The 72,089-nt window shown below is 40.8% G+C and overlaps 2 protein-coding genes across 2 annotated transcripts in view; one reads left to right on the plus strand and one right to left on the minus strand.

The window, feature by feature from the left end:
- Window positions 1–18,736: 18,736 nt before the first annotated feature.
- LOC128689647 (uncharacterized) lies at window positions 18,737–57,775 on the minus strand. Its single transcript, XM_070087552.1, has 4 exons — window positions 57,448–57,775; window positions 27,411–27,496; window positions 21,215–21,323; window positions 18,737–20,736 (listed from the first exon to the last, which is right to left on the minus strand). Exons 1-4 carry the CDS (start codon window positions 57,483–57,485, stop codon window positions 20,613–20,615), a joined length of 357 nt encoding a protein of 118 aa, XP_069943653.1. The 5' UTR covers window positions 57,486–57,775; the 3' UTR covers window positions 18,737–20,612.
- A 13,191-nt stretch (window positions 57,776–70,966) lies between these two features.
- LOC128689868 (serine protease 42) overlaps window positions 70,967–72,089 on the plus strand; it is a 204,539-nt gene continuing 203,416 nt past the window's right edge. Inside the window, exon 1 of the mRNA XM_070087554.1 lies at window positions 70,967–71,230. The gene's annotated coding sequence lies outside the window, so the exon portion shown is untranslated. The remainder of the gene's footprint in view (window positions 71,231–72,089) is intronic.

The following is a 72,089-nucleotide window of genomic DNA, read 5'->3' on the forward strand; positions in this document are numbered from 1 at the left end:
GTGGGTGGGTGTGAGTTGGACCTGACTAGCTTGTGCTGCTGGGTCTGGGTCTGGGTCTTGTACAACAGTGCTCCATCCTTGAGTGGAGATGATCAGACTGGGTGGGTCATTGGTCTAATCCGGGGGGGGGGGGTCATTGGTCTAAGCCGGGGGGTTATTGGTCTAATCCGGGGGGGGGGGTCATTGGTCTAATCCGGGGGGGACTTGGACCTGCTCCGCATGGGTCAGTAGGCCTGTTGCAGTGTTCCTTCTTTCTTATGTTCTTATGTTGTTAAATTGACAACCGAATTGCACGAATTGCGCCAGTCACCAGCCACCGGTGTTACCGAGGGGGCAGTTACAAAAAAAGACCTGTTCACGAGTGAGGAGGTGACCAGTTCCTATCTAATCGTACAACTCAATTAACGGCTTACTTGATTAGGACGACTTATCCTACGACAGATCTTGTAAAGTGAAGTACTCTACCGTTCGACAGCACATTACAACGCGAATTAAACCCCTTCACTGTTACCTTCGAAACTAATTGTAGCTTCTGTAACAGCAGATTGTGACTCATAATAGCATCTCGGGGATACCTTGCTGAGGCTACGTTTCCCCCCCCCCCACATTCCTTGACAGTAAATACTCAGTAACAGTACTATTAAATGCGCATTTCTTATACTTCATTGGGCTGAGCAATGTGAAGGATCTTACCAACCCTCCAGCCCACTAGAGATGCAACATAACTCCAACCGGCCTACTACACATTGCCTTGTTAACTAGAGGTAAGATTTCAGATATCTAGAAATGGGATGGCAAATTTCTGGGCTGAGGACCGAAACGTCGTCTGAAGATTCTTCTTTACAGTGTGAGTTATTTGTAAATTGTTCTAGCCATGCTCTTGTGACTTGTATTCTTCAGTATCATGAATATCACAATTTTGATAACCTTCCATTGCTTCAAAAACATTTTCTTGCAGCGAGAGTCACTTATAAGGCAAAAATTTATATATGTATATATATATATAAAAAAGCCATGCCGTGATTATTATAACTATTATTCACAGGAATTTTTTAATTTTAATTTCTCATTAATGGTAAAATATAATGGCTACAACTGATGTAAAATTAATTGGACAGTAGTTTGAAGCTGATGATCTATCGCCCATTCTAATAAGTGACGATATATTAGTATCTGCATGCTACTGGATTGAAACCTGTGTTCATTTATTTATTGTATTAGCTTGAAGGGGGATGTGGAAGCTTACACTCACATAGTTTTTAAACACAGCAGTATCCCACAACGGTTTTAAAATTTATAAATCTAAATATTGTGTAATTATATATTAATATATAGTACATGTATGCAAATATGCATTTTCTATTTACAAACCTCAGTTTAAGTTGAAACTTGTACAACTTACATTTCTCTCTACATAGTATATAAATGGAAATGAAATGTTTGAAGTTCTGGTAAGACAATCTGCAGAGCATATCTGTATTTAAATAGTAAGCATCGCTATGGATAGAACTTCATAACGCTGTGGACTCTGAGAGTAAAGAACTTATAAGTAATGATAAACGATTGGTTTTCGCATCCATATGAAATAAAGAAAAATATTTATTAAAATCTAGAGCAAACTCTACATCAGGTGCCTTAATGTGCACTCGGAGCAAATTTATAGCGTCACTCAGTGGTGAAAATAATGCCTCACTGCTCTCCACCCAGCAATATATTATCCCAATGGAAATCCATCAGCTTAACTACCCACGCACAATACCTCACCCATTCTCGGCATATGCTGGTCTGATATAGCCAATCCTTTATGTTACAAATGGTCTATATATATATATGTATATAGATTATATATATATATATATATATCTATATATATATATATATATATATATATAATATATATATATATATATATATATATATATATATATATATATATACGTGTCAGCAGATGGGTCTATGAAAGATGAGGTGAATCATAGAATTGATGAGGGAAAAAGAGTGAGTGGTGCACTTAGGAGTCTGTGGAGACAAAGAACTTTGTCCTTGGAGGCAAAGAGGGGAATGTATGAGAGTATAGTTTTACCAACGCTCTTATATGGGTGTGAAGCGTGGGTGATGAATGTTGCAGCGAGGAGAAGGCTGGAGGCAGTGGAGATGTCATGTCTGAGGGCAATGTGTGGTGTGAATATAATGCAGAGAATTCGTAGTTTGGAAGTTAGGAGGAGGTGCGGGATTACCAAAACTGTTGTCCAGAGGGCTGAGGAAGGGTTGTTGAGGTGGTTCGGACATGTAGAGAGAATGGAGCGAAACAGAATGACTTCAAGAGTGTATCAGTCTGTAGTGGAAGGAAGGCGGGGTAGGGGTCGGCCTAGGAAGGGTTGGAGGGAGGGGGTAAAGGAGGTTTTGTGTGCGAGGGGCTTGGACTTCCAGCAGGCATGCGTGAGCGTGTTTGATAGGAGTGAATGGAGACAAATGGTTTTTAATACTTGACGTGCTGTTGGAGTGTGAGCAAAGTAACATTTATGAAGGGATTCAGGGAAACCGGCAGGCCGGACTTGAGTCCTGGAGATGGGAAGTACAGTGCCTGCACTCTGAAGGAGGGGTGTTAATGTTGCAGTTTAAAAACTGTAGTGTAAAGCACCCTTCTGGCAAGACAGTGATGGAGTGAATGATGGTGAAAGTTTTTCTTTTTCGGGCCACCCTGCCTTGGTGGGAATCGGCCGGTGTGATAATAAAAAATAAATAAATATATATATATATATATATATATATATATATATATATATATATATATATATATATATATATATATATGTGTGTGTATGTATATACATCAGGTATCAAGTGATCAGAAGCATACTCCTGCTGGAGAGGCAAGGGTCTACGTCCTTTGTTTTTAAATAGTTTTGTATAGTATTTTTTAACCACACTGGCCATTTCTCACTAGTGTGGGAAATGGCCATTGACCATCATTCATTCAATAGTTACTTTGTCAGAAGTGTTCTGACATTTCATTCGGATAACCATCCGAGTGCAAAACCTCTATATAATAGATCCTACATAGTCTATAAGCCTAAGAGCTTCTTTTCTGATATTTTAAATTGAATTATATTATAATAAGCAGCTCCACAATGCACTCGTAACGTAATCCATTCCTTTTAAACGCAATTAACAATAGTGTATGTAGCAATCCTCTATTCAGTAAGCTACATTAACAAATCATGAAAGGGAATCTCCGTATCACATTTGACACATTCGAATCTGTATGAGACTTGTTTCTTTATCAAGTTAATCTCACTTGCTGGCCACCAGATATGATGATACAACAGCCACGATTATGGCGGGCGATTATGGTGAGAGCTGACGGAAACTGATGGATAAAGGTGAATAATATTAGAGTTAGTGTTGGCTGGGAGAACACAGATGGTTGAGTGTTAGTTGACAGCGAACAGATGGTTGAGTGCTAGTTGACAACAAACAGATGGTTGAGTTCTAGTTGATAGCAAACAGATGGATGAGTGCTGGCTGATAACAAACAGTAGGCTAAGTGTTTTGTTATGTTTTATGTCATGTTATGTTTATGTTTTATTATAATCCATGTTTCATTTTCATATGCATTGTCTATATCATATTGTTCTTTTATATATTGTTTTGCCAATTTTTTGTCTTCTTCCCCAACCGTTTTCTGTTTACCTAGTTTTTCCTGTCTACGCACGTTCTCCTCTGTTTACGTTGCAATACCTCTTCATCTTTTTCGTCTTTAAGTAGGAAACCCAAGACGTTCCACCTCGAACTTCTCTTGTTGTCTCTCTTTATCAACAACTTTTCCTCCTTCAGGTACGAGATCCGACCATCCTTCTCAAGATACTCTTCATCTCTCTCTTCCACCTTCGTCAGACTGGAGGCCCCATCGTTCAGCGGTGTTTGGGTCGTGGCAGGGCAGTAGATGATGGGGGCGAGAATGAGTTCTTCAGCACGAGATAATGGATGGAGGAATACTAAAACCTCTTGGAGATGAGGGCTCTGGCTCACTTCAACGTTGATCTGGCTATCATAGGCACCTTCAGCTAGCTAGTCTCAGCAGCTACCTCCGCTTCTTCATAGGATCATTACTGAGGCTGCCAAAAAGATGGCGTATTCTTCTTCTTTGTCTTCTTCTTTATATTATTATTATTATTATTATTATTATTATTATTATTATTATTATTATTATTATTATTATTATTATTATCATTATTATTATTATTATATTGTTAGTGTTAGCATTATTTTAAAAGTCATTATTAATAGGAGTGGCATTAGTAGTAGTAGTAGTAGTAGTAGGGAGAATAGCAATAATAATAATATATAATAATTATCAAAAAAATACATTATTCATATTTGAATATTATTATTTCTGAAAAAATTGACTGGATAAAGAGGAAACTCCATAAATAATTTTATGAGTAAATTTGATAGCGCCCAAGAGGCACTACATTAAAACCGATATACCTTCCTGAAGGTATATCGAAGGTATACGAGACTCTTCGTTGCGTTTACGTTACCTGTGAGACTTGTAGACCACTGGACTGCAGTCTTCTGGCGGTCTCCCAGTGCCTCATCGACCGGACATGTGAGGATGACTATTGAGAACATAATAGTCACCAGGTTCAACTCATTCACTATAACCTAGAGGCACCATCAGCCAGCACTCTCTAGAAACATATCGGCCTTCCCGCTTCCTTCAGTGTCCGGGAGATCAACTTCACAAGTACGTCGTAACTTTTTTTCTTAAATATATTAATTTTATCTTGATATTGTCCGTCTATAGTAATGTTTACCTAATCACTGCACACAATTGATTTTTACCGGCTATGATATGTTATGACTCCCCTCGTTTGAAAGCCATGCCTACATAGTATGTGATAGAACACACCCACTTACGTCAGGGTAACCCTTAATGAGGGCAACATTTTGCTTCCAAGTGAGCTTTTACAATATTTGAAACGTTTTTCAAATGAAGATTATGTCTGCTACAAATTTCTTTGTTCAGCAGTATTACATTTTCCATTCATGTTGACAGGCAAAATATAACCGGTCAGATTACACTCTGTACCACGAAACATTACAGAACTTCGATGCTATCAAGAGTATCTTGGACGAGGAGTTCCGCTACTGCCTGGACCCCTGCAGACTGTTGGCTCTAATGCCATTGGTCTCTGACGCCAAGGTCATGAAAGTATTCAAACTTCGGGTAATTTTGGCTTACAAGTACAAGTTTTCCTTTAATGTATTCATGTTTTTTTTTTATTGCCAAAAGGCTCTGAACAGCTTTTCAGGTGAAAGAAGAGCCGTTTCCAGACGGTAGGGGTTGTTTGTTGCGGAGTGTCTTAAGATCATTAGGTTGTGTAAATAAGACACAATGAATCTTATGGCATTTCATTGTGGAGACGTTTCCCCCACGTTTCCCTGCGAAACATTTTCGCAGGCCTGAGCTTGCTACCATCTGCAGCTCATAAGACTGCCATCCCCACGAGCCCCTTTGGGGCGGGGCAGATGGCAGACCAGAGGCCTAGCTTCTCCCTACGAGCCCCGTGAGGGCGGGGAATGTGGCTAGGCCTGGGGACACTTGGTCCCAAAGATGAGGAGGTACTTGTACCTCCTCCCATGGGAGACTTAAGTCTCGAGACACTCCCCAGATAGGAAGCCAAGGCCGGGTCACCACTACTTGGAAAAGACCCGGGCCGAGATAAACTGTCATAACCCGTTGGTATACTCTACCATTGTACGAGTATTACTATCTTCACATTAGGTTAGGTAATATTCGTCAGGAAACAAGACAGATGTCTCGTGACCCGGGTCTCAGCCATGTGATGGCCCGTCACTGGTGTGTTTGGTTATGTGACCGAGGTCTTCCGTTGGCTTACCCGTCCACCTCTTTAAAAAAAAAAAAAAAAAAAAAAAAAATGATAAATACCATTTGATGTTTTTATCGGCATCATCAGGTCGATCCCACAAATTTAACTCGTTCGCTCATTTTTCATAATTTATTAAAAGATTATCCCCTCAAGGAAGGTTCCTTGATGTTGGTGAGGGGCTCTTGATTTAGGGAATTGGATCTGTGCTCCAGTTCCCCGAATTAAGCCTGAATGCCTTCCACATCCCCCCCCCAGGCGCTGTATAATCCTCCGGGTTTAGCGCTTCCCCCTTGATTATAATAATAATAATATTAAAAGATTATGAGATGCATGCATGTGTCCTCTCTCTGTCTCGCAAATTGACAGTCCGACGGTCTACTGCCTCGGCCACCCAGGCTTCTAACAGTGGGGCAAGAATAGATCTGCTGCTAAAGCTCCTGGGCTGAAGGAAGGAGTTCACTTGGGTTACAGTTGGCGCCTCTGACGGAATATAATACAGTAAGTATTAATTCCGGATCCTTCCTGGTCTCAGACCGGGCCGCGGGGGCGTTGACCCCCGGAACTCTCTCCAGGTATAGAGAAGCCTGGCTGGCCGAGACAGCAGAGCGTCGGACTGTCAATTTACAGACCGCGGTTAGATCCCTACGTTCATCTTTCCGTTTATTCATTAACAGTTGTTATATATATATATATATATATATATATATATATATATATATATATATTTATTTATTTATATGTATATATATTATATATATATATATATATATATATATATATATATATATATACATATATATATATATATATATATATATATATATATATATATATATATATATATATATATATATATATATTTAACACATCGGCCGCCTCCCACCAAGGCAGGGTACCCGAAAAAGAAAAACTTTCATCATTCACTCCATCACTGTCTTGCCAGAGGAGCGCTTACACTACACTTATAAAACTGCAACATTAACACCCCTCCTTCAGAGTGCAGGCACTGTACTTCCCATCTCCAGGACTCAAGTCCTGCCTGCCGGTTTCCCTGAATCCATTCATAAATGTTACCTTGTTCACACTCCAACAGCACGTCAAATCCTAGGAACCACTTGTCTCCATTCGCTTCTATCAAACACGCTCACGCATGCTTGTTGGAAGTCCAAGTTCCTCGCACACAAATGTTGAATAAAACGTTAATGTAGATATTTTGCTTAATCTATGATATTTTTTTTCAAAATTATATAATAAACATGCTACGTAACATATAAACATGATAAATATACCCACAGTAGAATAAATTAACATGAATATGAGATATTTTTCTAGTTGGCTTGCGGAGTAAACTAAAACCACATATGTCCACCAGCTGGTTTGTTTACATAACTCGCGCTGTCTTCTCTCTCTCTCTCTCTCTCTCTCTCTCTCTCTCTCTCTCTCTCTCTCGCTTATTCATTTAATCTCGTTTACTCACCTCTCACCCTACATTAAGACTACATATATTTTAAGGTAAGTAATGAGTGTACTGCACATGCATTTTATCGCTCTAGGGCGCTTTCAATGCCTAGTATTGAATGTGTGGGTGGGATGGCCAGATGGGGTACGGTACCTATAATAATAATATCTTTATTTACTATAAGTACATGAACATGGTATACAGGCCTACCTGACATACTACTATATAGAAAGCCCCTTGTTATACAGAGCATTTCGGGCAAATTAGGTCCTTATCCCAGGATGGGACCCACACCTGGAGTTTACCTGGAGAGGGTTTCGGGGGTCAACGCCCCCGCGGCCCGGTCTGAGACCAGGCCTCATGGTGGATTAGGGTCTGATCAACCAGGCTGTTACTGCTGGCCGCACGCAAGCTGACGTACGAACCACAGCCCGGTTGGTCAGGTACTGACTTTAGGTGCCTGTCCAGTGCCTTCTTGAAGACAGCCAGGGGTCTATTGGTAATCCCCGTTATGTATGCTGGGAGGCAACTGAAAAGTCTTGGGCCCCGGACACTTATTGTGTTGTCTCTCAGTGTACTCGTGGCGCCGCTGCTTTTCATCGGGGAATGTTGCATCTCCTGCCGAGTCTTTTGCTCTCATAGGGAGTGATTTTCGTGTGCAGGTTTGGTACCAATCCCTCCAGGACATTCCAAGTGTATATTATCATGTATCTCTCTCGCCTGCGTTCGAGGGAATACAGATGAAGGACCTTCAACCGTTCCCAGTAGTTTAGGTGCCTTATAGCACTGATGTGTGAATCAGTCGATGTTCCAGTACAAACTTCCGAGTATTTTGGTTTTGCATAATTAATGCATAATGAAAAAATCTTCAAAAGATGGCTGTAAAACTGTAATACCTTTATAGAAGGTTATCCTTTGATAACGAAAAATCCAGGTTGCATTTGGAAAGAGCGATATTTTTTTATTTACTTTTATTTTCTTTCTTATATTTTCGTTTAGATGTGAAAAACATGTAGCAAAATCTAGTGAAATAAATTTTATTTAATTTTTTTTACATGATCTTGAATGCTTTAATGGAATATTTCAAGCTGTTTTGTTGAACTTAATGACTATTGAATGCATGTAGTTCGTTCAGTCTGCAGTTAACCTTAACACGAAAAAAGATTACCCAATTCCTAATAGAAGAGTTGAATTGTTCTGTGCTTACACACTGAAAGCTACGAACCTGTGACCTCTTGGTGTATGTACGCTATTACTCCTCTCGAAGGTTAGGTTAGATCAGGTTCATCATCAAACAGGACAAGCATTTCCTGACGCTGGTCTTAGTCATATATAATCTTTTCGTCATCTGGCCGTGGCCTTCAGAATATTATGTATCTACCAGAGTTATTGTCTTAAGTGGAAGCTTCTGAGTGAGTTGAAATACTGTTGCTTTCATAATATTTAATGTAAATAAATGCAAGTCGTATTGTATAAACTGTAGTATTTTCTCTACACGTGTATCGTTTTGTGTATGTTTAAAACAAATATGTGTATATTGGCAACTGTTGTGACGTGGAGCGGACATCCCTCTCTCACCCAGGTGGAGGCTAGCGAGGGTTGGTGGAGGCTAGCGAGGGTTGGTGGAGGCTAGCGAGGGTTGGTGGAGGCTAGGGAGTTTTGATGGAAGCTAGGTAGAGTATGTGCGGGCTAGGGAGGGTTGGCGGATGCTAGAGAGGAAATTGTTTTTTTTTTTTTTGGGGGGGGGGGGAGTAAGAGACTAGTGAATAAACAGACACTAGAAATAGACAGTTATCTCACACGTTTCATTTCTCAGTATTTGTCAGTAATATCTTGGTACCCAAGTGCCTAGTACAAAATGGTAACTAACTAACTAACCCACTGACTTTGACCTTTCATCTTGTTGAGTCTATACATTACTTATTCTGAGTGACTGAAGCCACTACAGTTTTGTATTCACGCATCCTATCTGGCCTGCTTCTTTTTTCCGGCTTTCCAGCTGAGTTATTCATTCTTTAGCGAAATTATTATTATTATTATTATTATTATTATTATTATTATTATTATTATTATTATTATTACTGGCGAAAACAAAGCGCCGAACCCCGTATAGGTCATACAGGACAAATAAAATGTTTTTGTAGGCAGGAATGTAATGGCACACGTTACTTAAAAAATAAGTTGTTACATTACTCTGAGGAATTATTTAACGCATGATATTTGTATTTGTAATGTTTATTTGTAATCAGTTTTTAGCGTATCTGAATTTGTGCACTTTTTTACGAATACGAATCTTTATATGACAAATAAGGTTACAAGGGTGTAACAAATAGTTACAAAACAAAAATGAGTGACATGGGTCCGAAGCTTAGTGGAAATTCAATACTTATCCACAGCATTTTAATTAGATATCCATAAATTATGTAATCAACAAGCCTTGAGCATTTAGTGGTACTTTGTATTAACAAAAGTAACCGAAAAATAGGCTGCAAGTTACCCAGAATAGGATTGCGAGATTCGTGCTTGACCTGGATGCTAGAGTACATGTCGGCCAGGATGAAGTACCAGACTCACGAAATCGTAATGATAAGATTGCAAACAAACCATACCACCTTATATCCGACATAGACAAGGATGTCAGCCACAGCACCGTGTCTTCCTTTGCAGATGACACCCGAATCTGCATGACAGTGTCTTCCATTGCAGACACTGCAAAGCTCCAGGCAGACATCAACCAAATCTTTCAGTGGGCTGCAGAAAACAATATGAAGTTCAACGATGAGAAATTTCAATTACTCAGATATGGTAAACATGAGGAAATTAAATCTTCATCAGAGTACAAAACAAATTCTGGCCACAAAATAGAGTGAAACACCAACGTCAAAGACCTGGGAGTGATCATGTCGGAGGATCTCACCTTCAAGGACCATAACATTGTATCAATCGCATCTGCTAGAAAAATGACAGGATGGATAATGAGAACCTTCAAAACTAGGGAGGCCAAGCCCATGATGACACTCTTCAGGTCACTTGTTCTATCTAGGCTGGAATATTGCTGCACACTAACAGCACCTTTCAAGGCAGGTGAAATTGCCGACCTAGAAAATGTACAGAGAACTTTCAAGGCGCGCATAACGGAGATAAAACACCTCAATTATTGGGAGCGCTTGAGGTTCCTAAACCTGTATTCCCTGGAACGCAGGAGGGAGAGATACATGATTATATACACCTGGAAAATCCTAGAGGGACTAGTACCGAACTTGCACACGAAAATCACCCACTACGAAAGCAAAAGACTTGGCAGACGATGCACCATCCCCCCAATGAAAAGCAGGGGTGTCACTAGCACGTTAAGAGACCATACAATAAGTGTCAGGGGCCCGAGACTGTTCAACTGCCTCCCAGCACACATAAGGGGGATTACCAACAGACCCCTGGCAGTCTTCAAGCTGGCACTGGACAAGCACCTAAAGTCAGTTCCGGATCAGCCGGGCTGTGGCTCGTATGTTGGTTTGCGTGCAGCCAGCAGCAACAGCCTGGTTGATCAGGCTCTGATCCACCAGGAGGCCTGGTCTCAGACCGGGCCGCGGGGGCGTTGACCCCCGGAACTCTCTCCAGGTAAACTCCAGGTAAACGGGTGGGGTTAGAATCCGCGAGCAGAGTCACAAAACTCTAGACCAACGCATCGATCTGGAGTTTTGTGACTCGGATCGCGGGTTCTAACCCCACCCGTGGTATGGTTTATGAAGTACCAGATTTTACGGCGCACAAGACGCTCCTGTGTCCTGGACGTCACTTCAGTTCTGAATGGCTAAATTTTGGAAAAAAGATAAACGTTACTTTGGCCTCCAGTTTTTGTACCAGAAGTGGCAGACAGAGGAAAAGAACTGAAATTCGAACATTTATACAAAATTGATCCCAGCCAGTATATTGAGTATCTTGCTGCAGATTTTGTAAAGGTTAGGAACCAGAACTAGTATGGTACTAGGGGAGGGTAAACAATTTTGTAATACTTATATAGGTGGCCAGAACTCAAGCACCTATTACACAGAGATAAAGGACTCTGCTAGGGGTGTCTGGTCATGATTAAAGCAGTCTTAGTATATTTGTAAGTGGAGTTGTGTTCCCGAAAGACTCGGGCAACGGACACTGGTATACAGTTCGAAACGTATATTAAAAGAAACGTTTCGCTGCGAATGGTTTCATCAGAGGTGAAACGCTTCCTGTAATATATATGTCTTGACCTGTACACAAGATTTTGTTTCTTCAGTCCTAGCATTGCCAGTATTTAGGAGGAAGCGCTAAACCCCTAGGGGAATTCATACAGCGCAGGAAAGTGGGAGGAAGTCCCATCCAAGGAAGACGAGGACAAATTCACTTCCCTGGATCAAGAGCCTCTACCAGCAACGGGAACTTCCCTTGAGGAGCCTTGCATTGTTATAATATTTATATATATATTTATCTGCTTTGTTCATTTTCGTTGGTTGGTTATTTGGGTTTGAAGAGTATCTACTACACGAGGGTCATTAAAAGCTACACATAACCTTTTCCCCACCGGAATAGAATACCGTAATACCTAAAATGGGCCTGATTGGCAAAGCTCTCGCTTCACACGCTGAATATCCGGGTTCGATTCCCGGTAAGGGTGGAAACATTGGGCGAATTTCCTTACACCTGTTGTCCATGTTAACCCATCAGTAAAATGGGTACCTGGGTGTTAGTCGACTGGTGTGGGTCGCGTCCTGGGACAAAACTGACCTAATTTGCCGGAAATGCTCTGCATAACAAGCGGCTTTTTATATAGTAGTATGTCATTGATGTCAGCTAGATCTGTATACCTTGTACAGGCCCGGTGGCCTGGTGGCTAAAGCTCCCGCTTCACACACGGAGGGCTCGGGTTAGATTCCCGGCGGGTGGAAACATTTCGACACGTTTCCTTACACCTGTTGTCCTGTTCACCTAGCAGCAAATAGGTACCTGGGTGTTAGTCGACTGGTGTGGCTCGCATCCTGGGGGACAAGATTAAGGACCCCAATGGAAATAAGTTAGCCAGTCCTCGATGACGTACTGACTTTCTTGGGTTATCCTGGGTGGCTAACCCTCCGGGGGTTAAAAATCCGAACGAAATCTTATCTTATCTTATCTTAATAAAGGTATTGCTATTATCAATAGGGATTAGCTCATGCCTCAGTTGGTAGCTTATTCACCTCATACATTGATAACTCCCTGGCAGGGGTGAAATGTTGGGCACGTTTCTTTACACCTGCTGTGCCTGTTCGTCAAGCAGTAAGTAGGTACATGGGTGTTAGTCGACTGGTATGAGTCGCATCTCGGGGGACAAGATTAGAGGACCCCAATGGAAATAAGACTGACAGTGCTCTATGACGCACTGATTTTATTGGTTAATTCTGGGAGACTAACCTCTGTATTAGAAATCCCCTCAAAATCTTATCTTTCTTACAAATAGATGAGAAAAATACACCTCTCTAAGTATAGATCCAGTGTTTATAATAGTTAACCAATGTTCTTTTCTATGACTGGGAAACACCAAGCAGAAGAGAACTTAAGATTTTCATGGCTGTCTATTGTAAACTACAAACTGGTGCCATGCAACCTTAATGATCCTTATAAATAAGTTTATTCAGGTATAGGTACACATAAATACAGTTATATAAATTATCATACATAGCAGCATATGTGTAGATTACCTAGGATTACCCCCAACAAAGTCAAAGTGACTTATTTCCATTGGGGTCGTTGTGAAGTAAGTAAGGATAAGATAGTTGTGAAGATTTGTCTGGACTGCCTCCAAGTGAGTCACCTACCCTGGCAAACTCTGTTGACACCGAGCTCTGAGGTCGGTACCTCAGCCTCACAAGTGGCTTATAGGACAGATTTTCACAAATGATTGATGCTGCAAGAAACTCGCCTGCAAGCACGTATAAAGACTAACTTACTTGGTGTTGCAGCAAATATCCTGATCTTCAACCTTCCTAAGCTTAGCCCCTTTGAACTTCCCCCCAGAAACCACGTGCAACCGGGAGCTTTAATTCCTGCAATATTCAATCGTTATTAGTGACCTGCCTGCACCTCAGAAATTCCTATATCCAAGGGGGTGTGTATCCCCTAGTACAACTATGCAGACACGGACACTAGCTTCTAGGTAGACAAGAGACACTGGTACGTACTGGGCATGCACTGCCAGTTGCATACAGGCCTACAGTTCAACTCACTCAAGATTTTTCCCCAGACACTGGCCAGAAATCCTAAGAGAAATTGGAGGTTTTGTCTTACTGAATGGGTCTGACGGAGGAGGTCATCTACGGTACATCGAGGTGCCTCTACCAGATTTCCCCAGGTCTCAAATGTGAAGACACGTGGGGGGCGCCGTCTGCTGATCACGGCACGTGCTGTCCAGTTGGTGTCTGTCTACAGAAGGGAGAGCTCGTGTCTTCCAGACCCACGCCTCATCCTTCAAGCTAGGGCTGCCAGTTCTCCCTAGCTAACTTAACCTAGTGTTTGCCTACATTATCGGCCTATTACTACCTATGTTAAGGTCTTAGGTCTACATTATTATTATCTACAGTTGCCTTAGTAAACCTAATATTAGTGTACTACCAGTAAAACTACCTACTCCTTCCCTGAAGGGTAAATCTATAACTTAAATAGTGCTTACCAACCACGCCAACTCGGAGAACACTTTTTGTTTGGGTGGGTTTAAGGGCCACCCAGCTCAGCCATTCCATTACGGCCATTCTGGGACCCCTTTTGTATGCCGTATCTGTCCTGTGGAACTTTAGGGACCAAATAAATTTCCACAATAGTGAATAAAATTAAATAATGGTAAGTAACAATAAGTAGATAAGTAAGTTTATTTAGGTACATCTACTAAGTTTATTTAGGTACATTTAGTTTAGAATTTTTCGATTGTCTTTATGTTCTCCAACTCTCATATATGAAGTGTCAGGATTTTACCACATTTTTTGTTGTTGTTGTTGTTGTCCTGGACTGCTGTTTTCTCAAACCAGGTTTCTCTTTTGATTTAGAGGTGTTTTGATGGTTAACTTCATGCTTGATTAATTTAAATCCGTTATTTTTGGTTAGGAGCTCAAGACCCCAGGTTTACTGAAGCAGCGATGCGGTGAGACACCCTTACAGACTCCTCCAGTTGACCAGCTCCTCCCAAAGAGCACAAACAGAAACAGTCCCATTGGGACAAACAGATCATGGAAAAAATCGCCAACACCATGCTCACCAACGCTTCAGGAAAGGACAAAGCTCGTCTCCTGGCGGTGAAGGCACCACACTCAGATTTCCTGCTAGCTGTTCCTAATTCCTCCCTGGGCACTCGACTCGACCCACAGGCCATTCGGATTGGTGTTGCTCTTCGCCTAGCCGCCTCCATCCTCACCGAATATAGGTGTATTTGCGGCAGTGCGACAGCTGATCAATTCGGACTTCATGGTCTCATGTGTCACACAGCAGAAAGGAAGTATGCCAGACATGAGGAGGTCAATGACATCATAAAGAGAAGCCTCGCCACAGCCCGTTGCCCAGCTCAACGGGAACCCCAAGTGCAGAGGTCTGAAAGAAATCAAAAGCGTCCTGATGAGCCACTATGCTACCCTGGAAGGATGGAAAGCAGATTGCCTGGGACTACACCTGTGCCACCACATTGGCAGACACCTACTTGCCATACTCTGTAGCTGAAGGGGGTGGAGTTGCCAACCACAGGGAGACCCAGAAGATCTGCAGATATGAAGACCTTTCCCCTTGCTATAACTTCATCCCAATAGGGTCGGAGACCCTTGGAACATGAGGCAAGTGTGCTCTAAAGTTTCTCAAAGAGCTGGGTGAAAAGTTCATCATAGAAACCAAGGACCACAGGGCGACCAGCTTCCTCTTTCAGAGGATCAGTGTTGCGAGCCAGAGAGGAAATGCCTGCAGCATTCTGGGCACGTGGCCCACCACCGGGGAGCTTGACGAAGTATTCAAGATGTAGCTCTGAGTTATCTATTGTATTTTTGTGAATGTTTTATCAATGTATTTTGTCTGTAAATAAAATATATATATTAAATATAGGGGGTGGTAGGAGAAAATTCTCAAATAGCTTCAGGGAGAACATTGAGCTTTCCCTGAAGCAAGTTTATTCTTTTCTCTGAGGATGAGGGTCCCCAGGACAATTCTAGAGGTGGTACCTCCCTATTTTTATATATATATATATATATATATATATATATATATATATATATATATATATATATATATATATATATATATATATATATATATATATATATATATATATATACCTGGAGGTTATTCCGGGGATCAACGCCCCCGCGGCCCGGTCCATGACCAGGCCTCCCGATGGATCAGGGCCTGATCAACTAGGCTGTTACTGCTGGCCGCACGCAGTCCAATGTACGAGCCACAGCCCGGCTGATCCGGCACTGACTTTAGGTATCTGTCCAGCTCTCTCTTGAAGGCAGCCAGGGGTTTATTGGCAATTCCCCTAATGCTTGATGGGAGGCTGTTGAACAGTTTTGGGCCCCGGACACTTTTGGTGTTTTCCCTTAGTGTACCAATGGCGCCCCTACTTTTTATTGGGGGCATTTTGCATCGCCTGCCCAGTCTTTTACCTTCGTAGGGAGTGATTTCTGTGTGCAGATTTGGGACCATTCCTTCCAAGATTTTCCAAGTGTAGATTATGATATATCTCTCCCTCCTGCGTTCCAACGAGTACAAGTCAAGTGCTTCCAAGCGTTCCCAGTAGTTAAGGTGCTTGGCAGAACTTATACGTGCAGTAAAGGATCTCTGTACACTCTCTAGATCTGCGATTTCACATGCTTTGAATGGAGATGTTAATGTACAGCAGTATCCCAGCCTAGAGAGAACAAGTGATTTGAAAAGGATCATCATGGGCTTGGCATTTCTCGTTTTGAAAGTTCTCATTATCCATCCTATGTTATTTCTGTTCTTCTGCTGAACAACGGTTTAGTGCCGATGGAGGTAGCGTAGGTAGCAATGATACGGCCGTGGACTAGTTTGGCTTTAATTGGGTAGGAGTGAGTACACAACGGGCAGTGTGAGGGAGTGACCGCAAGCCAGTCCGTGGAGGGGGAGCACTTGTGTCTGTCAAGTCGGTCGGCCTAGGAGTGAGGGAGAGACATGGGCCGGCAGGGTGGCGTGCCTACCTAGAGGCCTGGCTACAGAGGGCGGCACCTGAGTGGCACAAAATATGAACTAAGCTGGCAGACAGCATGGGCTGTCTGTGCAGACAGTACAGGCTGTCTACACCTATCCTTTTCTTTGCACGTGCGATTGTGGCACTGTTGTGATCCTTGAAAGTGAGATCCTCAGACATTACTACTCCCAGGTCCCTTACATTATTTTTTCGCTCTATTGTATGGCCGGAGTCAGTAGTATACTCTGTTCTAGTTATTATCTCCTCCAGTTTTCCATAACGGAGTAGTTGGAATTTGTCCTCATTGAACATCATATTGTTTACCGTTGCCCACTGGAAAACTTTGTTTATATCTTCTTGGAGGTTAACCGCGTCCTCAGCAGATGACAGCCTCATGCAGATCCTAGTATCATCCGAAAAGGATGATACGGTGCTGTGGTGTATATTTCTGTTTATGTCTGATATGAGGATAAGGAATAAGATGGGGGCGAGTACTGTGCCTTGTGGAACAGAGCTCTTCACTATGGCAGCCTCCGATTTAACTCTGTTGACCACTACTCTTTGTGTTCGATTTGTTAGGAAGTTGAAGATCCATCTCCCCACTTTCCCAGTTATTCCTTTAGCACGTATTTTATGGGCTATTACGCCATGATCGCATTTGCCAAATGCTTTTGCAAAGTCTGTGTATATTACATCTGCATTCTGATTTTCTCCCAGTGCATCCAAGGCCATGTCATAGTGATCCAGTAGTTGTGAGAGGCAGGAGCGACCTGCCCTGAACCCATGTTGCCCTGGATTGTGCAGATTTTGGGAATCCAGGTGATTTGCAATACTGCTTCTTAGCACTCTTTCAAAGATTTTTATGATGTGGGACGTCAGAGCTATTGGTCTATAGTTCTTAGCTAATGCTTTGCTGCCACCTTTATGGAGTGGGGCTATATCCGTTGTTTTAAGTGACTGTGGAATTTCACCCATGTCCAAGCTCCTCCTCCATAGTGTACTTAGGGCACACGAGAGGGGTTTCTTGCAGTTCTTAATGAAAACAGAGTTCCACGAGTCAGGGCCCGGGGCTGAGTGCATAGGCATGTTGTCAATGGCTTTTTCGAAATCTATCGGAGTTAGGGTAATGTCGGAAATCTGGCATACATTTATGGAGCTTTGAGGCTCATTCATGAAGAAATCATTTGGGTCGTCGATCCTCAGACCGATTAGTGGTTCACTAAACACAGAGTCATACTGAGATTTCAATATTTCACTCATTTCCTTGTTGTCATCTGTGTAATTCCCATCCTGTCTGAGTAAGGGCCCGATACTAGATGTGGTATTTGCCTTGTTTTTGGCATATGAAAAGAAATATTTTGAATTTCTTTCAATTTCACTAATAGCTTTAAGCTCCTCCTGCCTCTCCTGGTTCCTGTAAGAGTCATTTAGCTTAAGTTCGATAGTTTCCACTTCCCTGGTCAGCGCCTCCTTTCGTGTATCAGATATTCTAGCACTCCTGAGGAGCTCAGTGACTCTTCGTCTTCTTCTGTAGAGGGAGCGTCTTTTTCTCTCCAGTTTACTCCTGCTCTTCTTCTTTCTTAGGGGAATATGCCTAGAACATGCTTCGGCTACCAGGAAGTTGATCCTTTCAAGGCACTGGTTTGGATCCATGTCATTTAAGACATCTTCCCAACATGTTTCATTTAGGACATGGTTTACCTGGTCCCAGTTGATGTTCTTGTTGTTGAAGTTGTATTTTGTGAAGACACCTTCACAGGTACATGCATTCTGCTGATCAGGACCCCTATGCATGTACATCTGGACTTCGATTAGATTGTGATCGGAATTAGTTGTTTTTTATATTCTTATGTCTCTTATCAGGTCCTCATTATTTGTGAAGATATGGTCAAGTGTGTTTTCTAGTCTTGTTGGCTCCACTATCTGCTGGCTTAAGGTGTGTTTTTCGCAGAGACTTAGTAGCTCATGTGTGTGTGACCTTTCATCTGCGCTACCTCCGGGGATTGTTTCAGCTATAACATTATTTGCTACATTCTTCCAATTTGTATGCCTTAGGTTGAAATCACCAAGTGAACCAATCACGAACACTAATCTCCTTCGGCCTTATATATATATATATATATATATAACTAAAAGGAATGAAAAGAAAGCGTTTAGATAAATATACATTTATAAGCATAACTGCATAATTTATAGAAATGTGTACAAAATGATTAATATAAATTTCATTCAGTGAATAAAAAGAGAAGCAAGTGCAGTGTCAAGTCAAAAAACAAAAGGGTAAAGACTGAAATATATAACTTAGTCTAATTTTCCAGCAAAGCTCAAAAAAATAAAACACACGTGCAGTACCTGAGTAATGTTTATTTGAGAACTTTTCGCCAACCGGTAGATTAATTAAAAACGCAAAAATACCTCTGATGAAGTCACATAAATACATCCGGATGTTACACGTGTCTAATTCATCATCTTGTAGAAGTGACTATAATATTTAAAGGGGTGAGCGGGTAACCCAGCCGAAGGCCTCGGTCAGATGACCAAAAGCTCCAGCTGCGGGGCATCATGTGACTAAGACCTGCGTCAGGAAACACTGTTTCCTGACGAACCTTATACCTACATTGTCGATGTTGTGCACCATTATTTTAATAATAAAAATCAATTAAGCAAATTATTATTAATTTAGACAATAAGGAACACAATTATAATGTTACTGATCTGAATACAAAATACAAAACTAAATAATTTTGGCATTAGTTGACTAGAAAAATATATGTAGTAAATATAATTTTTATTATATTCATGGGAAGCTCTAATGATAACTCCAGTTCCTCGAATCAAAACCCTTCGTAGCAATTAAACAAACTCCCACGAAGGAAATTAAATATAAAAATACTCTACAACTTAATTAAAAATCACGTATATAATAATAATAATAATAATAATAATAATAATAATAATAATAATAATAATAATCATAATAATAATAATAATAATAATAATAATAATAATAATAATAATAATAATAATACGAGTATTCAGAGTAACTATACAATTCCTATAAGAATTTGGGACCTATTTTCTGACTGCACTGAAAATATTTAGTCTCTTCATACTTTGATAGAGACAAGCATGATATATTTTTCGCTGGAAATTTTTGAAACTCGCTCAAATATAAAATTTCAAATGAAATTTTGGTCTAGTCTTTTTTTTTTCACCATATCTTTGAAAAGTATTTGCATCTCAAATGTTTCCTTGTAATTGTAGGTTTATTCCTTTCCAAGACAACGAAAAAAAAATGTTGCCAAGAAAATGTAAAATAGGAAAAGTTTGGCCTAATAAAAAAGTGAGGTGTTTATCAGCTTGTGTGAGCGTATGTGCGCGAGTGTGTGCGTGGGCGAGTGCATGCGTGGACGGGTGCATGCGTGGGCGTCTGTGGTTGTTCTTTTTAGGTACTCTAGCAAACTCATCCGAGACCTCCTCCTTTCTCAGCTTTTGTACCGAGGCAAAATCTTCTACTTTCATTGCATTTCTCACCAGTGTGAAGATGTTTAACATAAGTCTGCACATAACTGGAAGTACTTTATATGTCAGCATAGTTGCTGATCCACTTACATGTGTTGTATATCCACGTGTTTATATAGAAGATCCCTAGGCCGAGTGACTGGGTATTATTACATTCTCATAGCATAAATTTCGAGAAATTTCTTTTTTTACTTCTTTCCTCATTACATCGTATCAAATTTGGAAAATTATTGATATGTTGCATTATAGATCAACGTCTATGTTAATGAAAATAAGAGCGAGAAAATGCTGCATGAAAGGCACTAGATCTTGCATCCAATTCCTAATTATTATTATAATAAAAAAGAAGCGCTAAACCACAAGGGCTATACAGCGCTGCTCCAATTCCTAAGTTTCTCTCGTTTACAATGTCGTCTGTAAAGGCGGACCAAAACATCTGAAGGTGAACCGGACAATTTGACGGGCAGCAGCAACAGCAGCACTTTCGCTGGAAGATAGGAGGTGGATAGCTGAGATTAAGTTGCCTCTGATAAAGAACCAAGTGCTGTCATCGTTGATTATTTGTCGTACACGGAGGTTTTCTACGAAGGACGAGAGGATTGTGATCAGTTCTTCCCTGGGCATCGTCACATCTTGCTCCAGCAGCACAGTCTTGTATGACTCTAACAGCGCTGCAAGTGTTGAAGTAATGTTGTTATAGACAATAAATAAGCAGATTATTTTAAAATGCTGAAACTCAAAGTTTGAAGACAATTTATATACTGTATTTCACTTGCCAATAAATATTTGAAATCCTTATAATGCTTTAAAAATATTATATTATTGCTGAAATTTGTTACACACACACACACACACACATATATATATATATATATATATATATATATATATATATATATATCTATATATATATATATATATACACACACACACACACACACACACACATATATATATATATATATATATATATATATATATATATATATATACATACATATATATAAATCCAGATGTTGCATATGTGTAATTTATCATACACAAATAACCACACATAGGAGAGAGGAGCTTACGACGAAGTATGACTTGTAAATGGTACAAGTCGGACCATTTACTACAGTAAAGATAATTAAAATACTTTTTACTCACAAGTGCCAATTATATCGCCAGCGTGTGTCAAGGTGGCACAACCCACAACCATCACCACCACGATGACCACCGCTGACACGGTCATCTTGTTCTGCGCCGTTCTCTACACCTACATATACCAACACATGTTATTGATACAGATATACAAACTTACATATTCTTACACACACAAACAAACAATTGCACCACAGGCCAAGTGTCCATCGACAAGTTCCTTTGACAACTAGTAACTAACACACACACACACACACAGGCAGAATCGACTCGGAACAGGATCCTGCAGGAGAAAGCACGATTAAGGGACATGCCGGCATACAGGAAGGTGTATCTCGACCGCGACAGAACACAAGCAGAAAGGCAGAAACAGAGAGAGATGGTACAAAGGCGAAAGGAGGAAAGAGAGGGGATGGAGAAGACAGGCAGGAGATCCCAGACACAGGAAGATCAAATGCAGCCTCCCTCACAACTTCCTATAGAAGCCTCCCAACCAGGTCAACCCCAGTGCAACCAAACACTCTAAACCAAAACACCCATGCCACATCCAATGCCCCCACCCACTGCATTACAAACTCCACCCCCACAGCAACCACCCATAGTTCCTTATCAGGTCTCCCACTTCCCCAACCCCAATACACCTCCCAGACCACAATCTTAGAAAAGAAGTTGAAGGTGTGGTATACAAATGCAGATGGAATAACAAATAAGTATGAGGAGTGGCACGAAAGAATCAAAGAGACATCCCCAGACATAATAGCACTCACCGAAGCAAAACTCACCAGAATAATAACAGATTCAATCTTTCCAACCGGATATCAAATCCTCAGGAAAGACAGAGGGATGAGAGGGGGAGGAGTTGCACTGCTCATTAAAAACCAGTGGGGGTTTGAGAAAATGGAAGGAATGGATGGCACGGGCGAAAGGGACTACTTAGTAGGAACAATCCAGTCTGAGGGACATAAGGTGATAATTGCAGTAATGTACAACCCACCACAGAACTGCAGGAGGCCAAGAGAAGAATACGATGAGAGCAACAGAGCAATGGTCGACATACTAGCCGAGGTGGCCAGGAGAGCACACACGGGGGGAGCAAAGTTACTAGTTATGGGTGATTTCAATCACAAGGAGATTGACTGGGAAAACCTGGAGCCCCATGGGGGTCCCGAAACATGGAGAGCCAAGATGATGGATGTGGTACTGGAAAACCTCATGCATCAACATGTTAGAGAAACTACCAGAGAGAGAGGAGAGGATGAACCAGCAAGACTGGACCTTGTATTCACCTTGAGTAGTTCTGACATCGAGGATATCATGTATGAAAGGCCCCTGGGAGCTAGTGATCATGTGGTTCTGTGCTTCGACTACATAGTTGAGCTCCAAGTGGAGAGAGCAGCAGGAATAGGGTGGGAAAAACCAAACTACAAAAGGGGGAACTACTCAGGCTTGAGGAACTTCTTTCAAGACATTCAGTGGGAGAGGGAACTGACAGGAAAACCAGTACAAGAAATGATGGACTATGTGGCAACAAAATGCAAGGAGGCAGAGGAGAGATTTGTTCCCAAGGGAAACAGAAATAATGGGAAGAACAGAAAGAGTCCTTGGTTCACCCAAAGGTGTAGGGCGGCAAAAACTAGGTGTACTAGAGAATGGAAAAGGTACAGAAGACAGAGAACTCAGGAAAATAAAGAGATTAACCGAAGAGCCAGAAACGAATATGCACAGATAAGAAGGGAGGCTCAGCGGCAATACGAAAATGACATAGCAACGAAAGTCAAGACTGACCCGAAGCTGTTGTACAGCCACATCAGGAGGAAAACAACAGTCAAGGACCAGGTAATCAGACTGAGGAAGGGTGATGGGGAATTCACAAGAAACGACCGAGAGGTATATCAGGAGCTCAACACAAGATTTAAAGAAGTATTTACAGTGGAAACCAGTAGGACTCCAGGAAATCAGAGCAGGGGGGTGCACCAGCAAGTGCTGGATGAGGTACATATAACCAAGAAGGAGGTGAAGAAGCTGCTATGCGAACTTGACACCTCAAAGGCGGTGGGACCAGACAACATCTCTCCGTGGGTCCTTAAAGAGGGAGCAGAGACATTGTGTGTACCATTGACAAAGATCTTCAACACATCATTTGAAACTGGGCAACTCCCCGAGGTATGGAAGATGGCAAATGTAGTCCCAATTTTTAAAAAGGGAGACAGACATGAGGCACTAAACTACAGACCTGTATTACTAACGTGTATAGTATGCAAGGTCATGGAGAAGATCATCAGGAGGAGAGTGGCGGAGCACCTGGAAAGAAACAAGTGTATAATTGACAAAAAGCATGGTTTCAGGGAGGGAAAATCCTGTGTCACAAACCTATTAGAGTTTTATGACAAGGTGACAGAAGTAAGACAAGAGAGAGAGGGGTGGATCGACTGCATTTTTATGGAGTGCAAGAAGGCCTTCGACACAGTTCCTCACAAGAGGTTACTGCAAAAGCTAGAGGATCAGGCACACATAACAGGAAAGGCACTGCAATGGATAAGACAATACCTTATAGGGAGGCAACAACGAGTCATGGTACGTGACGAGGTGTCAAAGTGGGCGTCTGTGACAAGCGGGGTTCCACAGGGGTCAGTCCTTGGACCTGTGCTGTTCTTGGTATATGTGAATGACATAACGGAAGGGATAGACTCAGAAGTGTCCTTGTTTGCGGACGATGTGAAGTTAATGAGAAGAATCAAATCGGATGAGGATCAGGCAGGACTACAAAGAGACCTGGACAGGCTACAAGCCTGGTCCAGCAACTGGCTCCTTGAGTTTAACCCCACCAAATGCAAAGTCATGAAGATTGGGGAAGGACAAAGAAGACCGCAGACACAATATAGTTTAGATGGCCAAAGTCTGCAAACCTCACTCAAGCAAAAAGATCTGGGGGTGAGTATAACACCGAGCATATCTCCTGAGGCGCACATCAATCAGATAACTGCTGCAGCATATGGGCGCCTGGCAAACCTACGGATAGCGTTCCGATACCTCAGTAAGGAGTCGTTCAAGACTCTGTATACCATTTACGTTAGGCCCATACTGGAGTATGCAGCACCAGTTTGGAATCCACACCTAGTCAAGCACATCAAGAAATTAGAGAAAGTGCAAAGGTTTGCAACAAGACTAGTCCCAGAGCTACGGGGATTGTCCTACGAAGAAAGGTTGAGGGAAATTGGCCTGACGACACTGGAGGTCAGGAGGGTCAGGGGAGACATGATAACGACATACAAAATACTGCGCGGAATAGACAAGGTGGACAAAGACAGGATGTTTCAGAGATGGGACACAGACACAAGAGGTCACAATTGGAAGTTGAAGACTCAGATGAATCAAAGGGATGTTAGGAAGTATTTCTTCAGTCATAGAGTAGTCAAGCCGTGGAATAGCCTAGAAAGTGAAGTAGTGGAGGCGGGAACCATACATAGTTTTAAGGCGAGGTATGATAAAGCTCATGGAGCAGGGAGAGAGAGGACCTAGTAGCAATCAGTGAAGAGGCGGGGCCAGGAGCTATGACTCGACCCCTGCAACCACAAATAGGTGAGTACAAATAGGTGAGTACACACACACACATACACATACACACACACACACACACACCTTCGACTCGACCCCCTGCAACCACAAATAGGTAAGTACACAAAGAGCTCACACCTTAGGCACCTAGAAAGAAGTAGACTCATACATGACAACCAGCAAAGCTTCACTGACGAGAAATCCTGTCACAAACCTACTTGAGTTCTACGACAAGGTAACAGAAGCAAAACAGGCTAGAAATAGATGGGTAGATTGTATTTTCTTGGGCTGCAAAAGGGCTTTTAACACAGTACCGCACAAGAGACTGGTACAAAACCTAGAGGAGTAGGCAGGAATAACAAGAAAAACATTGCGATGGATCAAGGCATACCTGACAGGAAGGAAACAACGAGTGATGGTCTTCGAAGAGGTTTCGGAATGGGTCCATGTGACGAGTGGGGTTCCACAAGGATCAGTCCTAGGCCCAGTGTTGTTTCTTGTAAACGCCAATGACATGACGGAGGGGAAAGTCCGAGGTGTCCTTGTTCGCAGACAACGTGAAACTAATGAGAATACAAGCAGACGAGCTCAAGGAAAGACTACAAATGAATTTGGATAGACTGCAGGTTTGGTCTGACGAATGGCTCCTGGAGTTTAACCCCACCAAGTGCAAAGTTGTGGGGGGAAGGACAGAGAAGACTGTGGGGGGAAGGACAGAGAAGACTGTGGGGGGAAGGACAGAGAAGACTGCAGACGAAGTACAGGTTCGGGGGTCAAAGGCTACATACTGAGCATACCACCTGAGGCACACAACCAAATAACTACTGTAGCAAATGCGCATCTGGGAAATCTAAGAATAGCTTTTTGACATCTAAGAAGTCATTCAGGACACTGTTGCACACTGTGTACGTCAGGCCCATACTGGAGTATGTAGCACCAGTATGGAAAGCACACCTGATCAAGCATATCAAGAAATTGGAGAAAGTACAAAGGTTTACAAGACTAATCCCGAAGCTAAGGAATATGTCCTGTGAGAAGAGGTTAAGGGAACTCAACCTGATAACACTGGAAAATAGGATAAGAGGGGATATGATAACATACAAAATACTAAGAAAAACTGACAAGGTGAATAGGAACAGAATATTTGAGAGATGGGGAGGAAGAATAAAAGGGCACAGCTCGATAAGGAAAACTCAGTTGAGTTATAGGGATGTTAGGAAGTATTTCTTCAGCCTTAGAATTGCCAGGAAGTGGAACAATGTGGAGAGTGAAGTGGCAGAGGAGGGATCCTTATATAACTTCAAGAAGAGGTGAGGTACAATTAGGCTCTTGAAGCCGGGCGTGGACCTAGTGGCGACCAGCGCAGAGGCGGGACCAGGAGCTGTGAATCAATCCCTGAAAAACATATAGGTGAGTACAAACACACTCCAGATGAGATTCAGATATATCCCTCTTTGTAAAACCGAGGAAAATAAAGACAGACAAGGACAAGGAAAGGCTCTAAAGGGATGGATAAATTTCAAAAGTGGTCAGATAAGTGGTTCCTTACATTCAGCTCAAGTAAGTGCAAGTTCATGAATATTGATGAAGGAGCAAGAAGACCAGAAACGGAGTATAGACTAGAAGGGACAGAACTGCAGACTTCACTCAAAGAAAAAGACCTAGGGGTGAGCATAGTGCCCAGTATAACGCCAGAGGTTCACATTAGCCGACTAACCTCTGCCGCCATTGCTCGTCTGGCAAATCTAAGAGTAGCCTTCAGGAATCTCAATACAGTCATTCCGGGTCCTTTATATAACATAGGTTAGGCTCATTTTGGAGTATGCAGCACCAGTTTGGAACCCACCCATGAAAATATAAAACATGTTAAGAAACAGGAGAGAATACAGAAGTACGTAACAAGACTAGGTCCTGAACGAAGGGGCAAGAGTTATGAAAGAGAGGCTAACGAAATTGGACCTTACAATATTGATGGACAGAAAACCAGGTGAATTGATAAGATAGACAGGGATAGGCTTTTACAAGGCAAGAAACGGTGACTCGGGGATATCATTGAAAGTTAAGGCACAAATGAGCCACAGGGATGTTAGGAAATAATTCTTCAGTTTTAGAGTGGTCGGAAAATGGAATGATCCTGGTAAGTGTGAAGGCAGGCTCCATATAGAGTTTTATGAGCAGGTACGATAGGGCCTACGAGGGTTAGGAGTGAATCTTTAGAGTGGCAAGTTAAGAGGCTGGGCCCTGCAGCAATAAATAGATGAGTATACAGACACACACACACACACACACACACACACACACACACACACACACACACACACACACACACACACACACACACACACACACACGGTAAACTATAGGACTGCCTCACTAACAATTGTTGAAACACTGTTGAAATTGATTAAGAAAATGAGACACAACATTTAGAGTATAAACTTGCCAAATAATAAGCAGGTTTGATTTTAGATCATCAAAAAACACTATTACTTTATAGTTATAGAACATATTCAGGACTGTAATGGATAAGCAAATTATGTTTTCAACAATTAAAAAAAACTTAAGAGTTCTTATTGTGTGAGTAATATGGAAACTACACAGCATTAAACTCATAAAAGTTAAATAATTATAGTGGATAACACACTACCTGTTTGGGAGAAACCTTTAAGAGTCACTGGTGATGTTCCATAAGAATCAACTCTTGTTCTGATGTTTTTAATGAACGTAACAGACCTGCCAGAAATAAGCAATAATTATATGAGAGTATTTTGGGACCTTACAAAATATATTATGCAAAATATAGGAAATCAAGATTGTTATAAAATTATGCTGAATAAGATAGATTTGTTGAGCAAGCGGAGAGGCAAATGGATATTAGATATTAATGTTGATAAATGGATGATGAATATTGATGTTGATAAATGCCACGTAAAGAAAATAATGAAGTAGGAAAGGCGACAAACCAATGACAAAAAAGCGTAAACATTTATTACAACAATTTTGGCTTTAACAAGTTACGATAACTTGAAAAAGCTTTCCCCATAAAGTAAATATACATATATATATATATATATATATATATATATATATATATATATATATATATATATATATATATATATATATATATATGTATATATATATATATATATATATATATATATATATATATATATATATATATATATATATATATATATATATATATATATATATATATATATATATATATATATATATATACACACATGTATATCAATAACAACACTGCATTAGCCAAGGAGTCGAACCCATGCTGCTTTGGCCCGCCTCATGGTGAGCGAAAACGCATGACGCAACAATGGCGCCTCCAGCCAAGCGTGGGTTCGTTAGGTTAAACACCTATGAACTGCATGTAGGTCTGAATAAATCGAGATATTTAATGTATCATAGAAACTATATAAATAACTTCGCTTCCTTAATAATGCTTAAGATAGTCGCATACTTATACAAGTTGGTCAGTAGCCACATAGCACTCGGCCTGCAAATGGATAAGTAGTACCTTACTTCTAATCCAAATAAAAAAAAAGTCACAGGGGGAAAAAGGCACATTTGCTTGTAGGTAGACGTAGTGTTGGCAAATCTAACTAAAGCCAGCCTAACTTAATCTAAACTAACCTAACTGGTTTTTCTGGGGCTTTTTCAAGTGACTGTTTCCGCTCACCTCAGTTCACTAGAGTATTTCGTAGTGCAGCTTAGCCGCTGGTTTGTCACGTATGCAGCCACCCTAGCCTTGTATTTGCTTATTTCTTGTGAAATATATGCTTTCTATAGGTTAATGTAACTTTCCTAAGCAAATTTAACGTACGTTAACATGACGAAAGTAATAGCTGGAAGTCTAGACTTAACGTCAAGAAACTGGTGAGAATTGACGTCAACTCTTGACGTGACGTAAAGGAATAGCTTGAGGGGTTGAGTTCTTTCTACAGACACGAGAATAACAGATACAAGTTTAGTGGCAAAACAGTGGAAGCAAATATATTATTTGTATTATCATTATTGTAGTAGTGGTGGTGGTCGTAGTAGTAGTAGTAGTAGTAGCAGTAATAGTATAGTAGTAGTAGTAGTGTAATAGTAGAAGTAGTATAGTAGTAGTTGTGGAAAATTGCATTTACTTGGATGTATAATTATATACATAACAGTAAATGAACTATGATAACTATTATTTATCAGTTAGACAAGTAGGAATTTGGGACACTTAGGTCGCAAAAAATGTCCCCCTTCGATACCTACCACTGTCATATCCACAAGTTGCTCTGGACCTATTAATTAAATGAAATATACATACACCAGAAATACTGGTAAATATATAAATTTGTGGACTGTATATTAAAAATAATAAATAGTTATATATATACACAATTACATAACAGAAGGAAAATATATCTTAATATCACTCACCAATTTGACTGGAGATTAATGTGTATCATACTCAGAAAACCTCACTCTAACTAAATCTATGAAAATAATGCTGCCCAGAATTACACACAAATCTAGAGAGCTTATCTGAGGTTCCTGGAGCTGTCTTGTCCAGTCGTCTGATATCTCAAGTTATGCAGGAATGCATGTCCAACAATTTCACCTCCTATTTGAGAGGTGTCAGCCCAATTTTAACCTCTAGAGCATGAAAATTCCTTCCCATTACACTAACGTTGTATCCAATTCAAAACCAAGATGGCGAGTCTCGTCTGCTCAGATGCAGGCTTTCCGTTTTCTATGACATAAATATTATTAAATACAGTATGGCCATCTATTTACATATAAATACTGAATTTCTGGAAAATATATACAGTATTTTCCACACTGCGGCCAGCCGGAGTTCATTGCTAAACAATTCAAATTACTCCTTCCTTTAGGAGACGATTCCAACCAGTTCTGGCTTGAGTGGCTGTTCTCCTAGTAGGTCTTACTATGATTTCATCTTCCGGCATCACTTGGTCTGCGTTATCTTCCATATCACTCGTGTCACTTTCCCTCAGATTTTCATTTACGTTTGATTGAACACCTAATTCCAAGGGAATTAATTTATTAATTGTGCGTAAACTTTCCTGGCCATGACACAACACTTTGACATTCCTGACAACACCTTGAACATCTGGGTACAATGTCAATACTTTGCCCAGACGCCACAATGTTCGATGTTGTTCAGTGTCAATTAACACAATGTCACCTGGTTGAATGGTCTGTCAATTTACTGTCTCTGTCGCACCACAAAAGTGTTCACGTAGTGTAAGAAGATATTCCTTACGCCACACATTAGACCAATGATCAATTACTTCATTTAACATTTTAAATTTATTGCACAACACTGCTGCATTATTGTAATCTTCGTCACTTTCTTCCGGATTATCTCTATAGACAGGGGCAGCTTCCAATTTCCTTCCACATATTAGGTGAGAAGGTGTTAATACATCTGCATCAGGTGTATCACTCATGTACGAGAGAGGCCTATTATTTATACGATTTTCTGCCTCCACTAACACTGCACGGAATTCTTCCAAATTAATTCTCTTCCAGTGTAGTACTTTGCGGAGACACTTCTTCACTGTGCCTATCAGTCTTTCGTACAGCCCCCCCTGCCAAGGGGCTCTAGGAGTAATAAATTTCCAGGTACACCCTCGCTGGATTAACAGAGATTGAACATCGTTACTATTATTTAATTCTATCAAGTGTTGAGCACCTGCTACAAAATTTTTGGTATTATCTGAAATCATCAACCTCGGATAGGATCTCCTAGATGCAAATTTTCGAAACAGCTGTATAAACTGTTCTGCAGACAAGTCCTGTGCCACTTCTAAATGAACTGCTCTAGTAGCAGTACAGGTGAACAAACAAACATACACTTTCAGTGGAACACAATTTGACATACCTGTTAAAATTATTGGACCACTATAGTCTACACCTGTTACATCAAATGGTTTCACTAATTGTACACGCTCCTTTGGCAATGGTGGAGGACCTGGGTACATATAGGATATGGCATCCACACGGCGACATATTACACAAGATTTAATCACCCTTTTTACACTTTGCCGTCCTTGTGGAATCCAGAAAGTTTCCCTAATACAATTTAAGGTATCTTGTACCCCACCATGCATTACATTTTTATGGGCATTTAGCACAATCAAATTTGTTAGATGATGAGTTTTGGGCAGTAAGATAGGGTGTTTAGCATAATCACCCAATTCAGCATTTTGTAACCTACCTCTGCACCTAATTACACTGTTCTCTAAATACAGCCCCAATTTCTCTATTATGGAACCTTTCACAATTTTTCTTTCCATCATCAATTTAATCTCATTTCCATAGATTTCCTCCTGTACCCTCTTTATCCAATATTCAAGAGGATGTGAAAACTTAAATGAAATATTCATCTAGTTTAGAAATATAAACACCAACTTAGTTACATTGATTAGTTTGGGTAAAGAATACCTATTTATATCAATGGCTAAGGGAGGACAAACTATTGGAGCGGTGGTCACAGTAATTTTAACAGGAGCAATATACGCGTTTTGTACAGGCCAATTAGCTTTATTTACCAACCAACTCGATCCTTTAAACCATGATACAGCATTTACAAATTTAGCATAAGGTAAACCTCGAGACAAGAAATCAGTTGGATTCTCCTCACCAGGTACATGATTAAATGTTAACATATGCTGACCCAAACTATTATACTTGTCTTGCATCTGATTAATTTCAGCGACTGTTTTGTACATACACAATCTTACTGTTTCCATTACGAATCCATTGTAAGGATACCTCATTATCAGTGTCGCTAATATTTATCTCCTGCAACTTATTTCTTATATAATTAGCTAATTTAACACCTACATAAATGGCTGTTAATTCCAACTGAGGTAAGGTACGTGATTTAATTGGAGACACTTTAGCCTTAGACATAACAAGAGAAATAACACTATTACATTGAAGATAAGCAACTGCTCCATATGCCAATTTTGAAGCATCACAAAAAATGTGAAGTACATTGCTCCCATTTGGATTGGCCACCTGGCGTGGGAACTCCAACATTGGAATTTTTTCATAATCAACAATTAATTCATCCCACCTCTTAATGAATTCCTCAGGTAGTATTTCACCCCAAGCACATTTAAGTTTCCATGCTTCCTGTATTAATAATTTCCCTCTTATAGTAAGGGGTGACACTAAACCTAGTGGATCAAAACATTTGGAAACTTCAGCAAGCAAAACTCTCTTAGTTAATTTATTGGGCATACTGTAATTATTAGGTTTTAACATTAACAAATCTCTCTCAGTATCCCAATTTAAACCCAATACATTACTACGTTTTGGCACTTCATCTCCAGCATAATCTTTACTTGTTTTGTCCTTCAATTTGGACGAATTACTATTCCATTCTATCAGAGGCATATTTGCACTTTGCATTATTTTATTAGCCTCTCCATAAGTCATTAACAGTTCCTCTTCAGTTGACGTCACACCCAGGAAATTGTCCACATAAAATTGTTTGCTCATTACTTTACTCAATGGACTTTCCATACGTTTAAGGTGTGCATTTATCGTCGCTTGAAGTAGGAACGGACTGGATGTAGCACCAAATAATACGCTCCTAAAGCGAAAGGATTTCAGAGGGCTAAGTGGGTCAATAGGATTCTCAGGCCATAAGAAGCGGGTACAATCCTGGTCAGCCTCTTGTAAACCCACTCTTAGGAAAGCTTTACTTATGTCAGCCGTAAAGGCATAATTCTTTACTCTGAAATTTAATAAGATATCTCCTAATTTTTCTGTCAACGACGGACCTGCCATCAAACAGTCATTTAAACTAGGTACATTTTTGTTACTCTTGGCACTACAATTAAACACAATTCTCAGAGGAGTGGTCTTAGAATCCTTCTTCACTCCGTGATGTGGCAAGTAGTGACCATAAATTTTGGCTTGCTCAGGAGGTACCTCTTCTATAAATTTATTAATTAACTGTTCAGCAATTATATCATTATAGGCAGTTAACAATTCTGGTGTCTTACTCAGTTCGCAGAGCTGAGCCTTTAACTGCCCATATGCCATTCTGTAATTAGTGGGCAATTCTGGATGGTTCAGTCTCCACGGAAGTCGCACCCAGTATTGTCCAGATTCAAATTTTACATCTCTCAGGTATTGCTCCTGAGTAAAAGAATCGTCTGGACTTTGTTCAGTTACATTTATTCCAATGCTGTCTAATTCCCACAATTTATGCACTGGCTCAACACCATCCTCTATGGAAGAATTATACTGGGGTACGATTTCATGAGTAAGACACACAGTTATGGTATTTGTAGTTTTCTCTAGTCATGAATTATTATTACGAGGAATCCTACCATACATTACATGTCCTCCTGCAGTCTTCAAAAGGGTGACACCACATTTCTTTACCATACCCTTTACAAAGGAGGCATAATAGTCACTACCTATCAAAATATTTATTGGGCCTACAGAATCATCACTTACCCCAGAAGATGCTAAATTTACATTATGTGAAAGTCTTTCTGTAGCTTTACTAAGCCCTACTGTAGATATTTTCTCTGGAAGTCTATTTACAATTACTGCATTAACACGTTTTTTTTCATTGCCCAACCTGACAGTTACATAAACAGTGTCATACAATTGAGCCCTTTTATCCGTGAGAAAACCAGATAATTTTAAAGTTGTGGGATCTCCCATCTGTACTTTCATACCATTAAGACATTTACGTTTTATGAAAGTACGCTGGGATCCCTGGTCCAATAATGCAGTTACATTTTTTGATTTATGCCTTTTATCACCAATTTTGCCTGTAACACAGGTAAGGCTACTTCAGCAAAACCATCGTTATTAATATTAGCAGCAATTTTTACATTAGTTACTGTTGTGTCAGGATTGTCAACATTATCATTATTATCAACATTATCATATAGACCTTTACACATGACTATTTGGTGTCTTCCTTTGTGACATTGATAACAGAAGTTTATTTTGGCATAACAATCCTTTACATTGTGATTACCCAAACACCTGACACATCTGTCAAGTTTCTCCAATCTTTCAACTTTATCATTCCATGAATTGTATGCATTGCAATTCTTAGAAAAATGAGTACCCTTGCAGAAGAGACAATCTCTCTTTTCTGACTGGTTTCTTATTAACTGGGCTACTCTTAGAAGGGTACTTATTCTTCTTACCTTGTTGAGAATCATTATTTCTGATTCTTGTTACTTGATATCCACCTATGCAACTATTTGTAGGAAATGAATTTTGATTATTACCATTGGGATTATTTTTCCCTTTGTGAAACTTGACAGATACCTCTCCAGTTTAACTCGAAACTGCTGTAAACCTTTGTAAGTGTGATCTGGAGATTTTAAATTAACAATGATATTCACTAGATCCAACCTACTTTGTTCTATATTACCATAAGTGACCTTCAACAAGTCAACTGCTTCCTTGTAAGAGTCATCTACATTGGGAAAGGCTTGTATCAGTATGTGAGCATCTCCTCTTACCTGTCCTTTGAGGTAAAATAATTTAGTTACACAGGCTAGGTCACTACTGTCATGCACAGCTGCTTTAAAAATTGACCAAAATTCCTCTTAATTTTCACCAGGATTAAATACAGGTAAACATAGTTCTGGGAGTTTTGGCAAAGACATATTATTTGTTGGAGCAGACTGATTAACTGCCTGGTTTACACATTTTAATTTATTCAAGGCCTGACTTTTTCAAGAATCTTTTCCTCTAATTCATAATACTGATTAATCATGAGATCTATTTCAGTCTCATCTACACAGTTTGCTAATAAATCTCCTTCATATTTGTTGTAATATAATTTGTATGAATCATATCTATTCCCTAAAGCATCTAAATACAATTTTAAATCATCAGTATTCACAGTTTCTTGATTCATTAATTCCAAGCACTTATTATATGCCTTGGTTACATGAACTTTTCTAGCCTGTATTGATGCTTTCTTTACTCTATATTCCATATTTTTGTCTTCTACATCAATTTCCTCATTTTCAGCCATGATGCAATGTATTAAATTCAACTCAATTAATAACACTGATTACAACTTACAACACTGATACAACTTACCTTTGAATAAATCCTAGCTACTTGAGCTTAGGAATTACATGTATAATATAAATTTTAAATGTACATTAATACAAACTTGGCTCATCGAATTTAATATTATACAAATTAATAAATCCTTGCCAGAATTTGGCATAGCAAATTAATATTATACACATTAATATTATTTACACTTGGCTTATCAATTACACATACACTGATATAAATCTTGGCCAGAATTATCTTATCAAATTAATATTATACAAATACATTAATATAAATCCTAGCCACTTTGGCTTTGCAAAATTAATATACACATTAATTAGCTACACTTGGTTTATGAATTACATATACACTTACCTGGAGGTTACCTGGAGGTTATTCCGGGGATCAACGCCCCCGCGGCCCGGTCCATGACCAGGCCTCCCGATGGATCAGGGCCTGATCAACTAGGCTGTTACTGCTGGCCGCACGCAGTCCAACGTACGAGCCACAGCCCGGCTGATCCGGCACTGACTTTAGGTATCTGTCCAGCTCTCTCTTGAAGGCAGCCAGGGGTTTATTGGCAATTCCCCTAATGCTTGATGGGAGGCTGTTGAACAGTTTTGGGCCCCGGACACTTATGGTGTTTTCTCTTAGTGTACCAATGGCGCCCCTACTTTTTATTGGGGGCATTTTGCATCGCCTGCCCAGTCTTTTACTTTCGTAGGGAGTGATTTCTGTGTGCAGATTTGGGACCATTCTTTCCAAGATTTTCCAAGTGTAGATTATGATATATCTCTCCCTCCTGCGTTCCAACGAGTACAAGTCAAGTGCTTCCAAGCGTTCCCAGTAGTTAAGGTGTTTGACAGAACTTATATGTACAGTAAAGGATCTCTGTACACTCTCTAGATCTGCGATTTCACCTGCTTTGAATGGAGATGTTAATGTACAGCAGTATTCCAGCCTAGAGAGAACAAGTGATTTGAAAAGGATCATCATGGGCTTGGCATCTCTCGTTTTGAAAGTTCTCATTATCCATCCTATCATTTTCTTTGCACGTGCGATCGTGGCACTGTTGTGATCCTTGAAAGTGAGATCCTCAGACATTACTACTCCCAGGTCCCTTACATTATTTTTCCGCTCTATTGTATGGCCGGAGTCAGTAGTATACTCTGTTCTAGTTATTATCTCCTCCAGTTTTCCATAACGGAGTAGTTGGAATTTGTCCTCATTGAACATCATATTGTTTACCGTTGCCCACTGGAAAACTTTGTTTATATCTTCTTGGAGGTTAACCGCGTCCTCAGCAGATGACAGCCTCATGCAGATCCTAGTATCATCCGAAAAGGATGTCTGATATGAGGATAAGGAATAAGATGGGAGCGAGTACTGTGCCTTGTGGAACAGAGCTCTTCACTATGGCAGCCTCCGATTTAACTCTGTTGACCACTACTCTTTGTGTTCGATTTGTTAGGAAGTTGAAGATCCATCTCCCCACTTTCCCAGTTATTCCTTTAGCACGTATTTTATGGGCTATTACGCCATGATCGCATTTGTCAAATGCTTTTGCAAAGTCTGTGTATATTACATCTGCATTCTGATTTTCTTCCAGTGCATCCAAGGCCATGTCATAGTGATCCAGTAGTTGTGAGAGGCAGGAGCGACCTGCCCTGAACCCATGTTGCCCTGGATTGTGCAGATTTTGGGAATCCAGGTGATTTGCAATCCTGCTTCTTAGCACTCTTTCAAAGATTTTTATGATGTGGGACGTCAGAGCTATTGGTCTATAGTTCTTAGCTAATGCTTTGCTGCCACCTTTATGGAGTGGGGCTATACACATTAATATAATCTTTAGCCACACTTGACTTATCCAAATTAATATTGTAATAATTATAATCCACTACACATTAAGTAAATTTGTGAACTTAACATCCACCTCCTTCTGTTATTTCATATATAATTATTAAGTAATTAACTAATTAATGACTTCACTAATTACCTCCGGTTCAAGAAGGACCAACGGGCAAATTAAATGTGGAAAATTGCATTTACTTGGATGTATAATTATATACATAACAGTAAATGAACTATGATAACTATTATTTATCAGTTAGACAAGTAGGAATTTGGGACACTTAGGTCGCAAAAAATGTCCCCCTTTGATACCTACCACTGTCATATCCACAAGTTGCTCTGGACCTATTAATTAAATGAAATATACATACACCAGAAATACTGGTAAATATATAAATTTGTGGACTGTATATTAAAAATAATAAATGGTTATATATATACACAATTACATAACAGAAGGAAAATATATCTTAATATCACTCACCAATTTGACTGGAGATTAATGTGTATCATACTCAGAAAACCTTACTCTTACTAAATCTATGAAAATAATGCTGGCCAGAATTACACACAAATCTAGGGAGCTTATCTGAGGTTCCTGGAGCTGTCTTGTCCAGTCGTCTGATATCTCAAGTTATGCAGGAATGCATGTCCAACAATTTCGCCTTCTATTTGAGAGGTGTCAGCCCAATTTTAACCTCTAGAGCACGAAAATTCCTTCCCATTACACTAACGTTGTATCCAATTCAAAACCAAGATGGCGAGTCTCGTCTGCTCAGATGCAGGCTTTCCGTTTTCTATGACATAAATATTATTAAATACAGTATGGCCATCTATTTACATATAAATACTGAATTTCTGGAAAATATATACAGTATTTTCCACAGTAGTAGTAGTAACAGTAGTAATATAGTAGTAAAAGTAGTAGTAGTAGTAGTAGTAGTAGTAGTAACAGTAGTAGTAGTAGTAGTAGTAGTAGTAGTAGTAATAGTAGTTTCACCGGTAAATAAGTTTATTTAAGTACCGGTACACATAAATAGTTACACAAATCATCAAATGTAAGTAACATATATGTTATACAAATTATCATATGTAAGTAACATATATGTTACACAAATTATCATATGTAAGTAACACATATGTAAATTACCTAGGATCACCCATAAAAAAGTCAAAGTGGCTTATTTCCATAGTAGTAATAAATTTATAGGGACGTGGTAAATCCGAGGGAGAGGGCAAACAGCTTCTACGAAATGGAAGGTAATCAGATTCGAATCGAGATAAAAAGGTGAGCGAATACAGATAGTGTGATGAAATAGTAAAAATATATAAATAAGACCCAGGAGGCAGGACAGACCAGACTACAGTGAGGGAAACTGAAAGATCAGAAAAGTGATATTCTATATAGGTTTTATGTGTGCGGATGGAGTGTTATATTCATTGGAGAAATAATAAGGAAGGGGAGGATAGCTCTAATTCCTTGGATCAGGCGACCTTTGAAGGGTAAAAACAGGTTCTTCTCAACAAATATTCTATTATTATTATTATTATTATTATTATTATTATTATTATTATTATTATTATTCTTTATTATTATTCTTTCTTTCTTTCATAACACCGGCCATATCCCACCAAGGCAGTGTGGCCCAAAAAGAAAAACGAAAATTTCTCTTTTAAATTTAGTAATTTATACGGAAGAAGGGGGTTACTAGCCCCTTGCTCCCGGCATTTTAGTCGCCTCTTACAACACGCATGGCTTACGGAGGAAGAATTCTGTTCCACTTACCCATGGAGATAAGAGTAAATAAACAAGAACAAGAACTAGAAAGAAAATAGAAGAATACCCAGAGGGGTGTGTGTATATACATGCTTGTACATGTATGTGTAGTGTGACCTAAGTGTAAGTAGAAGTAGCAAGACATACCTGAAATCTTGCATGTTTATGAAACTGAAAAAAGACACCAGCAATCCTACCATCATGTAAAACAATTACAGGTTTTCGTTGTACACTCGGCAGGACGGTAGTACCTCCCTGGGCGGTTGCTGTTGAGGAACCTACTACCTAGGGTGTAAAATATATATACTACATAAATATATATACTATATAAATATATATATGTATATATATATATATATATATATATATATATATATATATATATATATAAATATATATATATATATATATATATATATATATATATATATATATATATATATATATATATATATATATATATATATATATATATATATATATATATATATATATATATATATATATATATATATATATATATATATATATATATATATATATATATATATATATATATATATATATATATATATATATATATATATATATATATATATATATATATATATATATATATATATATATATATATATATATATATATTAGCAAGTCGGCCGTCTCCCACCAAGACAGGGTGACCCAAAAAAGAAAGAAAATCCCCAAAAATAAAATACTTTCATCATCATTCAACACTTTCACCACACTCGCACATTATCACTGGTTTTGCAGAGGTGCTCAGAATACAACAGTTTAGAAGCATACACATATAAAGATACACAACATATCCCTCCAAACTGCCAATATCCCAAACCCCTCCTTTAAAGTGCAGGCATTGTACTTCCCATTTCCAGGACTCACGTCCGACTATATGAAAATAACCGGTTTCCCTGAATCCCTTCACTAAATATTACCCTGCTCACACTCCAACAGATCGTCAGGTCCCAAGTACCATTCGTCTCCATTCACTCCTATCTAACACGCTCACGCACGCATGCTGGAAGTCCAAGCCCCTTGCCCACAAAACCTCCTTTACCCCCTCTCTCCAACCCTTTCGAGGACGACCCCTACCCCGCCTTCCTTCCCCTATAGATTTATATGCTTTCCATGTCATTCTACTTTGATCCATTCTCTCTAAATGACCAAACCACCTCAACAACCACTCTTCTGCCCTCTGACTAATACTTTTATTAACTCCACACCTTTTCCTAATTTCCACACTCCGAATTTTCTGCATAATATTTACACCACACATTGCCCTTAAACAGGACATCTCCACTGCCTCCAATCGTCTCCTCGCTGCTGCATTTACCACCCAAACTTCACACCCATATAAGAGTGTTGGTACTACTATACTTTCTTACATTCCCTTCTTTGCCTCCATAGATAACGTTTTTTGACTCCACATATACCTCAACGCACCACTCACCTTTTTTCCCTCATCAATTCTATGATTAACCTCATCCTTCATAAATCCATCCGCCGACACGTCAACTCCCAAGTATCTGAAAACATTCACTTCTTCCATACTCCTCCTCCCCAATTTGATATCCAATTTTTCTTTATCTAAATCATTTGACACCCTCATCACCTTACTCTTTACTATGTTCACTTTCAACTTTCTACCTTTACACACATTCCCACACTCATCCACTAAACTTTGCAATTTTTCTTTAGAATCTCCCATAAGCACAGTATCATCAGCAAAAAGTAACTGTGTCAATTCCCACTTTGAATTTGATTCCCCAAAATTTAATCCCACCCCTCTCCCGAACACCCTAGCATTTACTTCCTTTACAACCCCATCTATAAATATATTAAACAACCATGGTGACATTACACATCCCTGTCTAAGGCCTACTTTTACCGGGAAGTAGTCTCCCTCTCTTCTACACACCCTAACCTGAGCCTCACTATCCTCATAAAAACTCTTTACAGCATTTAATAACTTACCACCTATTCCATATACTTGCAACATCTGCCACATTGCCTCTCTATCCACTCTATCATATGCCTTTTCTAAATCCATAAATGCAATAAAAACTTCCCTACCTTTATCTAAATACTGTTCACATATATGCTTCAATGTAAACACTTGATCTACACATCCTCTACCCACTCTGAAACCTCCTTGCTCATCCGCAATCCTACATTCTGTCTTACCTCTAATTCTTTCAATTATAACCCTACCGTACACTTTTCCTGGTATACTCAGTAAACTTATTCCTCTATAATTTTTACAGTCTCTTTAGTCCCCTTTCCCTTTAAATAAAGGGACTATACATGCTCTCCGCCAATCCCTAGGTACCTTCCCCTCTTTCATACATTTATTAAACAAAAGTACCAACCACTCCAACACTATATTCCCCCTGCTTTTAACATTTCTGTCATGATCCCATCAGTTCCAGCTGCTTTACCCCCTTTCATTTTACGTAATGCCTCACGTACCTCCCCCACACTTACATTCTGCTCTTCTTCACTCCTAAAAGATGGTATACCTCCCTGACCAGTGCATGAAATTACTGCCTCTGTTTCTTCCTTAACATTTAAAAGTTCCTCAAAATATTCTCGCCATCTACCTAATACCTCCATCTCCCCATCTACTAACTCCCCTACTCTGTTTTTAACTGACAAATCCATACTTTCCATAGACTTTCTTAACTTGTTTAACTCCAAAATTTTTTCTTATTTTCATTAAAATTTCTTGACAGTGCCTCTCCCACTCTATCATCTGCTCTCCTTTTGCACTCTCTCACCACTCTCTTTACCTTTCTTTTACTCTACATATACTCTGCTCTTCTTATAACACTTCTGCTTTGTAAAAACCTTTCATAAGCTACCTTTTTCTCTTTTATCACACCCTTTACTTTATCATTCCACCAATCACTCCTCTTTCCTCCTACCCCCACCCTCCTATAACCACAAACTTCTGCCCCACATTCTAATACTGCATTTTTAAAACTATTCCAACCCTCTTCAACCCACCCTCCCCCACTACTCATCTTTGCACTAGCCCACCTTTTTGCCAATAGTCGCTTATATCTCACCCGAACTTCCTCCTCCTTTAGTTTATACACTTTCACCTCCCTCTTACTTGTTGTTGCCACCTTCCTCTTTTCCCATCTACCTCTTACTCTAACTGTAGCTACAACTAAATAATGATCCGATATATCAGTTGCCCCTCTATAAACATGTACATCCTGGAGCCTACCAATCAACCTTTTATCCACCAATACATAATCTAATAAACTACTTTCATTACGTGCTACATCATACCTTGTATATTTATTTATCCTCTTTTTCATAAAATATGTATTACTTATTACCAAATCTCTTTCTACACATAGCTCAATTAAAGGCTCCCCATTTACATTTACCCCTGGCACCCCAAATTTACCTACTACTCCCTCCATAACATTTTTACCCACTTTAGCATTGAAATCCCAAACCACCATTACTCTCACACTTGATTCAAAACTCCCCACGCATTCACTCAACATTTCCCAAAATCTCTCTCTCTCCTCTACACTTCTCTCTTCTCCAGGTGCATACACGCTTATTATAACCCACTTTTCACATCCAATCTTTATTTTACTCCACATAATCCTTGAATTAATACATTTAAAGTCCCTCTTTTCCTGCCATAGCTTATCCTTCAACATTATTGCTACTCCTTCTTTAGCTGTAACTCTATTTGAAACCCCTGACCTAATCCCATTTATTCCTCTCCACTGAAGGTTATAAATGACCATAATTTTTAAAGGGGTGGACCGGTAAGCCAGCGGAAGGCCTCGGTCAGATGACCAAAAGCTCCAAAGGCGGGTCATCATCTGACTAAGACCCGCATTTGTCCTGTTTCCTGACGAACCTTACCTAACATAACCTAACCTCTCCACTGAAACTCTCCCACCCCCTTCAGCTTTGTTTCACTTAAAGCCAGGACATCCAGCTTCTTCTCATTCATAACATCCACAATCATCTCTTTCTTATCATCTGCACAACATCCACGCACATTCAGACTTCCCACTTTGACAATTTTCTTCTTCTTATTCTTTTTAGTAATCTTTACAGGAAAAGGGGTTACTAGCCCATTGTTCCCGGTATTTTAGTTGACTTTTACAACACGCATGGCTTACGGAGGAAAGATTCTTATTCCACTTCCCCATGGATATAAAAGGAAAAGTAACAAGGCCAAGAACTATTAAGATAAAATCAAAGAAAACTCAGATGAGTGTGTATAAATAAATGTGTACATGTATGTACACAAATGTGTACATGTATGTAGTAGGTTGGTAGACAGCAACCACCCAGGGAAGTACTACCGTCCTGCCAGATGACTGTGAAACAAAAACCTGTAACTGTTTTGCATGATGGTAGGATTGCTGGTTTTCTTTTTCTGTCTCATGAACACGCTAGATAACAGGGATATCTTGCTACTCCTACTTACACTTTGGTCACACTTCACAGACACGCACATGCATATATATATATATACATACATCTAGGTTTTTCTCCTTATTCTAAATAGCTCTTGTTCTTTTTTATTTCTTCTATTGTCCATGGGGAAGTGGAAAAGAATCTTTCCTCCGTAAGCCATGCGTGTCGTATGAGGCGACTAAAATGCCGGGAGCAATGGGCTAGTAACCCCTTCTCCTGTATACATTTACTAAAAAAGAGAAGAAGAAAAACTTTATAAAACTGGGTTGTTTAAATGTGCATGGATGTAGTGCGGATGACAAGAAACAGATGATTGCTGATGTTATGAATGAAAAGAAGTTGGATGTCCTGGCTCTAAGCGAAACAAAGCTGAAGGGGGTAGGAGAGTTTCAGTGGGGGGAAATAAATGGGATTAAATCTGGAGTATCTGAGAGAGTTAGAGCAAAGGAAGGGGTAGCAGTAATGTTAAATGATCAGTTATGGAAGGAGAAAAGAGAATATGAATGTGTAAATTCGAGAATTATGTGGATTAAAGTAAAGGTTGGATGCGAGAAGTGGGTCATAATAAGCGTGTATGCACCTGGAGAAGAGAGGAATGCAGAGGAGAGAGAGAGATTTTGGGAGATGTTAAGTGAATGTATAGGAGCCTTTGAACCAAGTGAGAGAGTAATTGTGGTAGGGGACCTGAATGCTAAAGTAGGAGAAACTTTTAGAGAGGGTGTGGTAGGTAAGTTTGGGGTGCCAGGTGTAAATGATAATGGGAGCCCTTTGATTGAACTTTGTATAGAAAGGGGTTTAGTTATAGGTAATACATATTTTAAGAAAAAGAGGATAAATAAGTATACACGATATGATGTAGGGCGAAATGACAGTAGTTTGTTGGATTATGTATTAGTAGATAAAAGACTGTTGAGTAGACTTCAGGATGTACATGTTTATCGAGGGGCCACAGATATATCAGATCACTTTCTAGTTGTAGCTACACTGAGAGTAAAAGGTAGATGGGATACAAGGAGAATAGAAGCATCAGGGAAGAGAGAGGTGAAGGTTTATAAACTAAAAGAGGAGGCAGTTAGGGTAAGATATAAACAGCTATTGGAGGATAGATGGGCTAATGAGAGCATAGGCAATGGGGTCGAAGAGGAATGGGGTAGGTTTAAAAATGTAGTGTTAGAGTGTTCAGCAGAAGTTTGTGGTTACAGGAAAGTGGGTGCAGGAGGGAAGAGGAGCGATTGGTGGAATGATGATGTAAAGAGAGTAGTAAGGGAGAAAAAGTTAGCATATGAGAAGTTTTTACAAAGTAGAAGTGATGCAAGGAGGGAAGAGTATATGGAGAAAAAGAGAGAGGTTAAGAGAGTGGTGAAGCAATGTAAAAAGAGAGCAAATGAGAGAGTGGGTGAGCTGTTATCAACAAATTTTGTTGAAAATAAGAAAAAGTTTTGGAGTGAGATTAACAAGTTAAGGAAGCCTAGAGAACAAATGGATTTGTCAGTTAAAAATAGGAGAGGAGAGTTATTAAATGGAGAGTTAGAGGTATTGGGAAGATGGAGGGAATATTTTGAGGAATTGTTAAATGTTGATGAAGATAGGGAAGCTGTGATTTCGTGTATAGGGCAAGGAGGAATAACATCTTGTAGGAGTGAGGAAGAGCCAGTTGTGAGTGTGGGGGAAGTTCGTGAGGCAGTAGGTAAAATGAAAGGGGGTAAGGCAGCCGGGATTGATGGGATAAAGATAGAAATGTTAAAAGCAGGTGGGGATATAGTTTTGGAGTGGTTGGTGCAATTATTTAATAAATGTATGGAAGAGGGTAAGGTACCTAGGGATTGGCAGAGAGCATGCATAGTTCCTTTGTATAAAGGCAAAGGGGATAAAAGAGAGTGCAAAAATTATAGGGGGATAAGTCTGTTGAGTGTACCTGGTAAAGTGTATGGTAGAGTTATAATTGAAAGAATTAAGAGTAAGACGGAGAATAGGATAGCAGATGAACAAGGAGGCTTTAGGAAAGGTAGGGGGTGTGTGGACCAGGTGTTTACAGTGAAACATATAAGTGAACAGTATTTAGATAAGGCTAAAGAGGTCTTTGTGGCATTTATGGATTTGGAAAAGGCGTATGACAGGGTGGATAGGGGGGCAATGTGGCAGATGTTGCAAGTGTATGGTGTAGGAGGTAGGTTACTGAAAGCAGTGAAGAGTTTTTACGAGGATAGTGAGGCTCAAGTTAGAGTATGTAGAAAAGAGGGAAATTTTTTCCCAGTAAAAGTAGGCCTTAGACAAGGATGTGTGATGTCACCGTGGTTGTTTAATATATTTATAGATGGGGTTGTAAGAGAAGTAAATGCGAGGGTCTTGGCAAGAGGCGTGGAGTTAAAAGATAAAGAATCACACACAGGGTGGGAGTTGTCACAGCTGCTCTTTGCTGATGACACTGTGCTCTTGGGAGATTCTGAAGAGAAGTTGCAGAGATTGGTGGATGAATTTGGTAGGGTGTGCAAAAGAAGAAAATTAAAGGTGAATACAGGAAAGAGTAAGGTTATGAGGATAACAAAAAGATTAGGTGATGAAAGATTGAATATCAGATTGGAGGGAGAGAGTATGGAGGAGGTGAACGTATTCAGATATTTGGGAGTGGACGTGTCAGCGGATGGGTCTATGAAAGATGAGGTGAATCATAGAATTGATGAGGGAAAAAGAGTGAGTGGTGCACTTAGGAGTCTGTGGAGACAAAGAACTTTGTCCTTGGAGGCAAAGAGGGGAATGTATGAGAGTATAGTTTTACCAACGCTCTTATATGGGTGTGAAGCATGGGTGATGAATGTTGCAGCGAGGAGAAGGCTGGAGGCAGTGGAGATGTCATGTCTGAGGGCAATGTGTGGTGTGAATATAATGCAGAGAATTCGTAGTTTGGAAGTTAGGAGGAGGTGCGGGATTACCAAAACTGTTGTCCAGAGGGCTGAGGAAGGGTTGTTGAGGTGGTTCGGACATGTAGAGAGAATGGAGCGAAACAGAATAACTTCAAGAGTGTATCAGTCTGTAGTGGAAGGAAGGCGGGGTAGGGGTCGGCCTAGGAAGGGTTGGAGGGAGGGGGTAAAGGAGGTTTTGTGTGCGAGGGGCTTGGACTTCCAGCAGGCATGCGTGAGCGTGTTTGATAGGAGTGAATGGAGACAAATGGTTTTTAATACTTGACGTGCTGTTGGAGTGTGAGCAAAGTAACATTTATGAAGGGATTCAGGGAAACCGGCAGGCCGGACTTGAGTCCTGGAGATGGGAAGTACAGTGCCTGCACTCTGAAGGAGGGGTGTTAATGTTGCAGTTTAAAAACTGTAGTGTAAAGCACCCTTCTGGCAAGACAGTGATGGAGTGAATGATGGTGAAAGTTTTTCTTTTTCGGGCCACCCTGCCTTGGTGGGAATCGGCCAGTGTGATAATAAAAAAAAATGTATGTGTAGTGTGACCTAAGTGTAAGTAAATAGCAAAATATAATCTTGCATATTTATATCATATATATATATATATATATATATATATATATATATATATATATATATATATATATATATATATATATATATATATATATATATATATATATAGGGAAGTACCACCTCTATAGCTGGAATGGGGACCCTCATCCTCAGAGAAGACAATAAACGTACCTCAGAGAAAACTCAAGGTTCTCCCCGGAGCTGTTTGAATATTTTCTTCTCCTACCACCCCCTATATATTTTTTATTCTATGTGAACATTTATTAATAAACAAAATACATTTACAGAAAAAAACATAAACATGAATACAATGGCACAATGTATCAAAGATGATGAATTTCCTCCAGCTCCTCCGAGGCTGGACGTGAGCCAAGTATGCAGCAAGCATTTCCCCTCTGGATGGCGACGCTGAGGCGCTGGAACATGAAAGTGGCTGCCCTTGGGTCCCTGGTGGTGTCGATGAGTCTGGAACCCAATTCTTTAAGGAAACGTGTGGCATTTTTTCCCCATGATCCCAAGGTCTCTGATCCCACTGGGACAAATTGATACTGTTGGCTAATGTCCCTGTACTTGCTGATCTTGTACTCCTCCCTGTGGTCAGCAGCTCCTCCCTGTCGCCCCACACTGTGATGGATATAGGTGTCAGCCAGTGTGGACACACAGGTATAGTCCCATGCTAAGAGCTTGCCATTCTTCCAAGGATAGATGGTGATCCCGTCGGGGCGGTTTGCTGGGTTGTGGGTATTGTTTGCTGCAAGTGATCGTGGCTCCCTCTCGGCAGGGCATCCAGCTGTAGCAAGGGTTCTCTTAATGATGTCGTTGACCTCATTGTGTCTTGCATGCCAGCCCTTGGTTTTGGAACAGTTAAGACCATGTAGACCGTATTGGTCTGCTTGCACTTCGCCGCAAATACACATATATTCTGTGTGAATTGGGGCAGCAAGGCGCAGAGCCACTGCAATACGGAGGGTCTTAGGGTCGAGTCGCGTTCCCATTGCCGATATGGGAACTGTTTGGAGGAAGTCCCCGGAGTGATGTGCACTCACAGCCTGGAGACGGGCAATCTCCCTATCTGATGTTGCAGCCCTGAGCATGTTGGCAAGCACCTTTTCAGCAATTGGGCTATCCCAGCTTGACTGTTTGTGAGCCAGTGCTGCACTAGGGTTTGGTGCTGGAGCAGCAAGAGTCTCCCATTCGGTGATGGCACTGACATAGCTAGGGTCTTCTATTCCTGCTGAGTCACTGAGGGTGTCAGGAAGAATTTGTCTTATCAACTCGTTTGATGCAATGGAAGAGGATAGGAAAGCTGGTAGAGCAATCTGGGAGGATCTGCGTACTCCTAGCCCTCCAAGCCTGACCGGAAGTGAGGCTTGCAACCACTGTCCATCGTCAAGGGAAAGATTCAATACACTCTCTAGCATGGCCTTCAGGAGAGAGTCATATTCCTTGAGTTTTGGACTGCTGAAGGCTGGGGAGCATCTCAGAAAATAGGTAAGTTTTGGGGTTGACAGGCACCTGGTGAGTAGGTAGAAGGCATCGTGTGTGTCAATGTCTTTCATCCTGCTTTCCATCGTCCGGAGGTCTGAGACTTTTTTTCCTAGGATCAGATCGATGGCATTGGACCCAAGAGGAGCACCGAGGAGAGTGCTATTGGCTGGATCAATGGCTCGTGCTCCTGGTAAAACGGTACTAATATTCTGGATCAACTGTTGATTGGTAGAAACTATTTCACATTTGGTGGGGTTTAAAGAAAGGCCCAGGCTTTCTCCCATGTCTTTAATTTTACTGATGTCCTCCAGGAGAGATTCTGTTGTGCCAGCTAGGGTACCGTCGTCCAGGAACCAGATATTGAGCTCGCTGGAGAGTGCCTCCGTGACTTCCTTGATGACCAAACAAAATAGAAAGGGGGCGAGAGGGTCCCCCTGTTGCACGCCCTCACACGAGTCAATTTCATGGTCCCCAAACAATAGTTTGGAAGTCACACTATAACACGATTCTATGAAGGGATAAAGGGAAGGGAAGTTTCTATAAACTGCTTGGAGAGCAGCATCCCTTCTGACTGAGTTGAAAGCATTGGCAAAGTCCAATTTGACCAAGGCTTTTTCATAGGACATGTTTTTGATATATACTCGTGCTGCGTGGGCAGCTGCTTCACAGCCCTGTTGAACGCCGAAACCGAGCTGAGTTGGTTTCAGCATTGCAGCAGCCTCTTGACTCACCCTTCTTACTGCAGCCTTGGCGACTAGGCGCCGAAGGGTGTTACCCACTGCAATGGGCCTGATTCCGCCATCCTTTTTCCGGAGGGCACACAATGAGGCACCAAAGAAAAAGGGTCTGATGGCCTCTGGGACACCGCCAGCCAGGCACAGGTTGGAAAATTTGGTGAGTTCAGACAGCAGCCTCTCTGAAACCTCACCAAGTGCTGGATTGAGTATTTGTTTTAAGTGTTGAGGCCTTAAACCGGTGAAACCTCCTGCTGAACCCTGTGGAAATGACATAGCAGCTTTATACACATCAGCATCCTGTAAGGTTAGATGTTCTTCGCCTGCTGCAATGTCAGGGAGGTCAATGTTGGTACTGGGAGCCCTGGGTGGATGTTTGTCCTTCAGAGCTTGCGCCGTGCTGACGTCCTTGGGAGCGATGGTATCCTCACTGGTTATAAGTCTCAAAGCTCCAATAGTATTACCCTCTTCTATTTTTTTGCTAATTTGGGCTCTGATTTTTGAGGTGTCGGGTGTCCTGTTGTTGGCATTTGCCCGGCGGGTGTTTGTCGCCCTAGGGGGGAGACGGACGAGGTTGTCATCCCTTGGGAATGCATTTATTGCCCTAATAACATGTGTTGCTAGTGACTTGTCCCTCCTTGGTGGGACAGCCAAACAGGCATTGCCAAAAAGCAGCAAGTTGTGCCAGGATCTGTTGTTTGAAGGAGCATCGTTGACTTTCTTCAGAAGGTCAGTGAATTTGCTAGCAGCTTGAGGGCGAGCTGCTTTGGGGATGTGTGTCAGAGTCCTGGTGGATGTTAATTTGATTGCAGATTTGAGGTCCTCTGTAGAGGTGAAGTCACGGTAGCTGTCAGCCCTGTCTGCTGGGGGAGGCTGTTGGTTGTTCTCATTTGGAGCTCTCCTGGAGCCTAGACATCTATTGTGTGCACGGATGTTGCCAGATGTGGGATTGAGTGCACATTCCCTGTGGCACACCCGGCAGATGCCTCGTGAACGACAGCTTTGGCTCTGTCGTGAAGATTCCTGGGAACCCGCGACTACTTGTGACATTGCTGATATCGTGGGGGTGGGAGGGCGCCAGCTGTGGGGTGACGGGTGAAGGGCAGCATGGATGCATGGGGGATGAGGGTGGGGGAGTAGCGAGCGGCGGAACTTGTAATTGGTGGGGCACTAAACGGCAACACCCTTGGTCAGGAAGTCAGTGGGCCTAGGCTGGGATTAGGGGAGGGGATCTGGGATGGGGGAGGGAGTGGCCCTGTGTGTTCGCTCAAGACGCACATCACTGACTAACTTTTGCTAATTGTTATACACTTATTGTTCCATGTAGAAAAAAACCCTCGCCATTTGGCACACTAATCACCATGCTCACACTATTATAACAGTTATAACAAATGTATATATATATATATATATATATATATATATATATATATATATATATATATATATATATATATATATATATATATATATATATATATATATATAAGGAATTCGCGAGAGCATGCAAAATATACACAAACACTGATCTCTGGCTGAAGGAGACTCGAACCTACGAACCTTAGGACAAGGTACGCAGTGCTTTACCAATCTACCCACACTGGACCAATACCTTGGCGTGTAGCATGCGCTACACGTTTGATCCAAGGCAGCCAGCTTTCAGGGAGAAGGCTTACAGCTTTTCATCTCATCCCCTGCATGCATCAGCCTTACTAGAGATTTGAACAATGCAAGGAATTCGCGAGAGCATGCGAAATATACACAAACACTGATCTCTGGCTGAAGGAGACTCGAACCTACGAACCTTAGGACAAGGTACGCAGTGCTTTACCAATCTACCCACACTGGACCAATACCTTGGCGTGTAGCATGCGCTACACGTAGGTTCGAGTCTCCTTCAGCCAGAGATCAGTGTTTCTGTATATTTCGCATGCTCTCGCGAATTCCTTGCATTGTTCAAATCTCTAGTAAGGCTGATGCATGCAGGGGATGAGATGAAAAGCTGTAAGCCTTCTCCCTGAAAGCTGGCTGCCTTGGATCAAACGTGTAGCGCATGCTACACGCCAAGGTATTGGTCCAGTGTGGGTAGATTGGTAAAGCACTGCGTACCTTGTCCTTAGGTTCGTAGGTTCGAGTCTCCTTCAGCCAGAGATCAGTGTTTGTGTATATTTCGCATGCTCTCGCGAATTCCTTGCATTGTTCAAATCTCTAGTAAGGCTGATGCATGCAGGGGATGAGATGAAAAGCTGTAAGCCTTCTCCCTGAAAGCTGGCTGCCTTGGATCAAACGTGTAGCGCATGCTACACACCAAGGTATTGGTCCAGTGTGGGTAGATTGGTAAAGCACTGCGTACCTTGTCCTAAGGTTCGTAGGTTCGAGTCTCCTTCAGCCAGAGATCAGTGTTTATATATATACGTATATATATATATATATATATATATATATATATATATATATATATATATATATATATATATATATATATATATATATATATATATATATATAAGAGATATGATAACACTATGTCGATATGTCATCTGGGACTTGCTCCAGTCGCTATTCACATAAATTCATTCAAGCATACGAGAAAATACAAAAGTTAAACCTTATTAGCTACTAAACACCAGACAGGATGAGACGACGTCTATAACCAACCAGTCATATGTAAACACCGCTGTCTCATCCACCCCAGCACCACACTTAGAGCAACACCAACCCATCCCCTCCCCTGGCGCCACTATTTTGTCTCCCGCTACTTAACTTGTATGACCAGAGCTTTTGTAAGATGGGGAAGGAAGAAGAATGGGTACGGATGGAAACATGGGAAAAAGGTGGGTGGGAGGAGGTTAGGTGGGATAATAAAGGTAAATGACCTAACCACTTTGGTGCATTTATATACATGTGTGTGTATATAGTGTCATTAATGAATTAAAATCAATTTCGTTAAATCGGGTATAACACTTACCCATCAGCTTCACACAGTTATAACAAATGTATAACTGCATGACCCTGAGATGGCAGGGCGTATACTATTTGCAATTGTATAAATTTTGGTGAGAGAAAATGTTGAGTTCCTCTGCTACCTCACACCCTTTCCTGCCTCACCACCCACGCTTCAGTCACATAACACTGCACAAACTCTTCAGCAACCTCTCCTTTACCCCACCTCGCGCCCTCTCCTGAACCACGCCCATTTTCCTGCCTTCTCACGCCCTTTCCCACCTCTCCACACAATTAATGACTTGATATGTCTCCCCACGACCCATTCAGACTCGTCTCAGACACCCCACCTATGGATTATCTTCCCCCAGAAGCCCCTCTCACACTAATCGTAACAAACAACAGATGCATTAACAGAAGATAAATGAAAGAAGAATCCAGGTTTGGTACCCGAATGAAAGAAATGTTTGGAAAGTACAAACTAGAGATACGTGATGGAGGATATCAGAAGCGAAATTGCAGAGATGAAGAAATATCTTAGGATACTACTAAGTAATGATACTCTTTTTTTTTATTGAAGGGAGAAAGCTCAAGAAAGCCAGTGATAACATTTGTTCAGGTGGCTACCCCGGGGAAGGATTAGCCACCTAGGATAACCTAAGAAAGTCAGTGCGCCATCGAGGACTGTCTTATTTTCATTGTGGGCCTTCAATCTTGTCCCCCAGGATGCGACCTACACCATTCAACTAACACCCAGGTACCTACTTACTGAACAAGGACAGCAGGTGCAAGGAAACATGCCCATCATTTTCACCCAGCCAGGGATCAAACTACGGACACTCAGTGTGTGAAGTGGGAGGTTGTCTACCGAACCACGGTAGGCTCAGACACTTATCCTGTTTCCTGATGATTAAACCACTACCACCCGAATTAACAGGAGGGATAGTAGCACTACATATACTGCATCAACATACCAACTTTTATTGCGATAATTTTCGTACGAGGTTCGCACTTCCCGTGAAGTATTGGCGAGTGTTAGTTGGCACACACACACACACACACACACACACACACACACACACACACACACACACACACACACACACACAAGGAGACAGACAAGCAGCACTAAACTATAGACCAGTGTCATTGACATGTATAGTATGCAAAGTCATTGAGAATAGTGGTGGAGCACCTAGAAAAAAATGAGCTCGTCAACAACAGCCAACATGGTTTCAGGGACGGGCAATCCTGTGTCACAAACCTACTGTAGTTCTATGCCAGAGTGACAGCAGTAAGACAAGAGAGAGAGGGCTGGGTAGATTGCATTTTCTTGGACTGTAAGAAGCCGTTTGACACAGTTCCACGCAATAGATTAGTGCAAAAGTCGTGAAAATTGGGGAAGGGCAAAGAAGACCGCAGACGGAGTACAGTCTAGGGGGCCAGAGACTACAAACCTCACTCAAGGAAACAGATCTTGGGGTGAGTATAACACCAGGCATATCTCCTGAGGCGCACATCAACCAAATAACTGCTGCAGCATATGGGCACCCAACAAACCTAAGAACAGCATTCCGACATCTTAATAAGGAATCGTTCAGGACCCAGTACACTGTTAGGCCCATATTGGAGTATGCGGCACCAGTTTGGAACCCACACCTAGCCAAGCACGTAAAGAAACTAGAGAAAGTGCAAAGGTTTGCAACAAGACTAATCCCAGAGCTAAGGGGTCTATCCTACGAGGAGAGGTTAAGGGAAATCGACCTGACGACACTGGAGGACAGGAGAGATAGGGGGGACATGATAACGACATACAAAATACGGAGAGGAATTAACAAGGTGGACAGAGACACAATGTTCCAGAGATGGGACACAGCAACAAGGGGACACAGTTGGAAGTTGAAGACACAGATGAATCACAGGGATGTTAGGAAGTATTTCTTAAGTCACAGAGTAGTCAGGAAGTGGAATTGTTTGGGAAACGATGTAGTGGAGGCAGGATCCATTCACAGCTTTAAGCAGAGGTATGATAAACCTCATGGTTCAGGGAGAGTGACCCAATAGCGACCAGTGAAGAGGTGGGGCCAAGAGCTATGAATCGACCCCTGCAACCACAACTAGGTGAGTACACACAGCGAAGAGGCGGGCTCAGGAGCTGCGACTCGACCCCTGCATCACAAATAAGTACACACACAGAAGCGTTAGGAAGTTACTTTGTAGAGGAATAATTAGAAAATCACTGATTTTAAACAACTGATGAAAGAGAAGTGTGATACAGAAGTCAAGAAAGAGGTTATGTTACTATCTCACGAATCAGAGTGAAATTATTTGAATCGTGAGTCATAAGTGTTGTTATATCTACATTCCTGTCTGACACAGCAACATCTTGGGATCTTAATACAGGGAATTCTTCACTTGCCTAACCCTTGGGAATGACCTACTTCTACATTAGACAAATGTGATACCACCTACGACTGTTACACCTCTCCTGCCTACGGTATATAAGCTACTTCGCACATATACTGTATTCTTTTAAAGATTGATGGACTGACCACATCGACACAAGGCTGAGAGACTGATTACCTCAAACCTCTCCTGTTCTTCAACGTTCTCCTTCGTATGGACTGATGAAGAAACTGTGTGGCGAAACGTTTCCTCAATCAAGATACCCAAGTTTTTCACATGTGTCTAATTTATCAACTTGTCGGTTCTCTGAACCATTTATCTACATCTCAGTGCGTAAATATACAATGGAGAGGACAGTGTTAAATGCAACTCGACACTTCATACCTGTGTGGAGACATACGTCAGTGTATAGTGGACACTGATAGATTAGGTCAGCTTCGTCAGGAAACAAAATAAGTTTCCTGACACGGGTTTTAGTCATATGACCCGTATCACATAATATATTACAAGGGCAAGCATTAAAAGAAAAGAAAACGCAGTGTGAGTGACCACAAGAATGCAACAGATTCACGAACAATATGGCTTAAAAAAATAATTTTCCCTTGTGCTTAGCAACTCCAAAACAATTTTTTCGGACATCCAATAAAAATAAACCACTTAATAGGCGAAGACAGGCCTTCTGCTTCTTCAAGACGTCTCTTCTGCTTAATGTTTCACCACTATTGCACACGTATATTAAAAAAAAAAACATTCTATTTAATGAAGCATACAATATTACATAACCATCTTGGCATTTCCCAAGCTCAAATTTTATTGATATCCTCAATAAAATCACTTGTTGTGCGCCACTTTTGTCAACAATCTAAATCTCAACATAGATATCATACAACCCCTCACCCTATGCACGCCACTCAATAATTCCCCCAAATAAAAAACACTCGCACACTCTTCACCACCCTGACGAGACTGACTCAAGGTAGAAGCCTAGATGCCCATATACCCCACAGGGTGAGTACACATACTACCTTTGTGAAAAGGCCTTAACTGTGCACAGACTAAGGATGCAGTGTGCTCTAAACTGAAACACCAGAACTCCTTGAAAGGAAGACAATAAACAGTAATGCAAAATGATAAGCTTATCACACATAATAACACCTCAAGGGAGCTATACAATACTCACTCAACACAAACCCCAATCACACAAAGTGGCCAATGGGTTATGTCTGACCCATCAGGCATCCCTGCTGTAGGACCTATATTCCACAAACCCAGACCAAAAACCCCCCCCCCCCCCAAAAAAAAAAAAAAAAAAAACTTCTAACTCGCATTCCCACACACACAGACAGTCAGACCACTGCGAGACACACTCCTCACGCCCGCAATCACACCCCCTCCCCAGGGGAGACCAGCCATACCCTGACAATCTATAAAACCCATAAATCCCTCAACTTAAAAATCTCTATAACCCTCCGGAAAATCCCTCTCCCACCTTCCCCCATATATTTCCGTGTTACGACACTGTGTTCTATAAAAAGTTGCAGCTAGGGCCATTCTACATTCCCTCAACCCTTTATCTCTCATTGCCCACGATATAAAGACGAAATCAACTACTAAGTAAGCCACTGCCCTTTGAACCTTCACCTCTACCCCACCTACATCTAAACATAGTGCTCTCAGTACCGACAACTCCCCCCCCCCCCACATACCGAATCACTTTCCCCATCCACCCCTCACAATCCATAAACGTTTGCAGAATTAGACTACATGAAAAGCCGACTCATCTACCCCAGAATCCTGACACATCCTACCCTCCCTGATCTGTCTATTGTAAAACTACCCCGGACGGCAAGATCTCGTGGAGGAACCTATACATTACTTCTCTCACATGCGGCTGGATATGCAACCCTTTTAACCATCCCCAAATGTCTTCCCATGTGTACATCGGGTATGCCCTTTTCACAGCCACTGCCTCCCTAGGCCATAGCTTCCTCTCTATGGACCCTACCCGTATGTTCTTTGGATCTCTGACGAGCATTAAGACATGCAACATCTTCTCACAATCTTGCAAATCCCGTCCCCTCCACTATCTCCAAATGTCTTCTCACACAATCCCCAACCCTCCTCCCCCCTCCCCACGCACCCACAGGAACCTGTGCTTCACATAAACTCTCTTCAACCTTCGTTCCAAGTGTATTAACCCCAGCCCTCCCTTGGCTATCGGGAGCATTACCACTCCCCTCCTTAACCAATCACATCCCAAACCCCAAATAAAACGGAAAACCTTACCCAACAATCTCCGAACATCCCCATACGCCAAAATGTACAACGCTGCCACATGCCATATTTTGCTAAATATAAGCACATTGACCACAATGACCCTCTGCTGTAGCATAAGATGTGTAGGCCGCAACCCATTCAATCTTCCCAGCACTCTATCTACTACACACTTTGAATTAACCTCCCTCGCCAACCGCGCATCGCGCATATACACCATCCCACAAATCATTAGCCAATCCACAACACACCACCTCACCCCATCACCCTCACCCTCCCGCCCATTCCATGCCCCTAATCTCATGAGCTTTGATTTATCCACATTTACCGCCATACCTGTTGCCACCCCAACAGGTATGGCGTTAGGAAGTTACTTTGTAGTGGAATAATTAGAAAATCACTGATTTTAAACAACTGATGAAAGAGAAGTGTGATACAGAAGTCAAGAAAGAGGTTATGTTACTATCTCACGAATCGGAGTGAAATTATTTGAATCGTGAGTCATAAGTGTTGTTATATCTACATTCCTGTCTGACACAGCAACATCTTGGGATCTTAATACAGGGAATTCTTCACTTGCCTAACCCTTGGGAATGACCTACTTCTACATTAGACAAATGTGATACCACCTACGACTGTTACACCTCTCCTGCCTACGGTATATAAGCTACTTCGCACATATGCTGTATTTTTTAAAGATTGATGGACTGACCACATCGACACAAGGCTGAGAGACTGATTACCTCAAACCTCTCCTGTTCTTCAACGTTCTCCTTCGTATGGACTGATGAAGAAACTGTGTGGCGAAACGTTTCCTCAATCAAGATACCCAAGTTTTGCACATGTGTCTAATTTATCAACTTGTCGGTTCTCTGAACCATTCATCTACATCTCAGTGCGTAAATATACAATGGAGAGGACAGTGTTAAATGCAACGAGACACTTCATACCTGTGTGGAGACATACGTCAGTGTATAGTGAACACTGATAGATTAGGTCAGCTTCGTCAGGAAACAAAATAAGTTTCCTGACACGGGTTTTAGTCATATGACCCGTATCACATAATATATTACAAGGGCAAGCATTAAAAGAAAAGAAAACGCAATGTGAGTGACCACAAGAATGCAACAGATTCACGAACAATATGGCTTAAAAAAATAATTTTACCTTGTGTTTAGCAACTCCAAAACATTTTTTTCGGACATCCAATAAAAATAAACCACTTAATAGGCGAAGACAGGCCTTCTGCTTCTTCAAGACGTCTCTTCTGCTTAATGTTTCACCACTATTGCACACGTATATTAAATCTATTAAACATATATATTCGCAGTGCATAACTTAACGACCTATTAAATTATTTCAATTTTTTTTTATTTCTTACATGGTCTAAGATATAACTCTCCATTTCAATTAAGTACCTCGCAAATTATCAATTTAACGAAAATATAATACGATCAGTTGTTTACCAAACTGTTGTTTTAAGCCAACTGCAGGAAAACCTATGCGTGCGCTATCAAGAATTACGGTGGATCCCCACTCTCACTAGGCTACCCCTGTCTGGGCTGAGGTTGCCAGCTGCACATGCATACTAGTATCATGTTAATTGTCATTAATCAAACAAGGCTGGTGCCTTTATCAGCAAATTGCAAGGATCCGCGTTAAGCTTTTATCAGTGCGTCACGAATGAATAAAGCACTGATCACTGTGTATTTATATAGGAGATTAATATTTGAACAAGTAGACACAGGCAACATTACGAGCTAGAAACGTTTTTAACTTCCAGAGATTCTAGTTTTCATCTCCCACCTTTTACAAAAACAGTAACAGATTTTCCATGGTACTAGGTTAGTTTTTGTAGACCACATAATACAGTCCCGTATAACCAAATGATAAACAATTTTCCGAAAATATTTAGAACTCAGTGGGTATATTGCACCAGGTTACGCAAGTAGCTGCTACTTTGTAGATGCTACTGACAGCGTTAAAACGTCATCAACTGCTTCATCAATAGACTTCTTCCCCCCCCCCACACACAAACAGGCACACACACAGTTTTAAGAACTGGTACGATAGGGTTCCTGAAGCTAGGAGAGTGAATCTGGCAATCGGCATGTTGAAGGAGAGATCCAGGAGCAAGGTTTAAACATAAGCATTCACATATAGATAAGTACACACACTAGACACAGATACATGTGTGAGTAGCATTATCCTGAGGGCTTTTAAAACCTCATCCACATCCGCGCGGCTGTATTAGTCACACTTCCAATAGATAACCTTGGATACAGTATCGTCAACGAACTTATTTGTCTCGTTATTTGCTCCCACATGAGAATTATTACTTTAGAATACAAACAACAGAGACCCAAAACTTATGTGAGACGCCACTGAATGATTTTGCATTTAGTTTCTTGTGTTGCAGCAGCACCTACCTTACGCACCTCTCGAGTAATACTGGGCTGCTTAGGCACTCGGAGCTACCATCATTGTCAACACGCTGGAAGTACACGTTCTTTATCATCATTGACTAGGAATGTCACTTCTCGTTTTCAGCCGCATTTTTACTGACATAAAGCTTTTTAGTTACTAAACTTATTTCGCAAGCTGAGGGATCTCGTAACCTTAGACTCCACTACCACTATACATACAAGAAACAGAGTTGAACCTTCACTCCTTGTTCCTGAATCAGAGGAGCTGCAGCTAAACTCCCCGAAGAGACCCAGAAGCTATAGCTCTGTTTTCCAAAGAGGTCCAGGAGCTGGTGATCAACTCCTTGAAGGACCTTTTAGGGAGGTTGTCTTGTTTCTGGCGAGAGGCTCATGATTCGTTCCTTTACTGTATCTTTAGTGCTCCTTATGAATATAATGATAATAATAATAACAATAATAATAATAATAATAATAATAATAATAATAATAATAATAATTATTACTATTACTATTATTATTATTATTATTATTATTATGAAAATTTTTTATTATTATTAATACTTTACAAATTTGCTTTAGCAAATTGACGCTGATACACTCCAATAACAATCTGAGCTTTCTTGCAAGAGAGAAACAACTTTGCTAAAAGTTTGGAGAGAATGGAATGAGGAGTTCTCACTTTGAGTGTGAACCATACCTGGAGGTACATGGAGAGGGTTTCGCGGGTCAAAGCCCCCGCGGCCTTGTCTGAGACCAGGCCTTGTGGTGGATCAGGGTCTAATCAACCATTGCCCTATTTGCAATCATAAAATAGGAAAATTTCCACCTGCCATAGTCCAATTAAAGTCTCACCCTTCCTCTGCTTATACATCAGTGATGAAAATCTGAAGGCGATCAGAGGAGGCATTCTATTAGATGACGCTCAAGTGAACTGCACAGTAATTCGGAGCCCTGAATTACCGGCTATAACAGGGTCTGGCAAAAGTAAAACCAACTTGGCTTCCGTGAAACTACCGATATCGTCCACCATAAACACTGGCTTTTAAGTAGGTTGATCTGTTTACATCAAGGAAACCAGTAGACTGACCTTAATGAAACTCACACAAGTTATATGTCTATGCGTGGCACACTACAAAGTAATTTTTATATAGACACATTATTTAAAATTGGTTGTAGACGTTAAGTAAAAAATTAAATTATGTAGCTTTAAAATTGGTTGTAGACGTTAGGTAAAAAATTAAATTATGTAGCTTTATTCATTGTAGCTGGAGAAAAATATGTCACTCCAGAAATTTTACAAACAAAATCTGCAAGGTAAAAACCTACAAAACTGACTTACATTTTAAACCTTCTGGTCAAGCATACTTTTGGCGCACGCAGGCGCCAAAAGTACGCTGTACCAATCCCTTCATCCCACTCACTAGGACTGTCGTTCCATCAACATAACCTATGATACCAGGTCTCCCACCACTCAGATCATCCCTCACCCCCTCCCGTATACACCATTCCACTGCCCTGTAAAAAGGGTTCTGTAAACATGCAAATAATATTTGTGATAGAGGGCAGCCCTGTCTCAATCCCTTGCCCATGCACATACGCAACCCCACCCTCCCATTAATCTGCACACGCATGCTGGCTCCCTGATATAAAGCACGCACCAATCTCACTATTTCCTCCCCAAACCCCTGCCACCTCATGATTCTCCACAATGCATTTCTCTCGACACTATCATATGCAGCCCTCCAATCCAGCGCTAATACCCCTCCCCCTCACATGTACTCTCAATGAACCTTCTAATGACCCCATGCCCCTCGTACATTGATCTCCTCGGTACCCCACATTGTCCCCCTACTATAACCTTACCAATAACCCTCTTAAAACGGTTTCCCAATATATTTGCAAAGAGTTTGTAGTCAAATCAAATCAAATCAAATCAAATCAAGTTTATTCTCTATAAGGGTTACAATGTGAGGTCTACAGGATTTGGATATTGTGTGGTTTACATGTTACAAAATACTAATTACAGAGGGGGCCACTAGGACACCTAGCATGGCTAGGCATTTCAGGCAGACTTAGATTAATTCTTAACATTAAATCCTTACAGATTATGGTATTAAGGCTAGGTGACTACATTATAATTTGTGAGTTTAGCAATGTGAATGCTTTTGTTTTAGCACAATACAAAGTGTCTATATTGGAGTATCATAGGCAAACTTATGACTAGTTAGGATTCATTATTTTAAGGTTAAGATTAGTATTTCTGTATTTATAGTCAGTGGGTGAGTGTAATTGTGAACCAACAGGTGGTTATCATGTAGTTAGTTGTCGGGGCGTATCAGGGAGATAAGATGTTTTCTAACTGTAGTTTTGAAAGTGATGAGTGTGTCTGCAGTTCTAGAGTTTTCAGGTAGGGTGTTCCAGATTTTAGGTCCTTTGAAATACATTGAATTTTTGTAAAGGTTTAATCAGACACGGGAATGTCATAGAGATGTTTGTGTCTGGTGTTATGCCTGTGGATCCGGTCACAACTATCAAGAAAGCATTTTAGGTCAAGGTTAATATCGGAATTTAAGGTCCTGTAGATATAGATTGCACAGTAATAAGTGTGGATGTTCTGAACAGGGAGGAAGTTTAGATTTACGAAGAGTGGGGATGTGTGTTGCCAGGGATGGGACTTAGTGATTATTCTTACTGCGGCTTTTTGTTGGGTTATTATTGACTTTAGGTGTGTTGCTGCAGTTGAACCCCAAGCACAGATAGCATAGGTGAGGTATGGATATGTAAGTGAGTAGTGGTATAGTGTGAGAAGGGCAGTTTGCGGCACGTAGTATTGGATACTACCAGAACCCTTCTATGTATACTGAACAAATCATCGCCCCCAATTAGGGAGACATCTTAAATAACATTCTAATGTAAAATTATGCTATTGACTATGGTTGGACACCACCATTAAGAAGCTATTGTCACGAGCTCATAAACTGGCCAGAAAATATTGCCTTTCCTGTCGTATAAATATCCGTTGTGCACTCGCGAAAAAAAAAAAAAAAAAAAAAAAAAAAAAAAAAAAAAAAAAAAAAAACAGCAATTGCAACTTGTATAATTACAACCAATTCAGAGTCATGTACTTATATACCTATTATATTTATGTGACCCTGATGGGTTAGTATTATACCTCTTAAAAAATAATCTTATCAATTCAAATACACTTTTTAAATTACACCAAAGTGGTTGGGCCACTTACCTTTTATATCCTACCTCTCCCCCCCCTCCAACCCTCTTCCAATATTTCCATCCTTACCCATCCTTCTTCCTTCCCCATCTTACCAAAGCTCTGGTCATTAGAAGCTGAAGAAAGTATCGTATCTTGGAGAGGATCCCCACCGTTTTGGATACTTTTTTTGTTATGTGTTGGATATGGGTGCTGAAATTTAGGTTGTTGTCGACGTATAGGCCAAGGAATTTGCCCTCATTATGTCTGGCAATTAGAGTGTTGTCGATCTTAATGTTAAGTTGCGCAACACCTGCTCTGCTACCAAACATAATATAGTAGGTTTTGTCAGTGTTAAGTGTAAGTTTATTGGCTGTCATCCAAGTCGATATTTTGAGCAGCTCCTCGTTAACAATGGTGTTGAGGGTGGCAAGATTAGGGTGGGAGATGACATAAGTCGTGTCATCAGCAAAGAGAATGGGTTTCAGGTGTTGGGATATGTTTGGAAGATCATTGATGTAAATGAGGAAGAGCAGGGGTCCAAGGACACTTCCCTGCGGAACTCCAGTATCAAGTGGCCATATTGATGAGGCTGTGTCTTTAATGGTGACATACTGATGCCTATTAGAAAGGTAGAATTTGAAATATGCAAGCGCATGGCCTCTTATACCATAGTGGTCAAGTTTGTGGAGTAGGATGCCGTGGTCAACTGTGTCAAATGCTTTTCTTAGGTCAATAAAAATTCCTAGTGGATATTCTTTATGCTCCAATGCTGTGTAAAGCAGGTCTAGTATTTTTATAATTGCATAATTAGTGCTTTTATTTTTCCTGAATCCAAATTGGCAGGGGTTGAGTATGTTTTGTGCTGTTATAAATGAATACAGTCTCCTGTGCACGAGTTTCTCGAATATTTTGGATAGCAATGGTAAGTTTGATATTGGCCTATAGTTGTTTACATCTGTTGGGTCACCACCTTTATGTATTGGTGTAACCCTTGCTGTCTTGAGTAGTGTCAGGAAAGTGCTAGTTTCTAGTGACTTGTCAAAATGTAATAGCATGCGAAAGGACATGGGCCGCTCGCTTGTACAATAATGGTGTGACGTGAGACAGATTCCCCGAGTTATTTTTAAGTGACTTTATGATCATGGTGACTTCCGTGGGCTCAGTTGGTACAAGATAGAAGGAATTTGGGAAATTCCCATCTAGGTAGTCCCCGGCACGGGCATTGGTACATGGGATTTTACTGGCGAGATTAGATCCTATGTTTGAGAAGAAGTCGTTTATCTTGTTAGGTGTAGGTGAGATGCAGTGGTGTTTCATGAGGTTTAGATAGGACAATATTCTTGTTTTTTTCAGTTTGTGGGTCCCCAGAATCTGGGAAAGTGTTTTCCAGGTCTTTTTTATATCTCCTCTTGTGAATCTGCTGGAGTAGTACAGTTGTTTGGCTTTCTTTATTACTTTGGTGAGAACTGATGAAAAGTGATTAAGAATATCTTTGTGTATTAAGCCCTGTCTATATTGCTTTTCATATTGGTGGTTCTTATCAATGGATTTCAGAATGCTGCTGGTTAGCAACCGAGCCATTTATTCGTGATCTGTTTCGTTTTTATGGGGCAATGTTTGTTGTATAGTTTAAGTATTTTGTTAAGAAAAATGTCTGTTCAATTGCCAATACCATTGGCATTGGAGAATTCTGTAGGCCAGTCAACTGTCTCTAGGTCTGCTGTGAAATTCCTTATTGAGGCCTTGTCATGGAGTCTAAATGAAACTTTGTTGTATTCGAGTGGTGGCTTCCTAATGTTTGTTAAGAGGAAGGTTGGGTAGTGGTCATTAGTGCTGTCTGTGATTATCCCTGATTTAAGAGGGCTAGTATATTGGTCCATATGTGGCCTATTATGGTTGCACTTGTCTCAGTCAGCCTGGTTGGTTTAGTTATTGTTGGTATGAGAAGTGTGTTGTTCATATTGTTGATAAAATCAGTCCACACACATGAGTGATATCATTTGATAATCCCTCACCGTGTACTGCCTACCACCCTTTGGTACCAAAACTACAATTGCTGTCGCTTGCAACTCTTCCAATTCACCCTGCTGTTTCATGACATTAAACAATTTCACCAAAAATTTCTTCAGTACGCCCCAATACTGTATATAATAGTCGCTAAGCAGTCCATCTATCCTCAGCACCTTACCCCGACTCATGCCCAATAATGCCGTCCACACCTCCTCCTCTACGATAGTCCCCTGTAACTTTTCCCTGTCATCACTGTCAAGCACACACTGCACCCAATCTCCCATCTCCCTTAACGCCCCCTCACTCACACCCACACTTCTCATATATGCACTAAACCAAGCATCTACATACCCTCCCATCCCCTCCATTGTAACTAGCTCTTGCCCCTCCCTATACTCCTCCATTTCCTACTGAACCCACAATCCTACCATTTCCATAGCAACACGCTGATGCGCCTGCCCTCGCAGGACACACGCTGATGGCCTATCACCCCATATCACCTCCTCTAACCCCCCTAAAACCCTTACTGCATCGAACTGCTCATTTTGCAGTTCCCTGAGTCTATCCTTCAAACCCTCTATGTCCACCAGTGGGGCTACCACCTCCCTCCCCCTCTCTCATAACACTCCCTTAACTGCCCCTCGAGATACCTAATAAGCCCATAAGCCAGCTGGTTCTCATGCCTCCCCTGGCATACATAGAATTCTCGAATCCACATCTTTGCCATTGTATCCCACTAACTCAACACATCCCTCTCCATGCTCACCCCTTCCCACAACCCTTCCCACAAACGTGCAAATAACACCCTCCCCTCGACATCTTTAAGTAACCGAACATTCAATTTCCAATAGCTCTTAAACCTGTTCGGCAATCCCTCCCATCCCAATTCCACCAAAACACATCTGTGATCTGAAAAGACCACATCCAAGACACTTCCTCTCTGTATTACTGCTTTTCTCGTCACATACAGTCTGTCCAGCCTTGCTGTATACCCCTGCCTCACAAAGGTGTGCTCCACCTCCCATGCCACACCCCCACATCCACCAACCCCACCCCAGTTAACAGCTCCCTCAAAATGCCAGAACAACATCCCACCCCCCTAGGTTCCACATCCCTATGACGGATCACACAATTCCAGTCTCCTTCCATCACAGCTATCGCTGGAAGCAACCTCAGGTGATATACCAACATGTCACGAATGAACTCATTCTTAACCCGACCATCCCCCTCCGCCGGGCCATAAACACACACAAAGGTTACCTTCCCCCTCCCCCACATCCCATCTACTCGTATAACCCTCCCCTTCCCACCCTCCTCACAATGATGTACAGGAAATGGGCTAGCCTCCTTCATCAGAATAGCCATACCTCCTTTTAATCTCAGTTGTGTGTGCCGCATATATAGTGTACCCCTCAATTACCAACATACAACCTGGCTTGTGATTGTGCTCTTGTACAAACCCAATATCTACGCCATACCTAATTATAAACCCCCAAAACCATGCACACTTCCTTTCGTTTCTCAATCCATTAATATTTACAGTGAGACTCTTGAAGCTGTCAGAGGAGGTTTGCCTTTACACACGGCTACACCCCTTTCCCCCTTCGTCCTAATACCACTTTGGTACTCATACATCCCTCTGGGACCACCTTTCACAGTACGTTTGCCCCTGGATCCTCCAGGTCCACACTCCTCTATATTCGCCCAAACCTTTTTACCCGAATGCTGTGCTGGGGTGAGCACATCTTCTATATCCGAGAGAACAGCCGCTCTCTTCTGTGACCCTCTAGCCTTCTTCCCAACATAATCCAGGAAGCCATCCGCATGCACTTCTGCCACCACAGTACAGCTCTGCAAAATAGCATCAACTTGAGCCTCTGAAAGGCCCCCACCCATGCCTCCCGGAACCACAGCAGACTCCAGGGCACCCACAAGCCCCTCAACAGAGACCTCACCTGGGGTTCCTAACAGGTCGTGGAGCACTGTGTCAATGGTGGCCTCCACATCCCTGTCCTCACCAAGCAGCACCTCACCTACATTCTTCAGTGCTTGCCCGGAAGAGCTCGGCTCCCTGGAAGCATCACACACTCTCCCTCCATTAATTCTGCCTCGTCCACCTCCACACATTAAGCCTTACGCTAAGTAGGCTTCTCTGGTCTTGCCTCCTTCGTCTTCTCCCATTCCTCCGGTGCCTCCTTACGCTGATCATCCACCTGCGAACCCTGCCGTCGAACACACTGCACAGCAATGTGGTCATAGGCGCCGCACAAGCAACAAGTACGTTGTTGCCCCGCATACGTCACCATTACTTGTGTCCTGAAGTCGTCAAGTTGCACGTAGGAAGGAATGGGATGCCATAATGTTATTTTCAAAAAGAAATTTCCCTCAGTCATCTCAGCATATGATCCTTCCTTCCACTTCCCCAACGTCGCCATGTGAACTGTCCCATATTTTTCAAACACAGCACGCAGGTCCACCTCATCAGCCTCAAAAGGCACATTCCGTATCTTCACCCACGTGTAGTAGCAGGACACATCATGAAGCCTCACCATTACTGCAGGATTCACTGGCATACAAATATCCTGAATCTGGCGACCTTGTCTTGCGAAACTTAACAAAGATTCAGTATGCACTATTCAATGCCACACCATACAGCTCTTCGTTTGCTATACCGTATGTGTCCCTGATGATGGCAGGCAGTAAAAGTTGAGCTGAGTGGGCATACATAGCCCCACTTACCACTTCAATGCCGACAGTGTTTACCCGGCGTTTACCCTGCTGTGCCTTTTTGCGAAAATCAAGTTGTCTCCAGTTGACAGCAGGGGGCAGGCTCAGCACACGTCCGCTCGTCCCGAGGGTTGAGCGACAAATTGCGAAACAAGAATTATCATGCAATAATTACTGAATGTGTCATCCAATCTGCATTAAAAAGAAACCTTCGATGCTTATGTATCTTATGCTGAGGAAGCCATACCCCCGGCCGGGATTGAACCCGCGGTCATAGAGTCTCAAAACTCCAGCCCGTCGCGACGGGCTGGAGTTTTGAGACTCTATGACCGCGGGTTCAATCCCGGCCGGGGGTATGGTTTATTTGCAATCGTGTCATTACGATTTCTTGAGTCATGCTGAGGAAGCTTTGCATTGTCACTGGTCTGTGTTGGCCTCAATTTGCAGCATTTTGTTTCAGCCTCTCAGCTCACAGAGAGCATGCAAAATTCAGCTTCTTAAAAAAAAAAAAAAAATTTTTCTCTTACAGGGGTTATATATAACGTGCAGTATAATATAAATAAAGAAAGAAAAAATATATTGAAAAATTCTCTTTTTTTATATATGGCATTATGAATGCCATTATTTATCGCGAAATATAACATATTTCTCCAGAATGGCTTTTATTTGTAATGACTCATGTATCTTATGAAATGGATGATACAGTTTGAGTTTGGTCTGCGTAAATGCAACAGAACAGAATAATTTGGAGGGCGTATAAATCTATAGTGGAAGGAAGGCGAGAGATGGGGTCGGTTTAGGGTAGGATGGAGGGTGGGGGGTAAAAGAGGGTGTGAGGAAATTATTTATGAAGGGATTCAGGGAAAACCTGTTAGCCGGACTTGAGTCCTGGAAGTTCAATGCTTGCGCTCCGATGGAGGTGTGTTGATATGTTGCAATTTATTTAACTGTAGTGTAGGCACGCCTCTGGAAAGACAGTGATGGAGTGAATAATGATGAAAGCGTTTCTTCTTTTTCCTATCACTCTGCCTCGGTGGGAAACGGCCAATGTGTTAATAAAAAATAAAAATGCTTCAGTTTACCAAAATGGTGAAAAAAATTGAAATTGTTGGATTCTGTGCGATAACCTGAGAATCTCATCTGATTGGTTTCAAAATTCTGATGCCGGTGAGGATTCTTAAAGAAAAGTTCGTTAAGATTTGGTGTAAATTTTTATTTACCAATTTTTATCATGCAAATTGGTTTCCGTGTAATAGCTGTAGAATGACGCTTTTGATTAACTTCAAACCCCCCAAAATTGGCGCATCTTATTTAGTGAAAAGTTTGGACAGATTTTCGGCTGCGCAGGTGCCATTTTTTCCAATTTTACCATAGAAATTTGAAAAAAAAAATAACTATTGATTTTAATTTAATGAGTTGTGAATGCAATATGCAACCGGCATTCTCGTAAGTTAAAGTTGCAACATCTGAGCTCGGCTTCCAACTTAATTAAAGTGATTAATGAGACACTTCTGCAATATTTGGGTATATTTATTCTGGAAACGTTTCTCCATGCAGTGGCATCTTCAGTCCAATGCAGAGAAAGGTGGAAGATGAGGAGGAGTTTGAGGTAATCAGTCCCTCGGCCTGGAGTCGATGAGTTCAATCCATCAATCTTGATAAAAGTGCTGCATATTCGCGAAGATGGGGCTTATATACTGATGGCAAATGAGGTGCAGCACTGGTACAAACCCACTAGTGGAAGCTGTCTATAGGGTAGACACGTTTTGAAGAATTCCCTACATCATGATCCCAAGATGTTGCTGTGTCTGACAGGATGTGAATAAATGCTTTACAAAACCGTCAAGCTGATAAACGAGAGAGACACTTGTGCAAAGTTGGGCATCGTTATCCTGGAAACGTTTCGCCACACAGTGGTTTCTTCAGGCCAATGCAGAGAAAGGTAGAGTTTTGATTCGATACTGCAACTGCGGTGATTTTTTTTATATAGCTTCGTCTTCTACTGTTATTAATATTTTTTTGCGATAACTGGAGAATGGTTCTTCCGACTGACTTTAGAATTTCAATGCTGGTTTATCTTATATGTTAGAAGGTTAGAATTGGTTTTGAGGTGTATAAGGACTTTTTTTTTTTCATTTTGATTGATGAAATTGAGACTTTAGTTTCCATGTGATAATCTGTGAATGCTTCTTCTGATTCGCGTCAGATTTCCAGCGCTGATATATAAGTGCATTAGAAACTTATGCCTCACTCTGTACTATTCCTTTTACGTGTATTAATACAGAGAAGGCTCGGCTTATGGATTACGGGGATACCTTTCTTGGATCGCGGAGCAACTGGAACATATGTATTTCTTTTTCATCTTTTTTTTTTCTCCTTCTGCTTCTTCTTCTTCTTATTATTATTATTATTATTATTACTATTATTATTATTATTATTATTATTATTATTATTATTATTATTACTATAATTATTATTATTATTATTATTATTATTATTATTATCGTTATCATTATTATTATTATTATTATTATTATTATTATTATCGTTATTATTATCATTATTATTATTATTATTATTATTATCTTCAAAGAAAAGCTGTAAATTAGTATTGGCTACACAGCGTTTAGGGAATATAATGTAATGAGGTTAGAGCCAAGGGAATGACAGCTCCATTTCCTTGGATCAACAGTTCTTCCCTATCATAAAGGCCCTTTCCCTCTTCACCTTTCTCTTAGAAAGGGAAGAAGGTTGAACTCCGCGAATTCGCTCGCGTCTGACCAACTAGAACCGGCCAACGGGACTTGAAACTCTCCTACCACGAAGTTTGGCGGAACTTTAAGTTCACTCATTCACAACCCCTTCTCATTATTCCCCCCTTGTCTTTCTTTCCACTTGTCCCCTCCATTTTTTCCACTCTTTCTCGTCCCCTCCCTTATGACGAAGGGGGTAGCCGCAAAAAAAAAAGCCAAACTGTGACTGCGATTCGAATTATGTGAATGAGAACGGGAGGATTTGCTAAAGGGGGTCGTGTGGGTTAGCCAGCTCCGTGCATCGTTCGAATCTCGGTGAGTTACCTGCCGGGTTCAGTAGTGAGCAAAGCGTTGGAGTTCACGTTCAAGCCAAGATACTCTTCTACTTGACTTCCTTTGTATAGATATACTGGAAGATATTTTACACACTTGATAGCATCACCACCTGATAAGCCGAAGTTTTGCTTTTAAAATTTGTTATCATTGCTATCTGCGACCGTGTGTTATTGAGAGTGTGTTGGCTCGATTGTCTGAATATCGTAGTTGTCTTATATGGCGTGCATCTGTTTAACTAAAAACACTTGATATCGTCACCTGAAATGGAGAAGATATGTTGTCTTAAACAGCTGATATCGTTGTTACCTGCTATGTTGAGCGTGTTAGTTTAAGCTTCTGATAAGGTGAGCGTGTGTTATCAAAAAAAATCTGATATCGTTGTTGTTAACTATAATGACCGCCTGTTGCCATGAATATCTGTTATAAAGGGCGTCTGATATCACAGACGATTACTATCGAGGACGCTTTGACATCGTAAACGTAGAGATATTGTCTCTTGAAGCTGCTGTTACTCAGTATCCTTCATATATCAAATCGTGATTACCGTTAATGTAAATTATTATTATTATTATTATTATTATTATTATTATTATTATTATTATTATTATTATTATTATTATTATCAGCAGCAGCAGCAGCAGCAGCAGCAGCAGCAGCAGCAGCAGCAGCACAGGAAGTGCTAAGCCCGTATAATAATGCACTACCTGGGGAAAAAGGAATAATCAGAATTGATCCAAGGAATGAGAGGGTAGCTCCAATTCCTTGGATTTACATAGTCTAAACCATGATTTGCTAATTTATGATACCAGATATGATGTAGATATCATAGTTCTATTTGTAATGGTCCATCGAAGCTCCTTAATGCTGCTGAGAGGTTCTTGGTCCAAGGAACTTGAGCTTTCCTCTTCAGGTAACCTCCCATTTCTTAGACCTTTTGTGATCCTTTTAGGTTTAGCGCCGGCCTATCAATAATAATAATAAAAATTTTAATAGCAAAAACAACAGCAATAATAATAATAATAATAATAATAATAATAATTCAGTAATGAAATCATTGATAACGATTTATGTGTAAAGTCACCAAAGAACAGAAAATGAAGTATGCATTTTTTATGTTTAAGCGAATCATTTATACACTGAGAGGTGCATGTCTCTCATTGTATACACACTGAGAGTTAAACATAATTCCTATTGTAGAGATTAAAGCATTTTTGACTGGTGGTAAACAGGTGACATTCAAAATTATTGACCCACATGTAGTCGGCAGGCATTAAAGCCTACTAACCAACCATCGTTTGATGAATTCGGCCAGGGGACGAAGTGAGGTGTCGCTCAGTTGACCACCTAAATACCCCCCGGCTTCCAGAGATAGAACGGGGTTTGATGCACTCCATGAAAGGGCGTTGATTTATGCCCGATCACGAATGGAGTGAGATGAAGAGCCTGGGTGACTTGATTCTACTGTTACAGGTCCCATCGTGAGCCAGGTAAGTCAATCTGTGTGTTCTCTCACAATTATAACAGCTTTTTCTATATTTACAGTTTTGATTACTAATCTACTTTCCACAGTTCTGCCTGCTCTCCACCGTTTTGCTTGCTTTTCTTTTCGTAGTTTTGCCTACTCCTTTCCACAGTTAATGGTTCTGAAGTTAGCTTATGACGGTGAGCTTGGCCCTGTGATTATTACCGATTCTGTGTCATCACTTAAGGGTCTTGAGTCACATAATGACTCTGACAACATGCTCATTAAAGAAGCCAGATATACTCAGATATCCGGAAAAAGATAATTAATGTACAATTGTTATGGATTCTATCACACTGGATTACTCTTTCAGCCAAGAAAGGTACCCTGAAGAAAAGTAAATAATGAAAGTGAAAATTGTAGTAATGCAGTTCGAAGCCTGAGTAGATCTATAACCCATTATGATAACATGAAAGTAGATAAGCACGTTTATGGAGCAACTTGCAATGTGAACAGAGTGATGTTGCAGTGGCCAGACTTAGGCTTGGTTATAAGTACTTCTGGCAGTTTAGCAATCACACATATGATCATCAAACTGAATGAAAAGTATGTGGCCCACCCTATGGTCACTATCCTCAGCACAATGTTCTTAATTATTCACTTAATGAGGAATATAGAGATAGACAACATAAGAACTTGTGGGACATGTCAATATATCTTATCGATGAAAAGAAGATACGAGACACATTAAGCAAATTTCCTAAATTTGCTTGCAATAGATTAGTGAACTATACATATAAATTCAGATGTACTCCTGTAAAACTTTTTGGGGCCTAGTTCCTAGGCCTTTTGTTTATCTATATGCTCTTGAGCTACCCTCAATA

The sequence above is a fragment of the Cherax quadricarinatus genome, chromosome 22 (assembly GCF_038502225.1).
Source record: "Cherax quadricarinatus isolate ZL_2023a chromosome 22, ASM3850222v1, whole genome shotgun sequence".
NCBI classification, from domain to species: Eukaryota; Metazoa; Arthropoda; class Malacostraca; order Decapoda; family Parastacidae; genus Cherax; species Cherax quadricarinatus.

Bases quoted from the DNA above. Each gene is read 5' to 3' on its own strand.
- LOC128689647 (XM_070087552.1), bottom strand. From the start codon at position 57,485: ATGTCCGAAAAAAATGTTTTGGAGTTGCTAAACACAAG. The intron at 27,497-57,447 runs GTAAAATTATTT...TATTTCTGGCAG, and splicing joins TTGGAGTTGCTAAACACAAG to GTCTGTTACGTTCATTAAAA. The intron at 20,737-21,214 runs GTGAGTAAAAAG...CAACACTTGCAG, and splicing joins TGGCGATATAATTGGCACTT to CGCTGTTAGAGTCATACAAG.